Source organism: Panthera pardus, unplaced genomic scaffold, assembly GCF_024362965.1.
Source record: "Panthera pardus isolate Hobbes unplaced genomic scaffold, ASM2436296v1 HiC_scaffold_11, whole genome shotgun sequence".
Classification (NCBI taxonomy): Eukaryota; Metazoa; Chordata; class Mammalia; order Carnivora; family Felidae; genus Panthera; species Panthera pardus.
The window spans coordinates 13554169-13623876 of record NW_026526666.1 but is presented as its reverse complement, the minus strand read 5'-3'; the positions used below and the strand labels follow the sequence as shown (position 1 = coordinate 13623876).

Sequence of the window (69708 nt, the reverse complement as noted above, 5' to 3'; positions counted from 1 at the left end):
CTCCTCACTCAGTGCTCTAGAAGGGCATGGGCACGCCCGCTCTTCTGCTCTCTTTAACTCAGCAGAGGTAGCACTGTGCCGTGTATATTCTGGGTCTCCAGGCTTCCTTGGTTATTATCTGAGTCCTTTACGAAGGTTCTCCCAACACACCCTGTGGGGCTAGGCACTTACATGGCGGAGAAGTTCTCTGCCTGCAGCCAGGCTGTGACTTCCTCAGGCGTTGAGCTAAGTCGAAGCATTGGAGCCTAGAATCAGGGGAGATGAGATGAGAGGCCATCTCGTCTCATTTCTACCCACAAACCCCATCATCTGGTCCCCTTCTCTTGACTCCTATTGGATCACTCATCCCGTTTCATGGTTTGCTTGTCTGGTGGGGACAAGGCTTGGTCTCTGCTCTGGCCCCATGATAAACTTGGCACACAAGAAACCTGCGACACTACTGATTAAATCACACCAGGGCTATCTCCTCCACTTGTCATTGAATCCTTCCTGCCCCCCACCTCTGACTTAGAGCATCTGGATAGTCTAGGTTGGGTAGTACCCGAGAAGGCGGCTGGCTCTGGGACCCCGACTGTTGAGGCTCTAGGATGTTGCTGGGAATGTAGCCACTCTGTCCCTTCTCATTCTTCACCAGCCACCACCGCTTGCTCTGGTCCAGAACCTGCCAAGAATCACCCCTAACTCCTCAGTCACCCGAGCTTCTGTCCACCCCCACACCCCCACAAAGGTTTCTTCCTTCCTGCCCTTCCTCACCCTCCTTCTCCCTATCTAGGCCACCCGCCCCAGCAGCCCCACACCTGGACCACCAACCCTTATGGCTCCCACCAACCACCATCTTCTTTTCTAGGCTCAAGCCCGTGTCTCACCTCCAGCACCTCTCCCTGGGCCACAGTCAGTTCCTGTGGGTTCCTAGCTTCAAACTCATAGAGAACTTGCATTTTCAGGGCTGGCTTGGCAAGTCTGGGGCTGGAGGGCACGTGGTTGGGGTCCCCGGGCTGAGGGCCATGGTGGTGTATCTCCTCTTGAGCAAAGTAGGTGCTCCCTAACGCGGGGCTTCCCCCCCAACCACACGCAGAGTCAGGATGGCTGGAGAATGGAGCCTCAGAGACTGAGTCCCTGTCCCAGCCCCAGAGACCCAGATATCTCCTGCCTGGAGTCTGGTGGTGACTTTTCGGCTGCCACAGAGGTGTAGTGGCCAGTCAGTGTAAGGTGGGGCTTAGGGTGGGGGCTTCTGCAGGCAGGAGGGGTCTGAAATGTCTCTGATTTCTGAAGACTCTTCTAGGAGTGGACTTTTCTATGTCTGAGCTCTCCTCTGAGCGCTTTATATCTGAGCTCTGGGAAATCAGAGGCATGTGTGGACAGTATCACGAGAAGGATTGGAGTCTGGGAAGGTAAAAAAACTGCTTTTTCACCCGAGGTAGGGGAGGGATGTGCTGTACACACGCATGTCTGGCTAAAAGAGAGCCCAGATGGTCTCTGAGATGTAGAATCCACAGATCCACAGGGTCAGTCCCATCCCTCCCTCCCCAGAATCATACAGTCCTGACTAAGTCCAGGGCATACCAGAGGGAAGTAGAGTCCTGGTATCCTGAGGGGGCCTGTAGGGGAAGAACAGAGAGAGCAGGAGCAGGCAGTCAGCCAACATGGCGATGGGGAGCTGGGGTATCAGACCACAGACCCACTCACACACAAACCTGTCCCATATCCGCTCCCCTGCCTGTCCACCACACAGATCTGGGTACCCACGTGGCCCCACCTACCACTTAGTTGTCATGTGACCGTGGTTTGGACCGAATGGGCAGAAAGTAGCCAGAGATCAGGGCTTTGAGCAGGACTCTTTGCTAAGCTCCCCTTACCTGGTTGGAGTGTTCTGGAAGCTGCCAACCATCATAGAATGTGGGTTGATAGGGCAGGGGTTCACTGCCTGTCCAGTTGGCCCTGGGGAGAGAACAATGCTGAGTCCACTCCGTGCCAGGCTGTTGGATGTGGAGAGGGAGGGGATGGCCGGATCTTCTAGGTAAGGGAGGTCATGGTCCATGTGCACAGATGAAAGACCCCAGACACCCACACAGGGGCACACAGTTAAGCTGAACACATCCCACTGTGTGAGTATCTGTAGGCCAACCTCACCTCTGCCTGTGAAGTGCAGATACATCAACTCCAGAAGAACACACTAGGCACTTTATGGCACTGACTTGGGATGTGGATCAAAGGGGTGGAACCGAAGACTGTTAGGGCTGGAAGACCCCCTCAGGGCCTCAGGCAGTGTTTTTCTAACCTGTTTTTCATTTCTTGGCATCAGATCTCTTTCTGTTCAGCTAACTAGTGTGTGGGACTTCACCTTGCAGTCACAGGAGCTGCTGTGGTTAATGTAGGGTGGGGGCTGCTACTTGCCTCCCAGCCCCCTGCCACTCCACCCCCACCCCCACCCCGCACCCACTGCAGGAAGGGCAGGCTCGAGCTGCTAAGAGTCTTCTCCACCTGCCTGTCCCGGGGAATCCCCACTCAGCTTGCGGAAGTTCCCTCCCTTCCTCATAGGGGCAGAAGTGATCATTTCCTCTTGGAATAGCCCGGGTTACTGCTCCTCTCCCACTGTGTTACACACACGTCCCACGTGCCTGTGTTTCTTACTCCAGGGAGCTCCCTGAGAGCTCTATCCTGAGTACAGTGGGCAGCACATTGGAAAGAGCTCATAAATATCTACTCAGTGGGAACAAATAAATCATTCCCTCTTCTGAATCTTTTTTTAATGTTTATTTATTTTGAGAGAGAGAGAGAGAGAGAGAGAGAGAGAGTGGGGGAGGAGCACAGAGCGAGGGAGAGAGAGAATCTCAAGCAGGCTCCGCACTATCAGTACAGAGCCTGATGTGGGGCTCGAACCCATGAGCTGATAGATCAGGACCTGAGCCGAAGTGGGACGCTTAACAGACCGAGCCACCCAGGTGCCCCCATTTCCTCTTATGAATCTTTTTAGTTGGTTCCTTTTCTTTACCCTAAAAACATGCTCAAGTCTTCCCTTGACCCTGCTAATACTCCTTTTTGGCAGTCATTCTATGACCTTCTCTTTTCTAAGAATGTGTCTTTATGCCCTGCCCACATTTTCTTTATGCCCTGCCCAATACTGGCCTTGTGTGGTCTCCCTCCTTCCAGATTACCACCCCATTTAGTGTTATTTATAACTTCTGGTCAGTTTGCCTAAAATCAAGTCACCTAAATATAATTTGTCCAAACTCAACTCTTCTGAGGGTTTTTACATCCTTTTGGTTAGTCTCTTTTTTGTGCTTGTTTTTCACTTCACTCATTCACTGATTTGTGGTCATTTTAAGAAATTGGAGAACATTTTAGGGCACATTTGACTTCACTTTATATTTAAAAATGAAACAGAGACAGAAAGGAGAATAAAAGTTACCAGGTGCTGGGGAGAGGGAGGAACAGGTACAGAGTTGTTTGGCGTGATGGGAGAGTTCTGGAAATGGATAGTGGTGATGGTTGCACAACACTGAGAAGGTACCTAAAGCTATCAAGTCATCCACTTTAAAATGGTAAATTTTATCTAATGCATATTCTACCACAATAAGGTAAATAAGTTACATTGGGCCATAATTCATGTCTTTAGATGGACTGGACAAAAAATTCTTCTAATGAGGCTGAAATGAAAAGAACCCTCCACATTTGGCAAGAGACTCACTAGCACAGCTGGCTCGTTTCCTGGTTGATGCCTCTCTCTCTTTCTCAAACCCTCTTCTCTCTTGGTTTTCATGCCTCTGCTCTTTTGTTTCTCCTTTTAACTCCCTGGCATTTCTCTTTGCCTCCTTGACCTCTTTGGCCACCAACACATGGAAGTGTCTCTTTTTCTCTCATGGGCTCTGGCAGGCCTCACTGATTTAAGGGAGCTCCCTGGGCTCCCTCTGGAGTGCTGGTCTCTAGAGGGCTTCAGCTGTCACTTCTGTGCTGACTTAAACCCACAAGCCAGCTGGGACCTCTCTCTTGAGGACCGGGCCACCCTGTGTCTGGTGAATGTTTCACTGACGCCTCAGCTCAGCGTATCCCAGCTGGTTTCACCTCCCGCTCACTCCCCATGGCTCTCTCATTGCCGTGGCCTGATTAGCTCACTGCCCATCTCACAGTAATACCAGTGTGGAATCTCTCTTTCTCTCTCACCCCCTTGGCCTGTTGGTTGCCAGGCCTATTGATGTTACATTTGCATCTCTTATGTCAGTAATTCTTAAGTTCTGGCTGGATGGAGACAGTTTCCACTTTGTCCTTGGCAAAAATGAGAAAATATTTTACTTTATTATGTTGTTAATTTTTGAGGTGTTTTTTTTTTTTTTTACAAGTTTTTTTTTTTTTTAATGTTTGTTTTTGAGAGAGTGAAAGAGAGAGAGAGAGCGTGAGTTGAGGAGAGAGGAGAGAGAGGGAGACACAGAATCCAAAGTAGGCGCCAGGCTCTGAGCTGTCAACACAGAGCCTGACTCGGGGCTCAAACTCACAGACTGTGAGATCATGACCTGAGCTGAAGTCAGACGCTTAACCAACTGAGCCACCCGGGTGCCCCTGAGGTTTTTTTCTAATGTTTATTTTTGAGAGAGTGAGCGTGAGTGGGGCAGGGGGAGGGGCAGAGAGAGAAGGAGACAGAGGATCCAAAGCAGGCTCCAGTGTGGACCCCGACATGAAGCTTGAACCCACGAACCTCGGGATCATGACCTGAGCCAAAGTGGGACACTTAACCGACTGAACCCAGGCACCCTAAGATAATAGAAGTTTGCCAGCTCTGCTTTCTTGGGAAGCATTGTTCTTTTCTCCTTCAGTGGTGGGTGACGGTGAGTGGTAGGTTTTGGGTTTTTTTAATTGTTTATAGTTAGTCTAATAAAAAGTTGGGAACTCCATGTTGGGTCCCCCCTGAATTTGTTTTGGGATATTTCTGGTTTGTGACAATGTAGAGCCTGCCATCTCCAGTGTCGTGCCTGATGCCCCCATGCTCCTCACCCCGATTCAGTTCAGGCCTGGTCCTCACTCACCGGCTGGTAGTCCAGGCCACACCCAGACCCTTCCAGAAGTCACTCTCATGTGGGCTTAGGCAGGACTGCAGCAGGTCGATGGCTTTGGGGGTGAGGAGGGGTGAAATCACTCGGGTGGCCAGGCCGGGCTCCGAGCACTGGGCCAGGACCTAGGGGAGAAATGGAAGGTGTCAGGAAGCCCAGGCTCCCCCACGGCTAAGGAGGAGTGGAAGGGCCTGGAATTCCTGGCTTCCCACCCTTGCAGTGCTGCGTAGCCTCAGGCCTCCTGCTCTTTCCTGTGTCTCTTGGATCCCTGGTGCCCCCGGCTCCGACCCCAGCCCATCTAGTTTGTTGAGGGGTTCTGCACACAGCCGGGATGGTATCTTGGAACCAATGAAGAGGTTGTATTGTGGTGGGCAAGGTGCAGACCCCACAGCCTCCCTCTGCCCCCCTGCCTTCCACCGTGGCCTCTGCTCCATCTTAATGGAGGCTGTCTCTCTTTATCACCCTATCATCCCCAAACTCACGAAGTGTAGAAGTTGGAAGAGGATGTGCACGAACTCAGGGGCATTCTTCTCCGGCAGCCAGATGGCCAGCTTCCCCTGGGGACACAGGGCGTTATGTGCTACTACCCGTCATCCTTCCCTACCTTTACCAGGACCACAGGGCCCCATAATTGTTCAGAGCTTCAGTTGGGAGCCTGGCACGCTCCAAAGGAGTCCCATGAGGAGGAGGGGGAGGTTCTAAGGGGTGAAGTTAGAGAAGGAAAGGATTTGGGGCATCTACAAGACCAGAGAGGAGGGCGCTGCTGGCATGGGGCAAGGGGAGGGCTGTGGAACTTGTGAGGAGCCACATACCAGGAGGTTGAAGCTGTACTTGACTTTCTGGAAGCAGTCAATGTACTGTGCCTGTGTCATCCCTAAAGGGGATGGGGGAAAGGGTGGTGGGTTGTAGATGATCCCAGGACCACACCCCCCACCCTTCTCCCCCAGCCCTCAGCACTCACCCCACTGATCCTTGCCCTTTTTCTTCCCCAGTCTCTTCTTCTTATGCCTGTTCTTTGCCTGGGCCTCCTTCAGCATTCTCACAAACAGCTCGATGTCTCCAAGGATGTGGCTTAGTATCTCCTGGACCCCAAACAACCCATGCCCTTGAATGGGCAGTTGGGCCCATCCTGGAACGCCCAACCCTGCTCCCACCCCCTCCCCACCTCCAACAGAAGCCTGAGGCCCAGTCCAGGGTCCGACCCAACCTCCCTATCCCTCCTCAGCCCTAGCCCTTCCTTGGCCATCCTGGCACCTGGCCTCCTGGGTGCAGGGGAAGGGTTGATGTCTTCCTTTGGGCCAGGCCCAGAAAGCCTCAGCAAACCCAAGACAATCTATAATTACCTCATCCCTCTCTGGGTTCTCAGGGGATGGGGACTGGCTTGGAGGAGGCAGAGTGAAGGTGCTTGGTTCTCGGGCACTGGAGTGGCGTGGCAGGGACCTTGGGGATGGTGGCATGTCTGCAATATAAGGGGACCATGGCCCAGAGGCTCTTTGATCTTTGTTCCAAACCTTCCTTTCCATCTGCCCTCATGCCCCAGACTTACTGTGCTCTGGGGTCATCCAGTAGGGCTGTTCTGGAGAGGGCCCTTGCTCCGGAGGGGGTAACTGCTCCTTAGGGAACGGTCTTTCCGGAGGAGGCCCCCTCCATCTGTTTTGGCCTGGGGCTCCAGACTGGGGTCTGGTGAGAACATGATGGGGACACAGTTTTGATGGGGTTCTTGGGACAGAGGCTCTGTTTATATTTCTGCCCCAGGACTGAGGGGTTTTACCACCTCTCTCCAGGAGCCCCACCTGCCCTGCTCCCTGGTCTCCATCAGGACTCCACCCTGCCTCATCTGCCTGCCCTCCAGGTCCTCTCGGTCCCATGTCAGTCTCCAGGGACAGTCTTCAGTGTTCCCTGGTCCTGGCCTTAGCCTCTGCCCTATGCCCATTGGCAAGTCCCAGCCTGGTCCCTTCCCAGTTCCAGGCCCAGGTTGGTTGGGCCACAGGCCTCTGGGCTCCCCCAGATGTGGGGCCGGGGCCTGGCCCTCCCAGGCCCAAGTCCTGAGGTCCTGATGGGGACCGGGGCAGAGACTGCCTACTTTTGCTGTTGGTCGTCCTCCAGGGCCTTCTGCAGGCTGGTCCTCAGTTGCTCTGCCTGGAGGAAGCAGCAGTCAGGCAGGCTATGTATGTGTGTGGGGAGTGTCAGGGGGAGAGTGATGGTCAATGGACCCTATACCCACTCTCTCCCCAATCCTACCCCTGGTCACTCACCCCCACTTCCTGGCACTGGAAGAGCAGAGTGCTGGTGCCTGGCAAGCCCGACTCCCGTACTGTGATGGACAGGACGGAGTTGAAGGAGCAAGTGTTGAGCGCCACATCCATGGCCTGGATGCTGTCCAGGCAGTAAGAGTCCAGCTCCTCCTGGGCCGGACAGAGAGTTGGGCTGTGAGGCCCCTGAGAGCCATGGTGGCTCCTGGAAACTCCTAACCTGGGTTGCCTCAGCTCTCCTAGTGGCCTGGGGCAGGTGTGTCGTCTTCCCTGACCCCTGTGCCTCTGTCCCCCATCTCCTCCTAGGCCTGGGTGTGTATTGTATATGGGGACAGTTGGCTGCTTTTTGGGGCACGGAAGGGTGAAGTCCGTGCCTGGTGCTTGCTTTTCTACAATCTATGGTAGCTATGATCCATTGCAGAGGACAGTGGGAGGGCTGACCTTTGTCTCAATGTCCAGCAGCTGGAGCCAGCCATCTCTGACCTGCAGGAACAAGTCCTGACTCCACACCCGGCCCTGAGCATCCACCTCCTGCAGTTTCTTCAGGGCATCCTTGGGCTCTTGGACTTTCTGAGTCCCCAGCTTACATGTCATCAGGTGCTGAGGGGGAAAAGAGGCTTGGAGAGGGGGCTCACAGGTCGTAGTAGGCAGGGGTGGGGTGGTGGAAAGGCAGCAGAGGAGGAAGACATCCCTCCTTGTAAGGGATGTCCCAGGCCATCCCCATATAGAAGCCTTCAAGGGTCAGTGGGAGGGCTAAGTTGGGCTAGGATAGGGCCCCCAAGTCAGGGTCTGATGAGCTGCATGAAAGCGTTTCAGAGTCTGGAGGAAGGACAGTCATGACCATTAACAGTCCAGGCCAGTTGAAGGGGCTGGATGGTGGTAGATATGGGTTCCAAAGAGCCAACAAATAAAGTCTGCACTCCTCTGAGTGGAATATAGGACCTTCAGATTCCGTCCCTGCCTTCCTTGGCCCCAGGTGGGAATCCACCATCATAGCCTGGTCCTTCTCTTCACTGACCTAGCATTCCTGCCTCTCTGACATTTCTCATGCTGTTCCCTGTACCCAGAATGCTTTTCCCACCTCTGCTAGTCCATCCCTTCCCAGGGATGGGAGCCCCCTCCCTGATTCTTGCCCGGTAAGGTCCATAGTCATCTGTCTCCACTCAGAGCCTTGCCCACGGCTGCTCTGATCACGTTTTTGCCGTTATTCTCCTTCCTCGAGGAGACCTCTGCCTTCTCCCATCCAAATGCCACCCCTTGTCCTTGCCCCCAGGCCCTTGTTGGGGGGTGGCTGTCTGCCTGATCCCCCTGCCCTGCTCTCTGCCCAGTCCCCAGTGCCTCTCCATGAGTTCACGCTGCCTGCATGTTCAGGGGTCCCTGACCTCATGAGCAAACGCCTGGCATCCTGGACATGTCTCCTCTTGCTCTCACCTGCCAGGCCTAAATGGAGCCCGTTCCCAGCCCCCACCTCTGCCATGAAGCCCAGGACTCCTGGCCCCAGCCCAGCTGGCTGAGGGAGCCCCACCTCTTCTGCCCTGTGAGCCTCCAGACCACCGCCCCTGTGCCCCTCTCTGCTTGTTCTCCCGGAGAGCCTAAATTTGCCACTGCCCGGGGGCTGTTTCTACCCCAGATACTTCAGCCTGGTCAGGTATATGCTCCTCCCCACCACGTCCTTCCAGCCCGTGCTCTCCCCGCGGTGTTGACAGGCCTTCGGGCAACCAGATTTTACAGCGCCAGAGTTGTCCGGCCAGGCGGGGCCAGAGCCTCCGTGCCAGCCTCCAAGTAGCTTGTGTCTGCCCTGGGAACTCAAGTCCAGACATTTCTCCTCTGAGACAGTGGGCTGTTCAAGTCCTTGCAGGGACCGCTGTCCTCACATATTTCTGCCTCCAGCCAGGTCAGATCCTGGGCAGAGAGCAGCTCCTCAGGGTTACTCACCTGCACCCTGTGCTGCAGGCAGGTGGGGTCTGTGGAGAGGTTCTGTGAGTACTCCTTCCGGTGCACTGCAGGGGTGCAAAGCAAGGGGATGGAGACACAAGAACAGGGCAGGGGAGACATGCAACTACAGGGGGTAGTCAGCGAGGGGAGGGAGACCCCCGAGGGCAGTGGGTTGGGGCGGGGGGAAGGGGAGAGGGGACCGGTGGGGTAGCTTACTGTAAATGGCTCTGCTGCTCGGCCGGGACATGTTCGATGTCTCCTAGAGTCTACACTGAACCAAAGAGATAGCCATCAGGGCCGGGGAGGAGAGCTACCAGGGCAGAATGGGGTAGGAGGGCTGCTCTTGCAGTTCAACCCTCACCCAGGCCTGAGGCTCGGGCCAGGCTCTGACCCGGGGCCTCCAGGACCAGGCCAGAAACTTCTGGCTCCAGGGGCCTTTCTGGAATCATCTTCAGATATGCCACTCTCTGAGGAGCCCCATCTTGGCTGGGCCTGGGGGCCCCAAGGCAGGCTCCTGGCTCCCCATCATTTGGTCAGTAAGGCTCATTCCTGTGGGCTCAGGAAAGCTGGGTGGACAGGCACCTGGGAACATATCCTGCCTTGGGCCTGGATGTGAAAGATGCCAGGTCCACGGGGCGCACCTAGCTTCTGGAGGAAAAGCATCAGGTGCGGCAGCCTTCCTTGCCAAAGCAAGCCTCTTGTCCAAACCTGGACTAGTTCTGCAAATGTCACTCCTTAAGCTGTGGGCCCGCTTAGGAGGGGTGTGTGTGTGTGTGTGTGTGTGTGTGTGTGTGTGTGTGTCTGCATGCACATGTGTAGGCATGTTTATGATGGGGCTTTGAAGGATTTGTCAATGATTTGCATTTCTCTGAATGTCTTATCAAGATTCCTGTCTCTTCACCTTTCTATTAGCTGAACCCTTGGTCCAGGGCCCCTCCCTACCAAGTCCTTTAAATCCAGCTCAAGGATCACCTCCTCAGTGAAGCCCCCCTCAACCACCACACTCTCCCCTGCCCAGAATACCCTCCTGATGCCGCACCGACCTTGTCTGTTTCTCTCTGGCAAAGACAGCCACTCTGGTGGCGAGCCTGGTGCCATGCCCCTTACAAACATCATTTTTTAAATTATTTTTTAAAAGTTTATTTATTTTTGAGAGAGAGAGAGAGAGAAAGTGTGAGCAGGGGAGGGGCAGAGAGAGAGGGAGACACAGAATCTGAAGCAGGCTCCAGGCTCTGAGCTGTCAGTACAGAACCCCATGCGGGACTCAAACTCATGAACCTTGAGATCATGACCTGAGCCGAAGTCGGATGCTCAACCAACTGAGCCACCCTGGTGCCCCACAAACATCATATTTAATTTCCATCTACCATCGCTTATACTTCTTTGGCTCTGTGTGTTAAGCCCTGTTCTATCGACTTCACTTTCGTCAATTCATTTAATCCTCAGAACAAACTCACCAGGTGGGTACCGTTATTATTGCATTTACCAGATGAGGACTCTGAGGCTCAAGGAGGGTAACAGGCCTACAGGCCTGAGGTCACCAGAGAGTCTTTACTGGAGAATGAACAGCCTGTTGCAGCCCTGTCTGGCTGCAAACCCCATGCTTTCATTGTTTGTGTATGCCTCTGTCATTGGGCTGTGACCTGCTGAGGACAGACTGGTCTTGCCACCACTCTCTCTCCAGTGCCTTCCTGGCACAGAGAGGTTCTAGAATACAAATATGTTGAAATGGGATGAAGGTAAAAGCAGGGCATGCGCATGTGTGGGGTGGGGTGGGAGTTAACTGAGCATGTGGGTCAAGGGTGAGTGCTATTTGAATGACACATGTACGCATCATGGACGGGGTATTAAGTTTGTGGATGCCAGGTATCTACATGGTGTGCCTGCGCAGAAACCCTGAAATATCCTGGGCAAAGTGCAAGAGAGCGGCCCACACCCGTTTATGAGGACTCTTATGAAAATAGCAGAGTATTTGATAAGATGACTCAAGTGATGGGCAAATCAGTTGCTAAGAAACAATTGAAGGATTGTGGAGAAGGCGGCTGGCTCTGTGTTCCTTGTTTGGGAGCACCTCATCCCCCTCCAAGGATAAGGGGTGCTAGAAGCCCGCTCCTCCTTCTCAGTCTACCCTACCCCCTTACTCCCCCCACCTAGAATACTTCCTGCTTCTAGATCCAGAAGTGAAAGAAGAGAGAATGAGCTTGGCCATGGTTAGCGGCTGCCCTGCTCCCCTCCCCCCATGCCAGGATGGTCCCTCTGGGTCCCTGTGGGCAGGTCCAGAGAACCATCTGAAGCTCCAAGATCCCAGACCACAGGAGATGGGAGCCAACTGGCTTTGGCCTGTAGGACTATGGCAGCCTAGTTTTCCCTATGTATCCCCTGAATTTAGGGGCTGAGAGCAGGGAAGGGGTGTCTACATCACAGAAGTCACAGAGGAGGAGCCCAGAGATGCTTCTGGAGCCCTGGCTCCCCCTGCTCTGCTTCCTAGCCAGCTAGTGGGCAGCTGAGTCCCAGCCCTTTTTTGGGCTTGCTCTTCGGGGCTGCATCTGGGAATGGGCTGGAGACCCTGGCCCTGGGAAGACCCTAAGTTGTTCCCACCTCCCTGGGATCCCCTGCAGCTGGGCAGACCCCTGGTCTTCCTGAAGGCCAGACCCTTACCTGTGTTCCAGTGAGGCTTGTCCCCCTGGGGGGGCTGGTGTCTGAGCTGACGTTCCGGTGCTGGTGCCGGGAGGGCAGTGGCTTCTCTGCTTGTGGCCACAGACAGAGGCCCTGTGACCAGGCGGGCCCTGGGTAAGCAGGCGGGCCTTATGATGATGAGGCCATGAGGCAGCCACACCTGTGCTCTTTGGACTCTGGTGGATGTAGAGCCTTCCTAGGCCACCACCCACTCAGCATGGAAGCCTGGACTTGTGGCTGTGCCAAACTTAGTCAGAGACCCCTGCTTCCCAGCTTCCTTCTCTGCTTGCCCCTGGTGTTAGGGGGTGGCCTCCTCTTCCCTCTGCCTTTTGGGTACCTCCTCTGAGGCCCCAGGTCGGCATCAGGCACTAAGACGGGGACCAGAAGGAGAGGGCACCCTTGGCCCCGGGGGGTTCTGGCTTCTGTGGTCAGGGGACAGGCGGCTGGACATGGACCCCAGGCGCCAGAGAAGCTGTGGACTGGCACGTGTGTGCATGTGTGCTGCCCGTGTGGATACATGATCACGTGTGCCCAGGTGGTGTCTGTGAGCAAGACATGGATCTTGTAAGAGCAGTTGGGGACCAGGGACTGGAGCCACTGTGCCTATTACATAGAGAGCTGAGACTTTTCCTGGCAAGATCACCTCATTCTGTCCTTTCTTCTGTCTTCTCCCACCCAGCGGGGAGTCCTCTTACCCTGAGTTCTTCTTCTTCCGCTCACTTTCCTTCCCTGCCCGGCCTCATACCCTCAGACCTCTCTCTGGTCCATAGCTGGCTGGCTTTGGCAAAGGTGAGAAACTTGCCGAAGCTTGCCTTTGTCTCTATTCACAAATACTCCTAGTCCCTGTGCTTCCTTGTACTTAAAAACCTTCCTTGGCACCCAGGGTGGGCTGGGCTGCCTGCCCTCTGGGAGCTCACAGTCTAACAAGGGGGACAGCATGTAAACAGACACCAAGGGAACAAGGCAGGGGAGGGGAGGGGGGGAGAGGGGAGCGGTGGGAGAGGAGATGGGAGGGAAGGGGAGGAGAGGAGAGGAGAGGAGAGGAGAGGAGAGGAGAGGAGAGGAGAGGAGAGGAGAGGAGAAGAGAGGAGGGGAGGGAAATTCAATGTGATGGTGGATCTTGTGGGCAGAGGTCAGGACCCAGTAGGTGTTGGGATCTGTGGAGACTCCTGTGGTCTGGGAGTGGAGCCTGCATCTGCCCACCCATCCTTGGCTTCCTGGGGCCGTCCCAGGAGGTGTTGGCTGACTCCCCCACCCCCAGCCCAACCAACACTGCCCTGGATGGTCTGGAGTCCAGGGGTTGGATCCTGGCCAGAGCCTTCCCCACCTGCGAGAGTCCACTGGGCAGCCAGCTCTAGGAGCCCAGGGATCAGGTGCCTGCTGAGCCAGCCCCCTTGCTGTGGCCTCATGGGAACTAGCCCTCTAGGCCTTCCTGGCTGTTCTGCTTCCTGGGCCTCAGCTTCTTGGTCCTCCAGCTTCTTTCAGGATAGGACAGCCTGTCTCGTTGCCTCCTCCAGCCCCAGCCCCAGCTTCATCAAGGCTGTAGCCGCATTCAACCTCCAGCACAGGCTCGTGTGCCCAGCTAAGGCTGTGCTCCCACCCAGCTAAGGACAGGCCCGTCCTTCCCATAGGCCTTCCCTGACATCAGTGCAAGCACAGGAGGCTCTCGCATAGAGGACTGGGGACAAGGGAGGGGCACAGCCCACTGCAGAGATGCGCGTGAATGTCAGGACAGAGAAACAAGGAGCACCAGCTGGCCTCCTCCGCTCTGCACTCCACAGGGCCCTGTAGGGGGGTGCCTTTGGGAGCAGTGTGGGTCTAAGACAGGAACCCTTTGCGGTCTGGGTGGGGCTGGACCCAGGGCTTCTTCAGTGCCAGGCATTGTGGATGTCTGCCAGAGTGGAGCCATTCCAGGGTAGAGGGACATGAGGAGGGTGGAGAGGCCAGGCCATCCACGCCTGGGGATTTGGGGCCACAACCGATGCTTTTGCACAAAGAAAGCTCCAGGTGCCAGCAACTCTTTAGCAAGCTAATCCTGGCTGGGGCACCACAAGTTGGGACTCAGAGGGCATCTCCTTGAACTGTGGGGATATGAGGGCTTGGGACCTTATTCATTCATTCATTCATTCATTCATTCATTCACTCAATCACTCATTCACTCCTCAGCTCCGTATTGAGGGCTTCCTGTCTCCTGGGCACCGTGCTAGATGCTAGGAGACACCTTGGGACGCAGCCTGAGTTCAGTATCTCCCTCCAAACAACCCAGCCTCTCCTCCCACGTTCCCGGCTCAGTGGAGGGACGACACCGAGCCAAGCATCCAAGCAGGGGCCTGGGACCATCCTCCCTCAGGCCCACACCCAGCCAGCCCCCCATCCTTTGAGTCCCCACAGATGGATCCATCTGCCCCCACCTCACCGCTATGGCCTGAGCTCAGACACATCGAACTGTCTGCCTGCAGCAGCACAGCAGTCTGTGACCTCCCTGCCTCCACACAAGTTCTTCTTTGTCCTCTCTCCTCCCTGCACGCAGGACGGTCTCTACCCGGAAAGGTCACCGTCCCTCTGTGACCTTCACTTCAAACCCCATCACTGGCTCCCTGATGCTCTCAGGATAAAACTCAAACTCGTGCTGTATGAAAAGATACATACATTAATTAAAATGTTGAGGATATTTAACAATTTATTGGTAAATTTGGATTAATTCTAGGAAACCTAGGGGGTCTCGGGAATTAGATCTCAAGGATTTAGAAAGAACTCCTTATAAAAGCTTTCAATATTACATTCCTCGTTAAACTGGGACGCGGACTACTTTGGGCATCATTTCACCCCTGAATTACTGTCTTGATAAACTAGTTCGCAGCAGAACCCGAAATCAAGGCCAAGTGAGAGATGTGTAGCCACGCTTTTCTGAGCACGCAGGTGGCGCTGCGTTTCCTATTAAACAGAATAGGAGCTTCGTGGATTGGAGGCTCCCGTCTCCGAGCCCGGCCTTACCGCCTTACCCCCTGCCACTCTCTGCTCCTTGTGCTTTACACTCAGCTTAGGGTGACCTGGGGGTCTGGACGAGTCAAGCCCTCACACCCAGCTCCCTGCCTTCTCTCTGCCAGAAACGCCCATCCCTTCCTTGCCTGTGGGAAACACTCTATGCCTTCACGTCTGCACCCCCGCTTGGCCTCTTCTGGAAGCCTTCCCACTGCCCAGGACTGGAGGCGACCCTGGCTCTCGGTTCCCAGACATCTTGTACACACATCCCTCCAATACCGCGCACGTTGTCACGTTGAGGGGTGTGTCCCCCTCAGGCTAGGATTCCTGAGGACCCAGGGTAGTTTTTGCCACAGTCTAGAGGAAAGGACTAGTGAACAAATACGTGCACTGCGGTGTCCCAGGGACAAAGGACCATAATCTGTTTGGGGGCATCAGGGAAGGCTTCCCAGAGGAGGGAATGCTGGGACAGGCTCTTAAAAATCATATAGGAGTCGGGCCAAGAGATGACATGGGGAGGGAATGCCAGGTGGAGGGATGGCAATCCTGCTGCAATGGCATGGTGAGAAGTTGGCTGTGGCCGGAGCGTGATCTGCAGGTGTGTGTATGACAGGGAGGTGGTGGCAGGTGATGGGATCTGAGTGTCTTTCTCACCTGGCGGTGAGTGGAATCACTGAGTGGTTGTGCACAAAGGTGTGACAAGGATGTTGCTAGTCTTCTGCCTCCTCAGAAGGGCCCTGCCACTGCTGGTTCTCAGGACATGGGGAGAGGCCTCCGGGGAGTAAGGTGTCGGAACAGACCAGGTGCACAGGTTTTAGGCTGAGGGGGCCAAGGAATCCCTCCAGGCCACCCTGGCCCAGGGCCTCTCAGAAGCTCCAGAGCAGGGCCTGGTCAGTGCTGGGGAACTCTAGAGGAAAGACGGGTCTGTTTTCATGGAGGGCAGTAAGAAAGGTAGGGCAGGACTCTCGTTATTTCGGGAGAGAGGCCTGCTTGGGGCTGGAAGGGATAGGGTGCCGGCTAAGAGTACTGCAGGCTCATGGAGCCAGACGCCAGGGCAGGGTCCAGCCAGAGCTCTTGCTGGTACACTGCATGGATGATGTCAGCTCGGGCCTGGGGCCATGGCCAAGGGCTGATGCCTGGCCCTGGGGCTGCCGGGGAGTTGCAGAAACAGACCCCACCTCTGCCACTGCCGCCTCCAGTCCTGGCACATGGGGGCGAGTTGCTTCTATGAGCCAGGCAGATAAAGGGCGATATCATCCCTGCATTTGGCATTTATTTACATTCCAGAGGTAGAAGAAATGAGCAGATATAAAGGCAATCAGAGCCCTGATAAGTGGCAGGAAGGAAACCAGTGGGAAACCAGATTGAGGGCATGGGTGTGGAAGGACACTTTGGATGCATGTAATCAGAGAAGACATGTCTGAGGAGGGAGCTTCAAGCTGAGATGAAGGCATAGGAAGGAGCCAGTTGTGTGAAGTGCCCATGGAAGGGGAGCGGGAAGACAAGGGTGCTGCGGCTGGGATGGCAGCCGGGGGCCGGAGTGAAATGAGTGCAGGGAGAGGTGGTCTGGAGTGGTCTGGGGTGAGGCAGGCAGGGACGGGCAGTGGTCACAGCATACAGGCTCTGCAGACCACGGCCAGGACTCTGGCTTTTATTCCAAGGGCAATCGGAAGACACGGGGGTACTGAGTGGAGGAGTGATGTGGTCTGATTTGTGTTTTAGGTGCATCCCTGAGCTGGGCTGGGAGAACAGGCTGCAGTGGGGGTGCAGGCCCCGGGAGACCCAGGGACAGGTCTGTGGTGATGGGGAGGATGCAGAGGGCAGTGGCGATGGGGACTCAGGGTGTGGGCTTGGACAACTAGGCACCTTATGGTGACCCTTGGTGAGGTGGGGAAGACTGGAAGAGAAGGAGGAGCCAGGGAGGAGTGAGGAGATTCAGTTCCATCCTGGGTGGCTTCAGTTTGAAAGGCTTCTGTGGCCTCTGAGTGGAAGCATCGAGAAGGCAGGAGGATCTTGGGATCAGAAGCTCAGCTCAGTGGGATGGCCGTGATGCAGCCACTCAAGCCCGTGTGGTAAGAGTGTTGAGCGATGTGGGGGGCAAGTTCCTGCTGCAGTGCCGGAAGGAAGTAAAGAGCCGGCTGTGGAGTTGTTGGTCAGCACTTGGCAGTTGTATGCAAATACTGAAGAGGCTGAGGTGGGACGAGGCAACCTGGGGAGAGTATGTGGGAGAAGAGCAGTGGCCTCAGGCTGGGCCCTGGCACTCATCACTAGAAGATTGGGAAGATGAACAGGAACCTTCTAAGGAGACTGAGGGGCAGCCTGTGAGCTCCGAGGGGAGCCAGGAGGGGAGAGTGTTTCTAGTAGGAAGGAGCGGACACCTGGGTGAGGTGCTACCAAGAGGTGGGGAAAGGCACTGAGTGAGAAGAATCTGTGTAATTGTCCCCGTGGAAGCCACAGGTGGGCCTGAGGAGGGCAGTTCCCCGGAGCCATGGTGGCCAGAGCCGACTGGAGAGCATTAGTGTAGGTGGGTGCAAGAGGCTCTCCTGGGGATGGGATGGTGGGGTCAGGGGATGAGATATGGATACTTGTCCAAAAGTGTTTAAGAGGGGAGATGTTGTGGCATATTTGCTGCTGGGGAGAAGCTACCGGGGAGAGAGCAGAGACACCGGACTGAAGACTTGGGTAGCTGCTGAAGAACGGGAGGGGCTGTAGATGCGGGGGGAAGAGCTGGCATCGCTGGGGGAGAAGGGCCCACAGCATGGGAAGACTGTGCTGTGCTCCCCAGTCCCTATACAGGCAGAGGAGGCCAAGGGGCCTGGGCTGGGAGGGAGGGTGATTTGAGGGCATGCGGTTGATTCTCTGGGGGCAGTGTGGTGTCCCGGCCTGGAGTTTTCCGGAGAGAACGCCAGGCCCCAGGTACACCCTGGAAACTGCCCCATCCAGGGACTGGGACATCAGGCCTGGAATCCCAGCCCCAGCCCCCTTTGCCTAGCTTGCCCTCAGTCCCTCTGTCACCCAACCCCCCAAACCCTAAGCCACTGCTCAGGCCTCATTTCTCCCACCTTTTCTCAAATGTCCCTCTAGCAGCAAGATGTCACTCTAGGTGTTTCTCTGCACCCCTCTCCCTGCTTCTGCTCACTTGGTCCTGTCTCTCTCCAGCCTCGGATCCTCTGCGTCACTCCCACACATGCCTCCTCCCCCATCCCTTGTATTCTGCGGCTTCTCCCTCATCCAGGGGGAAGGTGAGTAGGTGGACCCAGGGTCCTAGATTCACCCAGCTCCACCTTGAAGAAAAGGCCAGCTCCAGCTCCAGCTCCAGCCCTGAAGAAAAGGCCCTTAGCAATGTCTGGAAAGCCCTTCACCAGATGCCTGGACTTTGGACTGTGATTCAAAGCAGGCTGTCAGGAAGGCTGGTCTGGGAGGGCTGCTTCAGAAGGGGCAGCCTCTGGGAAGTGTATGCCCTCTGTGATCTCAGGGAGGGGCCTGGCCTGGGCCCAGCTCAGGTCTCTCACCTCCCAGAGAAGAGGAGAGGGTCAGTGTCCTGAGTCGGCCCTGCTTGGCCGACTGCCCTGAGTGTACAGGGGAGGGGCCTCAGCCAGCACCTCCATTGTATACTTCTGCTTCTGTCTCCTCTTCAATACACTGCCCAAGAGGGCCACAGTGGAGCCGTTCACAACAGCGTGTAAAAGATCGTTCAGGGATGTAGGGGAAAGTTCATGATGCGGCCTAAGCTGGAAAAGGCAGGCTCCAAAATGGCGGAGACCATGAGGTCCTAGTTTTGTGAAGTAAACAAATTAACAAATAAATACATTGAAATTGTATACATGGAAACAGAAAGGATCTCCACAAAACTTGTAATCATGTAAATCTAAATAGAAAATATTGCAAATCATGTAAGTATAAATATAAAAAATGTTCGTGATGGGGGCGCCTGGCTGGCTCAGTCAGAAGAGCATGATGGGACTCTTGATTTTGGGGTTGTGAGTTTGAGCCCCAGGTTGGGTGTAGGGATGGCTTTAAAATAAAATCTTTTTTTTTAATTCTCCCTCCAAAAATAAAATCAAAGAAAGAAAGAAAGGGAAAGAAAATGTTCATGATGTAGTATTAGGTGAAAAGGACTACTTACAAAATGTTAACACTCAATTTTTTTTTAAAAAAAAATTATGAATCTATGGGGCGCCTGGGTGGCTCAGTTGGTTAGGCATCTGACTTCGCCTCAGGTCATGATCTCATGGTTTGTGAGTTTGAGCCCTGCATCAGGCTCTGTGCTGACAGCTCAGAGCCTGGGTCTTGCTAGAATTCTTCGTCTCCCTCTCTCTCTGCCCCTCCCCTGCTCACGCTCCATCTCTCTTTCAAAATTAAACAAACATTAAAAAGATTTTTTTAAAATTATGAATCTAAATAAGGAAAAAAATTGTCACCATGTGAATCTAAACATTTATTCCTCACTTGCTGTGACAGGCACTCATCTAGGGGGTTCAGAGGATGCTCAAAATAACTTTAGAGGTAGATTCTATTATTTTCATCCCCAGTTTACATAAGAAGACACCGAGGCACCAAGAGGCAGAGGAGTTAAGTAATTAGTCCCAGGTCACACAGCCCTAAATGGTGGGTGTGTGGTTTGAGCTTAAGAGGCTGGGCTTAGAAAGACACCACAAGAACAGAGGGCAGGTATCTCTAGCTGTGTGGACGCTTCCCCGTGGTTTTACTCTCTTCTTTATGCTTATCTGTATTTTCCAACTTTTCCTGAAGAGTGTGTTACTTTTGTAATCAATGTCTCTCTGTTCCCACTCTACCCCTCACAAAATAAATGGGAATTTTAAAAGTAACAAAACAAGGGGCGCCTGGGTGTCTCAGTCAGTTAAGCGTTGGACTTTTGATTTCAACTCAGGTCATGACCTCCCAGTCCTGCCCATGTGGGGCTCCACCCTGAGCAGAGAGCCTGCTTAAGATTCTCTCCCTCCTTCTCCCTCAGTCCCTCCTCCCCCACCTCAAAAAACAAAACAAAACAAAACAAAAGGTAGCAAAACAAGACAAACATATCTCAGAAAGATATTCTTCCTGAAGGCCTGGAACTCTGTTCTGCCTGAGGGTGACTGCTGAAGGGTGAAATCAGTGGCCTGAAGCCAGGGAAGGCTAGAGGGTGGCTTCAGATCTCCCCTTTGTCCCACGTGGCCCTCAGGGGTCCCAGAGGCCTGGGCTGTGCCCCTGAGAATCTCAGGCCACCCCCTGAGGCCACCTAGGTCTCAGTCTAGGGCCAGGCCTTACCATGTTTGGTTTTAAAGAGGCACTGGACAGTCTGTGCAGGCTTCCTTGGGCCTTGAGGAGGGGTGTGTGTGTGTGTGTGTGTGTGTGTGTGTGTGTGTGTGTGAAGGGTCAGGGTGGGTGGGAGCTGGGAGCACAGAGCCAGGGCAGAGTCTGAAAGCCTCTCCTAGATTTCTTGGCCCTCACACCCCCACCACACATTCCCACCGCACACTGTTTGGCGTCCACACAAAGCAAGGTTCCCGCTACAACATCCAGCCGTTGTTGGGACCCTCTTGGTGACCGGGTGCTTGTTACCTCACCAGCAGTGCAGGCTGTGTGGGACTCTATGGGGTACAGAGCAAGCGCCTTAGAGTTCAAAAGAATTGGTTTGAACCCTAGTGCTGGCCTTGGAATCTGAGTTCTCGGAGCTTTAGGTTCATCATTTGTCAAAGGGGCTGAGGTTGGCTGTGAGGATTACACAAGACAACATGGGTCACATGTCTGGAGCAGAGGTGGGGCTCCATGAATGTGCTCCCGAAAGTTGGCTTCCCTGTAAGTCCTTCCTGCTGCTCCCGGCACCCCTACAGAAGCACTCAGAGTAGACTGGATCCCTCCTAAGTGTCTCCCCACCAGGCAGGCTTTCCCCAGCACCCTCAGCCACCCTAGCATAGCGGGGTACCCAGGCAGGCTGCCATCTTGATCTCTCTAGAGCCGTTTCTCAGATGCTGGCTCCATGGTAATCCCTAGGAAGCTTGGTTGCAAATGGAAAGTTCTGGACTCCAACACGGAGAATCCAGGAAGGAGTCCCAGAATCCAATTTTTTACAATCTCCCCAGTGGTTCTGATGGGAGCCAGTGCTCCACTGTCCTCCAGTTGGCACTGTCCCGCCTTAAGTGTGTTGCCCGGCAGTGACCAGTGCTAGGCTGCTGCCTGACCAGCTTGGACCTGAGACACTGTCCCTCTGACTATCTCTCACCTTCCCCACTCAGTCCCCCGAGTATGCCCCATGGGGTGTGCTTGTGCCACAGACAGGCAGCATCCTTCCAGAGAACTTTGTCCTGCCATGCTCTGCTCTGAAACTGGACAGTAGCTGGGGTCAGGGGCCCTGGACACCCCAACTCTGACCCAGAATGTTGGTCCACCTAAAAGCCTGGGAAGACATCCTCATAGGGCTCCCAGAATGAGCCTAAGGAGCTTGCTCTGTGGCTCTGCTGCCTATACCAGTAGGCTGGAGGGGTCACAGCCCTGTGAACAGAGCACAGAATTGAGGCTACCAAAGCTCCCCTGAGAAGCCTGCCTGGGATTCTAGAACAAGCCTTCAGTGAGATAGATAGCCGGTGGAGGGCTGCCCCTTGGACTGTGACTGGGATCCAGGGGCCTGCAGAGCAATTACTGGGCCTATCTAGCCCTGAGGCTGACAGGTTCCAGGGAGAGTGTGCAAAGCCACAAGGCCCCAGCAGAGCCAAGCCTCCAGAGGGGCAGTGGCCTCAGGGCAGGCACCCGCTGTGCCCAGCCTCTTGGTCCTCTCAGAATGTGGCCTCCTGGGCTGGAGGGGGCTTTAGAGAGACCCACCATCCCTTAATTCCTGGCTCCCTGAAACACTTCCTTGGAAAGTTGTGCTCATAGACAGCCATGGCAGTCCTATCCCAGCCGGCCAGCTCTGACCATTACTGCACTCTTCCCTGGGCCAGTGGCAGACTTGCATCCCCGGAACACCCTCCTGGTGTGCTTGCTCTTTTAAGGCAAGCCCTTCAGATATTTAGACATAGTACCATACCCTCAGAGAGTCACCTAGAACATCATTAATGCCTATAACCCTGGGACCGAGTTAAACTCTTGGAACCTCAGTTTCCTCATCTGTGAAATGGAGACAACTACGGCTACTGCTTACTGAGTACTTGCCCTGGCCACGCACTGCCCTAAGCATGTCACAAGGCTGGCACAGCAGAAAGGTTTCCTGACCCTGGGCTGAGGCCTCCAGGCAGGCTGGGAGGAAGTGCTGGCTCCCTCTTCTGGACAGAAGGTGCATTGCAGACAGGGAAGCCTAGGACAAGATTGAACAACAGTCCTGGGGGCAGGTAGCTCAGAGATGGCCTGACACAGCCTGGTGTTTTACAGATGAACAAACTGAGGCCAGGATGGCCACCTCACTGGATGAAGTTTGTCTATGTGGTCCCTGGATTGGGGAGCTTTCCCCACAGAGGAGAGCTAGGCAGTTTAGTCTTAATGGGTTCCCTGATGCCTCAACACCACCTCCCCACACACACTTTTTTTTTAACCCGCAGAGGGACCCCAGATCTAATGTTTATCTATTTTTGAGAGACAGACAGACAGACAGACAGAGTGAGAGAAGGGGAGGGGCAGAGAGAGAGGGAGACACAGGATCCAAAGCAGGCTCCAGGCTCTGAGCTGTCAGTACAGAGCCCGACGCGGGGCTTGAACTCACAAGCTGTGAGATCGTGACCTGAGCCAAAGTCTGACGCCTAACCAGGTGCCCCAACTCCCATTCCACCTCACTCCTCTGGGCTGCCCAGTGGAGAGGTGGGAATCAATGTGGTGGGACAGACACTGGGCAGAGGCTGAGGACAAGGCCCCTGTTGTACCCTTTCACTAGCAAGCTGCTGTTCCAGGGAAGGTCCTGAAGAGCCAGGCAGGGGATCAAGACAGGTGGGCTGAGTGTCCATACAGAGAACCCCATCCCTGGGAAGGACAGAGGCCCAGACAACTGCATTTCCCAGGGACATAGTGGGAGTTTCAGGGACATCTATATCTTGCCTGGATTTGCTCATCCAGCTGGTGACAAAACTGGCACATTATAGGGTCGCCTGTGTAGCTTGGTCGGTTAAGCGTCCGACTTCGGCTCAGGTCATGATCTCACGGTCCGTGAGTTCGAGCCCCGCGTTGGGCTCTGTGCTGACAGCTCAGAGCCTGGAGCCTGTTTCAGATTCTGTGTCTCCCTCTCTCTGACCCTCCCCTATTCATGCTCTGTCTCTCTCTGTCTCAAAAATAAATAAAAACGTTAAAAAAAAACAAAAACTGGCACATAGAGGCCCAAAAGGGGAATTCCACTCCAGAGCTCTAGTATACTTGGAAGATTCTGGAACCTCGTATCTTCTTCGAGTTTGCCCTTCATGATAGTGGCTCTCATTTATTGAATACCTCTTTTTAAGGAGCTGTGTGATGCACCTTGTGGGAATTATTTCTTTTCCTTTCTATAATACAATAAGGTAGGTACTACTGGGGCCATTTCATGAATGGAGAAACTGAGGCTTGGAGACGTAAAGAAATGGTTACATATCTGGAAAAGCTGGGGTATGAACCCATGTTCTCTGATGTGAGTGACTTTCAACTAACCACACTGCCTCTACTTTGTTCTTGCTTCCCTGTCTCCCCAGTGATACAGGCCCTAAAATGAGCAGGACGATCCGTGGCAGCCTCTCTCCCCTCCCCCACCCACTGTCCCTGGGCAAGTTCATTCCCACAGTTTCAGTCACAGTCTGAGAGCTGCAGATGCCTCCCTCTGCCAGCTCGAGTCTCAGTGCCTCTGCACCTCTGACCCAGCTGGATGCCTTCTTTTGGTCACCCTTGGCTGGTGAACCTCAAACATTTCAGGCTCAACACGTTCCACACTGAGCCCGCTCTTTCCACAGCCCCTACCTGCTCTTCCCCTGTGTCCCCATCTCAGCTGTGGCCCCACCATCCACTCCCACAGGTAGCCACCGAGTCTGGGGTTTCTCTTCTTTAAATCTCCAGAATCTGTTCATGGTTTTCCTTCCCTGCTGTTACTGCCTTAATTCAGACATCAATCCCCCCTGATTCCACCACAGCCGCCCCATCAGGTGGGATCTCCTCCCCGAGGATTCTCCTGATCCTTCCCCACCTTTGCCCAGCGGATCTTTTGTTTATTTATTTTTGAAATTTTTAAATTAAGTTTATTTATTTACTTTGAGAGAAAGAGAGAGGGCGAGCAGGGGAGAGGCAGAGAGAGAGAGAGAGAGAGAGAGAGAGAGAGAGAATCCCAAGCAGGACCCACACTGTCAGCGCTGAGCCCAATGCCCTGCTCGAACCCACGAATGGTGAGATCATGACCTGAGCCGAAATCAGGAATCAGACACTTAACCGACTGAGCCACTCAGGCGCCCCTGCCCAGTGGATCTTTTAAAATTCACATCTACGGGGCGCCTGGGTGGCGCAGTCGGTTAAGCGTCCGACTTCAGCCAGGTCACGATCTCGCGGTCCGTGAGTTCGAGCTCCGTGTCGGGCTCTGGGCTGATGGCTCGGAGCCTGGAGCCTGTTTCCGATTCTGTGTCTCCCTCTCTCTCTGCCCCTCCCCCGTTCATGCTCTGTCTCTCTCTGTCCCAAAAATAAATAAAAAACGTTGAAAAAAAATTTAAAAAAATAAAAATAAAAATAAAAAAAATAAAATTCACATCTACACATGTCACTCCCTTGCTTGTACATCTTTCAGTTGCTCCCATTGCTTTAAGAAAAATAGCAAGTTCTAGGTTTGTCCATGGCACTTGAGATCTGCCGCCTTCTGCCTCCTCTCCACTTCACACCCTCTCCACCCCAAACCCAGCCACAAAGATGTACTCGGAGCCCCCACCTCTCTGCACCTTCTGCCTCCTCACCTTTCTTGCCTGGAAGCCTCCCCAGACTCCCCTTCCCCCTCAGCTGATTCAGGGTTCTTATCTGAGAAGGCACACCTCTTCTTACGTCTCTTGTGAGAAACCTTAATGCAGGATATTGGTGAAGATCTCAATTTTTTTCTTCCACTAGATGTTGAGGACAGGGTTTTTCGTCTTTTCTGTGTAACACCCACTTAATCCAGTAAGGTCTAAAGGTGAGACCCACAGGACAATGGGGCTAGGGTGATCTTCTAGAACAATCCCCATGCAGGGTGGCCAGGCAGCTCCTGGCACTGCCCCCTTCCCTCCTTCCCTCTGCACCCCCTTCCACCTCACCAGTTGAGGGGCCATTCCCGTGGTGGCCAGCAGGGGGCAGGACTGACACACAACATTCCCTCAGTCTGGGTCTGGGGTGGGGTGGCCCTTCTGGCAGTAGGGAGGAACGCCAGGCACAAAGTGAACAGGCCAGCTGTGAACAGCTGGGGCAGGCAGACCGGCCCCTGCCTTCGAAAGCCCAGTTTATGCTCACTGAAGCTACCAGGTCGGGTGACTTGACAGGACAGCCCTGGGAAGAACACCCGCTCCTCTGTGCATAGGCCCCACCTCAGCCCAGCTCTCCAGCTGTGCCCCTTTGCCTTTGGTATGCGCAGCAGCTCCCTCTGGTGGAGAGAGGCCCAGCGTCCAGAGGTATCTGAATTGGGCCCCTGGGGGGTACCCCCAGCTCCCTGGGAATCCACCCAAATCCAGGAATTTGTGGAGAAAGAGGCCCCATTCCTCTGCTCCCTCCTGTCCCTCAAGAGGAGGAGGGAAGGTTGTCAGAATGAGCGGAAGCCATTCATGTGGGCATCTGACAAAGATGTATCCAGTGGCTTCTGGGCTTAGGGACAGGTACACAAAGATAGAACAGCAACATGTAGCCACGTATCACGGCCCCGGGCCCCCAGGCCACAGGACAAATGACTCCAGTGACTCAGACAGCAAGGGCTGGAAGGGCTATGAACAAAGTGCCCAGAAGTTCTGAGGAAGGGAGACTGGCCTGCTCAGCAGAGGGGCTGCAGAAGTTTTGACAAAGGAAGGATGCTACAGCTGGGCTTTGAAACACTAGCAAGATTTTGCCAGATGGAGAAGGAGGGGCATCCTGGACAGGGGAACCAGCATGAGCAAAGGCACAGAGGTGAAGCTGTGTTCAGAGAATATTGGTGAACAGATACAGTTATATTTGCTCTCCAGCCTGCCCCCCCCAGCTTTATTGAGATATAGTTGACATGTAACATTGTATAAAGTGAAGGTGTACAGCATAACGAATTCATAAATGTACATATTGCAAATTGATTACCACAATAAGGTTAGTTAACTGTATGCTTTTTAATGACCCCTTGTTGAATGGCATTGTGTGCTATCATATTTATTCGTATTGTTTCTGATTCTTACATCAATCCTCAAGGTACCATGATCCTCACTTACAGATGAAGAGACGGAGGGTCAGGGAAGCAAAGTGACAGCCCAGTTAAGAAGCTCAGGAGCTGACATCCTAGTTGAAGACCATGTGACCCCACTCTGCCTCCACAGGCCTGGAGTCCAGGCAGGGCCTGTGTAGATAGGAGGAATCGCACAAAGACCAGAGGAGTCCTCCTCTCCCATAGGGCCTCCAGGCTGTTAAGGTCTTCAGAAAAATTGTTCTCAAACAGCTTTCTATTTGTCAAGACTTTTCACTTATTCTTTTCCTTTTATTTTATTTATTTATTTTACATTTTATTTATTTTTGTTAGAGCGAGCACAAGTGGGGGAGGGGCAGAGAGAGACAAGACACAGAATCCGAAGCAGGCTCCAGGCTCCAAGCTGTCAGCCCAGAGCCCGATGTGGAGCTTGAACCCACAAACCATGAGATCATGGCCTGAGCCGAAGTCGGACGCTTAACCGACAGAGCCACACAGGCACCCCTATTCTTTTCCTTTTAGAAACATTCTAAAGATTTTGTCCAGGCTCTGGTGAAAGAGAAAGAGAAAAGAGGAGGTTTGGGGCGGGGTGAGAGGGGTGGGGCTGGATCAGACCCCCAGGGCAAGTCAGCCTGCCCCGACAAGGCTCCGGTGGGTATTTAAGTGTTGGCTTCTTTCCCTGGTCTCCATTTGTCTCCCCCGTTTGAGTGGGATAGAGTTCTGAGAGGGCAGACCTCCTTCCATGGACCTCCTCTTCCAGACTGAAGAGAAGCCTGCTCTTACGGGGCTCCCCTTCTCTCTGAAGAGGACCCTCCAAACCTCCTCTTCTGGGCCTTGGTGCAATCTTCCCCACACCTTCCCATGGGCCCTCCTTGGCGCTCATCCAGTCTTTTTTTTTTTTTTTTTTTTTTTAGAGGGAAAGCAAGAGCAAGTGGGGAAGAGGCAGAGAGAGAATCCCAAGCAGGCTCTATGCTCTGCATGGAGCCTGACTAGGAGCTTGGTTGCATGACGCGGAGATCATGACCTGAGCCCAAATCGAGAGTTGGACACTTAACCAACTGAGCCACCCAGGTGCCTGTCATCCAGTCCTTATAAACTGGGAACTCTCATCTTGCCAGGGGCCTCTTTTAAAAAATTATACAAATGATGGTAAATAATATAACAGAGAAGGGTACATAAAAATTAAAAGCGTGCTACTCACTCTTGCCCCTAGCTCTAGCCTATTCTCTGTGGAACTACTTTTAACAATTTCTTATTTATCTCTAAGATATGCTTTTTATAGACAAACACATGTAGTACAAGCCACTGTATGTGCTTTAAAAAAAATACAAGTGGGATCATGTTATAACCATGCTATTTGATAATATGTCAATATCTGTAGGTGTATCCACTTTATTTTTAGTGACTACAAAGTTCTTTGTACAGACTTGAGCTACTAGTGTCTTTTTTGATGGACATTTAGTCTGTGTCTAGTTCTCGCCATGGCAAACAGTGCTATTTGTAGATTGATTGCCAGCTGACTAATATGATGTGTGTTTAAAATTTGAATGTATGTTCCCAAATTGCCTCCAGAAACACTGTTTTAACAATTTACAGTTCCACCAGTAGGGTATGAGATTGCCCATACCATTATATCTGCACCTTAACTTTTGTCTTTGCTGAGTTGATAGCTAAAAAATTCTATCTCACTTAAAAAAAAAATTTAAATGCCTTTAAGAGTAAGGCTGAACATATTTTCCTATCTTTGCTGCCTATTTGAATTTCTTTCTTTACTTTTTTTTTTTTTTTAATTTTTGGTGAGTGCCATGTTATTGGCCTTTGTTATCTTTTTCTCATTGATTTGTAGGAGCTCTTTGTATATTAAGGAAATAAGCATTTAAGATCCACTTTATTTTTTCCTCCACTACAAACTCCATGTTTGGAAACATTTTGTTAAACAAGCAGTTGTTACTACTTCTCTCTCCATTTTCTCAATCTGATACTTGTACATGGACCCTCAGAATGTTTATCAGTACAAGATGGCTGGAGTTTCTGCACTGGATTGATGTAATCCAAGCCAAAAGCAAAGCCTTGGAATTTTTCTTAATCTTAGAAGCCTCCCCATGGCTAAATGTAGGACATCCATTGGCCTTCTGAAATATTTTAAGTGGCTTGAGAAACTCTAAAAGTCTGGGGCCCTAGAGCGGGAGCCACAGCTCCAGATTTGGCCCCTTTAATGCAGCTTATTCCAGCAGGAGTGTGTCCCTACCTGTGTGCATCCTTCTGTCCAGCTGTGGATTCTTCTGTTCTGGTGAGTGGGTGGAGCGTATGCATATTTTCGCCTTCGTTTATAGGCACTTAGGGCTGTGGTTTTCCCCTCTCTTCAGCAAAAAGTCCCTGAGGCAGGACTGAATCTACTACTCCCAGGCCAGGCCCAGTGGGACTTTACTGGTGCTGAGTCCTGGGGATTGAAGAGGGGTGGAGGGAGGCTGGATGGGGCAGGAAGAGCCTCTCTCCCAGAGCCTCCCAGCTGGCCCCACCCCTCTCGTCTTTTATCTCCTTGCGGAGAATCTCCCCAGAACAACGTTCAGTTCCATTGAGGGTGGGTATAGGTCCCCGGGCAGAATGAGAGGTGGCTTGCAGAGCCCCAGGTTGGGGAGTGGGATGCGAGACACCAAACATGGGCCTGTGTGTCCTGAGGAGAGTGGGAGGCACAGGTGGTGGTGGGGTGGGAGCAGGTGGAGAGAGGAGGCCCTGGGCAGGGAGGAGGTAGTTTTCAGGTTTCTGCGCACCTACCCCTGATCTAAAGGTGGTTTCACGAGGGCGACACTGTTCCCTCCTAGTCCTGAGGTGTGTTGGGGAATGAAGGTGGGGGAGGGAGGGGCTGCAGAGGGCAGAGCAGGGGAAGAAAGGCTGGAAACCTGGCAGATTCTCAGCAGCTAACTTAGAAGCCTAGGTTGGGTTGTTTGTTTAACCCAGGGCTGACTTTTATGAGACCGCCACATTCCTGGGGGAATTGGTGAGTGAAGGTGATTAATGGGATTGGCTATGGTAGCTGGAACAGCAGGAGGCAGAGTGGAGGAAGCCAACCAGAACTCTGAGTCAATACCCTCCTGAGCCTGAGATTCTCTGTGTTGGGGTGGGTGCCCGGGAGGGCTGGCATGTCTCCTGAGCCAGGATGCCTACCCCGGGCTCAGGTGCGGGAAGTACTAATGCCCCCCCGACTTGCACGGCACGAGGGCTTGGCCCTGCTCTCTCTTCCTGGTGAGCGGTACTGAGGTGGGACGGGACAGAGCCAGGACAAGGGCCAGGAGCAGGCTGACTTGGGTTCTGTCCTGGAAATATGCCTGGGGCAGTGACTCACCTTGCCCTGCCTGAGCTTCCTTTTGAAACAGGGCCAGGAGGTAACTTATAGACAGATCCTGGGCCCCATCCTCCTTCAGTATTATCTCCCTGGCTCTGCCAGCCCACCGGGGTTCCCTGAGGAGGCAGTGGGAAAGACCGCCCCTTCTTCCCCAAGTTTCACTTTGGTGCGCAGGACTGTTACCTCACTCAATACACACATGTACCAGGATGGCTCATTTGAACGCCACTCCCATGTACGGTGTGCCTCAGTGGGTACAGTAGCTCCCATTTCCTCTATCCCTGTCAACGTCATGCCCGTCACTGCCGGTGATGACACTTAGAAGCTGGTGGTGAAGAATGAGACTTCAGGGCCGGAGCCAGACAGATGAGGAGCAGACCTGTCCCTGTCGCTGGCGGGGGGGGGGGGGGGGGGGTGGTGGGGGGTGCTGGCTGTGTGGGCTGGTTGCACATCTCAGCCGGGGCCTAGCAGGACCCAGTACTCCATTAGGTGTGGGTCCTGGTGCGCCCATGCGCTCGCTCTCCTGGTGGCCCTTCTCTCTCCCCCAGCCGGACCCTGCCCACCAGGCCCCTCAGAATCTGACCCTAGACTGACGGCTCCCATCTTTTAGATGGAGTCGCCGTCAGCATTCAAGTGTGAAAGCAATCTCTACCTAGCTGCAGGCTTGAGCTGGCTGACTCCGTGACAGAACGAGCAAGCGGGGTTGAAAGGGTAGGTAGGCGTGGGCCGAGAACTTGGGACATAGCTGTTTTGGTGGGAGAGGAGTCAGGAAAAGCCTGGGACGTGAGGGAGGCGCGGGGCCTCAGCTGGAGGTAAAATAGGTGGGTAAAAATACGCTTGATGGTAGTCAACATGGGATATGTCTGTGCATCTGTGTACACGTGCCTGACCTCAATGGCGTGCCTCTGTGTGTGTGTGTGTGTGTGTGTATGTGTGCGTGCACGCGCATGAATATGTGTCTAGCAGACTCCAAAGACAACACTTGTCCCATTTTGTTTATTTTTTTTGAATGTTTATTTTTGTGAGGGCACAAGTGGGGGAGGGGCAGAGAGAGGGGGACAGAGGATCTGAATGAAGTGGGGGCTCTGAGCTGACTGTAGTGAGACCGATGCGGGCCTCGAACTCACAAACTGCAGGATCATGACCTGAGCCAAAGTCCGACGCTCAGCCAACTGAGCCACCCAGGTGCCCATGTCCCATTTTCTTATTTTTCGAGAGTTGGCCTGATTGAGGCAGTGTCTTCCTGGAACTGTCAGCGCAGTGTGTGTACTGGGGGTAGATGTGGCAAAATGCAGCTTTTGATAAGGCACCATCCAAAGGCTTCTCAATTGTTTTGTTGATGGGGATTTTTTCTTTCTGCTGCTGCCACACTTGATGTCAAAGGCTTCTACTTGATTCACGCCCTCAAGGCATGTACTGAGCTAGGCTAGGGGGTTGTATTCTATGTTCAGAGACTGGCCCTGGGAATCCCAGAGATAAAGGGAGAACAAGGCTTGATTCCATGGTCCTGAGCCCACAGCCCGGGGAGCAATGCAGAGCACGTGGACAGGGGCGGGAGTAGCTGTGGGTACCTGGGCTGTGGTGGCACAGAGGGGCCGTTCACCCGGGATGGGTAACTGGAGGCTCCACTGCCACCAAGATGGCCTTGAGCCTAGACCGAATGTCGCAGAGGCGTCAGCACAGTCCCCACAGTGGGGACAGGCACCGCGGCTGAGGTCCCACTTGTGCAGCCGCTCAGAGTCGTGAAAGAGCGTGGGCTCTAAAACTAGAGATAGCATGGTGTGGCCAGAACCTCGGGGATAAGGACAGTGAGGACAGATAGATGGAGATGCTCAACCCGAGTGAGGGTCACATCACTGAGGCCTCGGGGTCCTGGTGTAGGAGTTGGGACTTGTGCCTCTGTCTCTGCTGTCTGCAGGGGTCGGGGTGAGAAGGGATAGAAGACGAAGGATCAGGAAGAGGCTTCCGGGAGGGCAGGCCTTCTCCCAGAGGCTCCAGCCACTGTCGGTGGGCAGGCAGACCCAGTTGTCATGTCGCCTGACTGACTCTTCAGAGAAGCTGGAAATGCAGATTTTTCTGTGGGCACTTTTATTTTTAGATTGAGCAACTAATTCAAATTTAACACATAACAAAACAAAAACACATGGTGTGGGCCAAACGGGGGAAGTCAGTGATCCAGATTTGGCTCAGAGGCCACTAGTGTGCTTCCTCTACCTGCAGGGGGAAGGGAGGGTGGGGGTGATGGGGTCCCAGTGGCATTTTGGAGATGGCTGCAGGAAGGGCAGAGTCAAGGGAGTCAGGGAGAGCTCTTAAAGAAGCTAATAGAAATACCTTATTTCTCTTCATTCATTCATTTAACAAGTGTTTATTGGGCACATGCTCTGTGCCGGGCACTGGTCTAGCGGCTGCTGCTAAAGGAATACCCAGAAGTCCAAGTTAAGAGTATTACAGACACCCTGAGCTCCAGGGTTCAGGGTTGCATGCTTGTGTCTGTGTTCTAGGCCTCTGCCTCCTTTAGCCTCATTTTGCCTACCCGCAGGCCAAGGTCTAGGCTAATTCTCCGGTTCCTTCCCAGGCACCCCTTGTGTCTGTATAGGCCCCGAGGAGGCCTACACACGTGGAGGTCCCAGGCCAAACCTACCCTCTGCAGGGCCTCTGTCACAGCCTCTTGTCTGGATTTTGCCCTCCCTCTGGTCATATCCTCCCTCTTCTCCTCTGAAGTTTGTTGCTCCCTCCTTTGGAACTCAGGTTCTCTGAAAGCTCCCCTTTGCTGCATAGCTGGGGCTTCCACTCACCCTCCAGCCCTTGGATCTGAGCGGGAGAGGGCCCTGCTCCCTCATCTGCTTATCAGCAGGGAGTGAGCAGAGCTTTTTCCCTGGACCCAGGCAAATGCTCTCGTATTCCTGCATCTGGCTGAGCAAACACCTCAGGTCTGTGCTGGCCTAGGAGCAAAAGGGGATGCAGGGAGGCACTAGACCCGGCCTTGTCCGTAGGGTGCTCCCAGGTACAGGGAAAGAAGGCCTGTCCCCTGCCAACAGGAAACCACTTAATGCCTGAGAGATCATCCCCGTGAGCCAAGGAGGGCTGTACAAGCACAGAGACCCAATTCTCATGCTAGACACTTGACCGTTGTGGGCTCACGGAAGCCTCACCGTGGCCCATTCAAGTCAGCCCTGTTGTAGCATTGTACAGATGAGGGGAATGAGGCTCAGAGAGGTGAGTCGCCTGTCGGAGGTAGCAGAGCTGTGAGCAGAAGCACTTCATTTTGACCCCAGGGAGGTCGACTGCAAAGCCCACTCTCCCTATGTAGGTGCTTTTTCCTCCTGGATAAAGGATGAGCACCAGGTTGGGAGCCAGGGTCCATAACTCACCTCCGACCTTGACTTTGGGCGTTGTAAAATGGGCATAAGCACTGATAATCCTGCAGGGGAAAAAATAGTGAGGATTACACTCAGAAACTGTAGAAAAAATTATGAGGTGCGATTCAGTCATTGACTCAACAAGTATTTATTGAGCACGTGCTCTGTGCCAGGCTCCATGCTGGATTTTAGGGATATGGTCTCAAGGGAGACAGATGCAATTCTGACTTACACAGATAACTACGTAAGTACAAACCGAATCATGCCAAACAAGGTTGTTTAATTGGGACCAAACATGGGGCCAAGGAGGTTTTCCGAAGGAAATGGGATTTAAGCTGAAGGATGAGGGGTCAGCCGGGCACAGAGCAGGAGAGGGGCCCCCAGGCACAGGGGGTTAGTGCAAAGTCTGGAGTGGGGAACAAGCCAGATGCATGAGCCAGGAGGGGCTTGGGGGTACTGACTGGGCTCGACTGGGTGTGGTTTTGCAACAGGGAGCTAGGAGGATTTCCTTTAAATGAGCTAACAATAAACCTCTATTTCCAGTCCTTTTCTGTTTGGCCTGGGCCCCTGGACCCAGGACCCCGGAGTGTCTCCCTGATTTCTTTGCTCTTGATGTCCGTTCTGCCTGGTGAGAGCCGAGCCTGGGGAGGAGGCCTCAGCCCCCCACCCCCTCCCTGGGCTGAGGGGCAGCTGATTGGAAGCAGATGCCTTGCCCTGGTGGGGCCCTGCCGGGGATGGTGAGGCCGTGGTGGGCCCGGCTCCCCACTGCTGACCTCAGACCTGCACCGCTGGTATGTCCAGGCCGCAGACTCTCTGTCAGCAAAGCCGCATCCGTCCTGCAGAAAGACGGTCACTGTGGCTGTCCGCACCCCCAAGCCAGCAATTTCCCTGCCACGGTGAGAAACCTCCTGTGCTCCCTGGCCAAGGCCCAGCCTCCTCCAATTGTGCCTGAGATGCCAAGTAAGTTTGTGGATGGGCACGAGGCTGGAAGAGGTCTGCGTCACCCTACCTGACTACTCAGACACCTGGACCAGCGTGATGCCAACTGAGGCCGCCCTTTGGCACCATGTGCCAGGCTCCGGGCTGAGTGCTTTATATCCTGCCATTGAATAGTTCCATGAGGTCCGTACTGTTGCAAGGTGCATGACTGAGGCTCAGAGAGGGTACCTTGGCACACAGGTGGTAGGTGTGAGCTGGGGTTTGCAACCAGGTTATCGGGCTTCAAAATTTGTGATCCCATATGTCCTTTGCACTGGGTGCTGGCTGTTGTTTCTGTCCCCCTTGGACACTTGTGTCTGTGGAAGGCCGGGTCAGCGGCTGTGCAAGCCCCAGAGGCCCCTGGAAGGTTGCATCTTAGCACAGGGCACTGAGATGGGCACAGAGAGAGTTGGAGCAGCTCCTGGGCAGTGGGAGCTCTTCTCTGGGGCAGCCTGAGCTCTGAACTCTGTCAAAGGCAGTGGGCTTGCTTTTAATTTACAGTTTGAACCAGGGCTCTCTTCGCAGAGGGGAGTTACAATTCCCTGGATCCCTCTGAGAGCCCCCTCCCACAGACCTCCCCCTCTGTGGCTGCTGTCCCCACCAGCTCCTGCCATTCCTGCTCCCCAACCCCTGCTAGGCACCTGAAAGAGTCTGGCAGTCTCCAGAGTTCTCCCAGAGATACCTCCCAGGTCCTTCAGCAACCAGAGCGCCACCCTCATTGCCCCTAGAAAAACATCCTCTTTCCTCTGTTCCCGTGAGGCTGCCCCACTTCTCCTGCAGACCCATATGCTTCTCTGCTTCCCATGGGCCTGGTTTCCCCTGTTCTGGCCAACCCTCCATCTCTGCTTGACCCTCCCTGCTTCAGATAGGTTTTTTGCTCTCAGTCAGTTGGTCAGTCAACAGACATTGACTGAGCCATGCATGTGGACATGTTGGTGAGAGCTTAGGCTCTGGAGCCAGATGCTGGGGGATATAGAAATGCAACCCTCTCTCGTCCCCTGTTTCCAGGAGCTCACATCCCATGCTCCTGGAGCATAAAGAGAAAAGGGCTCTACCACTGCCCTAGCTTCAATTTTGTCTTCTCTCTGCTGCCTAGTTACCGAGAAGAAACAGTATGGCAGGGTGCCCCTCTGGAGATGGCTCTCTCTCTGTTGTGTGGGAGAATTACCTTGGTGGTCCATGGGCAGGGGAATCAGCACTGAGGCTAGCCATCGGGTAGGGGGCTGGAGTGGCCAAGGTGTGCTGCTTTCTGAGGACTTTCAGACACAGAAGAATAATGAGACTGTTTGTGTTTGGGGGTCTGAAAAAGAGAACCCCAACCCCAGGGTGGATCCTGGGGAAGGAAAAGGGATTAAACACCTATCCAGTCTGTGAGGGGTGGGCCCAGGAGCCCCGAAGACTCAGCACTGGGAATGGCCACATATGGGCACGAACAAGCCACGAATGTGGGTAGCAACCCCGGGAGTAGGAGTGAGGGCACTCTTGGCCATGCTTGGAGTCATCTGCCTGGAAGATCCATGTGGCCTTGCGGGGCGCTGGGTGGGGCAGGACCGGCTTCCTCCTTCTGACCGCATGGGAACAGCTGTCAACAGGCACCATGGCAGTGGGACTGGTGAGAGTTCCAGTTCTCCTGGCCCACGGGTGGAAGTTGGACCTTCCACCTCCTTCTTTTGGAGCGCGTAAGACTTGGGGCTCTTGAGCAATTTAAAGGGAGAGGAAGCGTCCAGAGGAAGATATATACTTCCTTCAAGTAGAGTAGTTTGGGTCTGGATGGTTTTAATTAAAACTACAAAATGAAGGAAGTGGGATAGTATTTGCACCCTGATTTCTGCTGCCCCTCATAGTGTTGACTGAAACAAGAGCTTGTACTTATTGAGAGTGTACTGTGTGTCAGGTATTGTATCAAACCTTCCATGGGCAGTGTTCTAGTCAATCCTCACAAAAAGGTAGGTGCTTTTTATGAACATTTTACACATGAGGAGACTGAGGCACAGAGAGGTTAACCAAATTGCCCAAAGTCACACAGCCAGCGAAACTATGAACTGGGCTTATAACCCACATATTTCCCACTCCAAAGTTCTTCAACCACAGATCCCCCCCTACACCTGCATCTAGGGGTTCCCTGCATCTGGGGAGGCCCAGGAGATACAGGCCTATAGGGAGGAACCCTGGGGTCTGGAGGCCTGGGACCTGAGCCGGTGGGGCCACCATCAGGTGCCTGTCCCCCACAGCAGCTGGATCCCATTGCAGTGTGGATGGCAGTCTTTAGAAAGCCACCTTCTCCTGGGCTGCGACGGAACAGGGTGACCACAGCCAGTGAAGCCTGGGGCCCCTCGAGTTCCCACTGCCTGCCCGGCAGCGTTTCACAAACCCGTTGACGTTGACAGGGCGGCCTGTGTGGAGAGGGCAGGAAGCCCGGGGGCTCTGTGGTCTGCAGGCATTGCCCAGAGTTTCCTGGGCTGAGCTCTTCCTGCCGCCCAGCGGCCCTGTCCTGACGCTTCCGTTGGTCCTGTCTGGCTCTGAGAGATATCTCCTATTGACTCCAGGACCTCTGCACATCCAGGAAGGGCCCATCCTCTGGGTGCTGAGTCTTGGGGGAGCTTTGAGGTTCTGTCTGAAGTTTCCTGGGGACCAGCACCGTGAGGCGGGGCAGGAACGGTGCTATTTGCAGTCAGAAGAACCAAACTCCACTCTTAGATCCAACACTGATGAGGGCAGCAGCCTCGGGCGGGTGTCTTCCTCCCTGAGCCCCTTGCCCTCATCTGCCTCACAGGGGAGTGTAAGGTGCTTCGCAGGTGTCGGTGGCCCTAGCAGGGCTGTGGCCTGACCTTGGGCCGGCCCTCCATTAAGTCCTCCCTTCTGAAAACCCTGCCATGGTTGAACCCACAGATTTCTGCAGAAAAGGGGAAAAGCATTCCAGGTAGACGGCAGTGAGAGCAAAGACGTGGTGTGCACACATGCGCACACGCGCCCACACACGTACTGAAGTCTTTGTGCCAGGAAGTGTTCTAAACATCTTATATATGTTAACGTATATGCACATATATTATATATATTAACGCATATTAACTCATTTACCTCTCTTATGAGCCCTGTGAAGTCGGTATTAGCCTGCCCTCACTTTAAAGAGAAGATAAGGTCCAGAGAGGTAAAGTAACTTGCTTAAGGTCACACAGCTAGAAGTGGGGAGCCAAGATTAGAAGCCAAGTGTGATTGAAAGCAGGGATGGTAGGCCTGGAAAGGACGAGGGAGATAGTGGGACGGGCCACATCTGCCTTTGTCCACTGCTGTGGGGCCAGTGCCCAGTATAGTGCCTGGCCCATAAGTTTCTGAAACATGAGCTCTGCAGAAGGTGTGGCCAACTTGCACGTTTGGGGACACTGAAATTTTGCACAAGGGGATGCTGGAGTTGCTACGTGGGGGCAGTATGGGCCCAGGGATGAAGCCTCTTAGACCACCTTGTCTCCTTTCTAGCTTGAGATCTGGCCTCTGCCCAGGGCTGTCCTCAAGCAGCAGGATCCTTCTCAATGGGACTGCTGAATCCCCACTGGCAGGAGGGGCCACCAAGGAGGCAGATGGGGAGTTACAAATAGTTCCTCAGTATCCCTCTGGCCCCCTCCCCTTAGACTCAGCCTTTCCACCCTTGGCACATGAGCATCCTTGCCTCCTTGTGGAATGTTCTAAGCTCTCCCAGAGGCAGGGTCTAGGGAGGGTCAGGGCTCTGAGGGGAGGACCCACACAGGCTTAGAGGAGAGTGTTTGCTGCCGGCAGAGGCTGCTGAGAGACCGGACGGTGTGCTGGGCTGGAGAGCTGGGGTCTGGTGAGAAAGGAAGTTTCCGTCCTCTGTGGCATTCAGACCCCACCAGGAATGTGGCTTTGGGCCAGGATCCCTCTGGGCAAGAAAGGATGACTCAGCAGAAACAGCATCCTGACCCCACAGGATAACAGAGCCTCTGCACTGGGGGGTGGGGGGGGGGGGCAAGTGGCAGGGCTGGTGAATTGACGATCTTCCACCACAGCCTTCGTCTGTCCGGCTCCCGGCCCTCCCTAGATGTCCTTCTCTGCACCGAGGTTTTAAGACTCTCAGAGCAGCAACTTTCAGACAGACAAGGGAGGCACCCCACACTCTTTCCTACTCGGGGGGGAGGAAGCAGCTTGCTGTTGAGGCCTCCCAGGCCTGGCCAAGGGCAGAAGCCCCCGCATGCTTCAGGGTGGGGGGCACTGGGCGGCGGGGGTTGCTGGGCTGGGCACCGGGGAACTCCGGCACAAGACAGCCAATTGTTAGCACATGTGTTGAGACAGGCACAGAAAGCCACAAGGCTGCTTCTCCATTCCGTGAGCCCAGCTTCTGAAAAATTAAGGATCCATCACCGGGAGCCCCGGGGAAATGCATCCCTTTGGCACCAGCCTCCTGCCTGCTTGCGCCCCAGGGGCCTAGCAGGAGTGGGTGCTGGTGGTGGTGAAGAGGATGATAATGTCAGGGCCACGGCCACCCCTGCTGTTAGCGTTTGTCAAGGATTTCCCATACGCCCTGCTGACCACTTGTACCTGTCTAATCTCATGCGCTCCTCATAACAACCCCATAAAGTAGGGAGGTACTTGTCCTACTTTTTAGAAAGGAAACAACACTGCAGAAGATTAAGTAACTTGCCCGAGTTCCCCCACATAGTGAGTGGCAGAATAAACTTCCAGGTCTGGGATCTTAATGGTTTGCTTTATTCATGACACCTTCTTCTGCCCCTTGGAGGGAGGAGGAAGGCAGAGTCCTGTGGTCCTGCACCCCTTCCCTTGAGGGCCCCACAGTGACTGAGGGTCAGCGGGGTTGGCACATGGAAACTCTGACCCCTTTCTGGGAGCCGTTGCAACACTTGGCGGTTTCCTGTGCGGTTTCCATCGGAGGGTGCTTGGGGCCCACAGAACAGCGAAGATCCTGGGATTCAGGGCTAGAAGACACGCAGCTACCTCCTGACTTACTAGCTGCGTACATGACCCTGACACCTCACCTTGTCTTTCTGGGCCTCGTCTCCTTTACCTGTTAAATGAAAGAAGAACACAACAACTTGGTCTTTACCACCAGCCCCAGCAGGATAAAGTGTAGACCATTAGGCCACTGTGGCCAGGGGCCTGGCCAGATAGAAAGCAGAGTGGGCCAGTGGGGGTGGGGGTTGAGAGGGAAGGGGGTGTGGGGTGGCAGGAAGGGGTTGTCAGGCGGGCATCGTGCTGCTCTGCTCCCAGGTCAGGAGGGAGGCCGACAGAGGTGAGGATTTCCTCTCCTAACAGGTGACAGCCACTTTGCACAGTATCACCCGCCTTGATAGGGGAGCGGAGCCAGGAGCCTTCGGTGAGGACCCAGAGCAGAATGGCTGCATCTTCCCGGGAAAACTGCATGGACAGAACTGTTCTAGGCGCCAGATGACTATCAGTTTCTTGCAAGCTCCCTGTTTGCTGACTTCCTGTTGATGGAAAATGTCCTGCTCTAACCTGGGCTGCTGTTAGTTGACTGGTTCCTGTTACCCCAGCAACAGAGCAATAGTGGAGGTGGCTGCAAGCAGCTATGTTAAATCACTTCATCAATTGTCACCCACAGGCACTGTGTCAAACAAGGGGTGGTTACAGCCCTGTTAAGCTTAGTCACTGCCTGCTACTAAATGTGGCTGAGATGGTTGTAAACATGCTCGGAATAGGCAAACAACAGGCCTCCAACAGACACGTCTTGGTTGATGAAGGAACTTTCGGAATCATGAAGACTTCAGATCATGTCCCTTACGGGTATCACTGATGACTCTATTTTGTTACATTTAAAATTTTGGCAAACCAGTAATTTACATAGGATGTGCATGGCCAGGCTACCCCCAGCTGCCCCATTCCTTGGCTCTTTACGAGGATTTATCAATAACAGCATATCCGTTCTGTTTGGGCTGTTATTATGCCTCTATCCTGGAACATCCTGTAGTGGTTATTTTTTGGAAACATCATCTGGTTCATAATCTCTTAGCAACAGAACTTTGAGGGCTAACGGCTGATGCACACTCCCAGCAAGATGATTGCGACTGGTAGGCAAACAAACCCACAGCAGCCGAGTTGGAGCACCCCTCTGATTATGGGTTTAATTGTTTTAGACCATCAGACGTCACCAGCACCCACCACGGGCTGAGCTTGCTTTGTTAGACGCTTGAGAGCATTTGCTGTGGCAGCCACACACTCAGGCCCGGGCGGAGGTGGTGGGGGGAGCTTTCAGTCACCGGGTGCCCAAGGCTGGCACAGTCTTATCTCCTCGTGGAACATGAGGAACAGGTCCTGGAACATGTATCTGACTCGAAGAGGAGGAGGGCAGGAGCAGTGGCCTTGCGCTCTGTCCACGCCCGCACAAACTCCTTTTGTGGCAGTGTTAGACTGTCCTAACACTGGATTGGAATCCAGCCCTGCTTGAGCCCCCAGCCTTCCCTCTTTCTTTCTTTTCTATCTTTTCTTTTCCTTCTTTTTTTGCCCCCAATAGTTAATTCTGTCTGTTCAAGGGCTCATACCGCAAGCATTAAACCAAGTGCAGGCTCTGATTCTGTGAGCACAAGTTCATGTATCTACAAAGGTAAAAAGCAAACTGTGATCCACATACATGGATAGAAACTAGAGATCCATGGTTAATCATGTTGGAGTTTTTACATTTCTACAGCCTAGAATCCAGAAGTCACAGAGCTTTTAGGTCCTTCTTGATGTCCCACAGGGTATCTGCACTTTTCTGGAGCTGAGCAACTTGGTCAGCCTTCAGTTTCTGGTTGATAACACTGGTTAACCCCTGGGCACTCAGGATACATGGAAGGCTCAGGAAGACTTCATTCTCAATGCCGTACATTCCCTTCCCCATCATTGACACAGGATGACCCCTGGATAGATTTTCAACATGCATTCAATGAGGTGAGCCACACTTATCCAATAGCCTATCTGGTATATCCTTTGACTTGATGGTTCCATAGGCGCTTCTGGTCACCATCTTATGTGCTTCCTCCCAATTTTCACTATCATTCCCATTTTTGGATTCAGTTCCTAAAGAGAAATGCCTGCCACATTCACTCTACTCCATACAGCCTCACTAAAGACACCACGTTCTCCCCCAACTCGGCAGCTGCTGGGACGAATGCCAAGTTTTTCACCTGGAAGATCTCAAAATCTCGCACTCACTTCCAATCACATCATGCTCAGGTAATCCAGTTAGTCTCCAGGTAACATATGTGAGAATCGACCGGATCGGGAACTATAATTATGACGCAATTGGCTGTCCTTGATGATCTGAAGAAGAATGAATCTGAAGACATTAATGTTCCCCTGCACCAGATTGAGATGACTCTCTTCCTCTGGCTGGCAGACTCCTGCATTTTCCATCACAATCTTAGAATTGGCAGAGTAATCTCTATCTGCCACAAGTTTTGGTGTCTGAAGAAGTAAGCTTCCGTGCTGCAGATGCACCTCCTCTTTTTTGAGTTTATCTTCTAAAACATCCACGATGGCAAGTTCCTCATTTAGAGACTTTCCCAGAAGGCTGCTGGCATGTACCATACCAACTAGTTCAACACCTACTGCAATGATTTCATTGTTTGGTACTATTGCCATTGCCTCTTCTTCTGCAACCAGGGCGATCAGTTTTTCCATAAGAGTTGCCATCGAGTGCAAGAGAGAGAAGGCTCTGGGGAGGTTGTGGTAGCCATGCAAAGAAGACAATGGCAGCTGCGTGCCTTGCGTCCACTCTCTCTGCTCATCCCATTCACATATCCAGGTCCATAGGGACAGCTGGGTCCTTACTTTATGTGTAATCTCCAAAGGTACTGCATAGTGTAGCACATGAGGGCCACTGCCACAGACCAGTTCCAGGGGTCAAAGGCCACACGCAATATGTGCATCCTGGAGTCACTGAACCCAATACTCACAGGCAGCATGGGGCCTCCTGTCATTGGGGCTCACGATCCTCTTTTATTCTGGTTCTTTCTGGTCCCTCCCCAAGGTGAGATCATGATTCCCCATCTGTGAGGACTAGGAATAAAAATTAAAATAATAGCTACCATTGGGGCACCTGGGTAGCTCAGTCGGTTGAGGGTCCAACTCTAGATTTTGGCTCAGGTCATGATCTGATGGTTGTGGGCTCCACGCTGAGCATGCAACCTGGTTGGGACTTTCTCCTTCTCTCTCTGCCCCTCTCCCTGGCTCGTGCTCTCTGTCTCTCAAAATGAAATGAAATGAAATGAAATGAAATGAAATGAAATGAAATAGCTACCACTTATTACTATGAACCAGGATCTTTACTGATATGCCCTTATTTACTCCTGAAAACCTTATAAGGACATGATATTGTCTTCCCCATTTACAGATCAGGAAATTGAGGATCAGTGTAATTGAGTGATTTGCTGTAAGTCACAGAAGCAATTTCTGTTTGTGACACCCACAGTCATGCTCCTCCCCCTCCCCAGCCCTATTACTCATGAGCAGAGGTGGATTTACTAAGAAAGTCCTGAAGCTCTGCTCTGGGCCCCGTCACTTGCACCGCCCTGTCCGAGGCCCTAGAAATTGATTCATAGGGCCACATATCGTTGGGACACGAGTATTTTAATATTTTGCCTAAAGGAGAGTCCCCCTTTGATTCCACAGATTCCCTCCTCAGATTCTTCCCCTTTCTGTCCCCTTCTCTGCTCTATTCGTTCTCCTTAGCCTTGTCACTAATATACCGTGGTGTACCATTGCACATGCTAGGCACCACTCACTATGTGTTTTGAATGAATAAATGAATGAATGAATGAGTACAGCCATTGTCCTTATGCGTAAAGCAATCTTGTGCCATAGGTCAGGCAAAGATATAAAACTGTGAAAAGTGACTTGCTCAAAGCCCCTACTTACAATCCAGTCCCCTTTCTCTTGCTCTGAGCTGCCTTTGAACTTGGTCATGCCTAGGTTTCCTCTGGCCCCAACACTACAATTTACTCATAAACCAGACATCATGTCACTGGTGTTTCATCCCTGACTCCTCTCTCTCAGTGAGTTCCTTTACCCCCCAAATCCTATCAATTGCCTCCCAAGTGTCTCTGAAACTGATCACTCTGTTTATCTCCCCAGTCCCCACTGCAGATGGGGTCTCCATCAGCTTCCTGGCCTCCTCTCTTCCCCCTGTCTGTTGCCCACACAGCTTCCAGAGACTGATTTTCCTGCTGGAATTACTCCCATGAATTCCCATTTTGTAGAGATCGTATCTGAAATCCTTAGCCTGACCCACAAGGCTCACATTGGTTTGTTTTTTTTGTTTTTTTTTTTTTTTCAGTTTCTCAAATTCACCATCTCCCTGACTCGGAGCCTTTGCATATGCTCTACCCACTTCAGGTGCCAGAACAGTCTTCCCCTCCTCCCTCTCTACCATCCTACTTAATTTTTCACTCACCCTTCTGGTCAAGCATCACTTCCTCAGGGCTACCTTCCATGTCTACCCACACTGAGTCAGAGCCCCTGTGAATTATTTTTATAGCTCCCTGTATATCTCTGCCTAGAACTGATAGCCACTGATATAAATAACCAAGTGTATAACCCTTGGTGTTTGATCTGGCGTTGTGACCCCTCCCTCTAGCCTCCTCCCCAGTCAAAGACCTAAGTTCCCAGAGGGCAGGGACCATGTCTGCCTGGCTCACTGCTCTATCTTTGTTTTGTTTGTTTGGCTGAAAGAATAAAGACACTCATTCCTTTCTCACATAGCCCTCGAAGTGTTTCTTATCAGCTGGCAGCAGTGCCCCATCTGGTCCTTTCGGGACCTGGGTTATCCTCCATGCTGTGGCTCTGTTATCCCTAGGAGTTGTCATCTGCATAGTTGAGGCTAGGTCATCACCATCTCTGGACTGGAGCCAGCAGGGAGGAGGGGAAGAGTTTTCTAGGTCTTGGTTTGGTTCCAGGGATCTATTACTGAATAACAAACAGCCCTGAGATAATGTGCTAAAAGACATCAACCATTTCATTATCCTCATAGACTCTGTGGGTCTGTGAGGAATGCTGGGGAATTTGGACACAACACAGGGAGGGTGACTTCTGTTTCTGCTCTATACCTTCTGGGGCCTCAGCTAAGACTCAAATGACCAAGGGTGACTCAAATGGTTGGGGTTGAATGTTCTGGAGGCATCTTTACTCACCCGGTGCCTCACTGGAAGACTAGGCTCAGCCAGGCCTGAACCAGGGGACCCACATGTGGCCTCTCCAGTTTGGTGGCCTCAGGGGAGTTAGCTTTCTTGATGGAGGCTCAGAGCTCTAAGAGCAAGAGTTCTCAGAGAACAAGATAGAAACCTCTATGCCCTAACCTTAGAAGTCACGTTACAGTTGGAGACTGCCCAGGTGCAAGTGGAGGGGTCATAGATCCCCTACCTCTTGCCAGGAAGAGGGTTGAAGACTTTGTGTCATATTTTAAAGCCATTATAGCCAGAGGGACACATGCCAGTTTCACTCACATTCACCTACTGAGAACGTAGGTGTATGGTCCCAGCTAAATTCACAGGGCTGGAAAACACGCGTCCCTAGACACATGCCTGATGTCAACTTCATTATAAGGAAAGAGGGAGAATGGATTTGGGCCAACTGTTTGCATTCTGCCACAGCTATTCCTCTGGTCACCAAATATCCAGGTGTACCCCCTCTTCCCACACGTGCAATATGCTTCTCCTTGGGGGAAAAACCCTAAAGTTCCGTTGACTGCCTCTTTGTTGAATGACTAACTGTATGTTTGCAGAGTAACTGTGTCCAGCCGTATACTCTAAAGATAGGGTGGTCAGAGGCGGTGTTCCATTTCTTAACCTAGAGCCTTGAGGTGGGCTGGTTCTAAGCGGGGAGGCAAAAATCAGGGAGCAGTGGCCTGTTAGGAGTGAAGAGAAATCTGTTCTCCCTTTATCTTGGTACTTAATTCCATCTATTTACAGGGTAGGAAAAACAATAATTGTTAATTGAAAAGAATGTCTGTCTCATTGTGCATCTAAAATTAATTCCAGATGGATCAAAGATTCAGATGTAAAAAATAAACCCATAAAATGCTAGGGGAAAGGATTAGAGCAGACAGTTCATAGAAGAAGATAAATAAAAGGCTGACAATGGTATGAAAAGACACATTCTTGAGGATGAGGGGAGGCAGGAACTCTTGTGCGTTACTAGTTGGTTTTTAAATGGATCGTTTTTACAAAGGGGGATTCAGCGATATCTTTCAAGATGTCAAACGTTCAATACCCTTTTATCCAGAAACTGCATTTCTAGGTATTTATTCTACAGATATACAGCATTCCCACAATTGAGCAAAACTATATGCCAAGGATGTTCAGTGCAGGCTTGTTTAGAATAGCTAAGTAGCTGGAAACCACCTAAATGCCCCTCTGTGGGAAACTATTTAATAAAGTAGAATCCCACGCAGCTGTTAAGAAGAATATGGTAGACTTATCAGTACTCACATGGAAAAATGTCCAAGGAACTGCAATAAGCAGAAACAAAAGGCAATTTGGAGGGCATGGTGCGTAGTGTAAATTCACGTCTGTTAAGAAAGAAAGCAAACAAAATAATTCGTAGGTATTTTACAAAATGCCTGGAAATATTCATAGAAAGTTTTTTAACAATGGTTACTTCAGGGGGAGTGCACTTGAGGCTGTGGGGAGCAGGAGGATGTATAATTTTTCCTTTATGTCCTTCTCCACTGTATGGATTGTTTTAATTGTAAAAAACACGTAACACCTCTTTTATAGGAGAATCAAATTCAGAGTAGTGGTTATTCCTAAGGAAGAAGACAAGGGAATGGAAGAGAGGACATAGGGTCCTTTAACTGTATGTACAGTGTTATGTTTCTAAAAGAAATTGAGGGCACTTGGGTGGCTCTGTCGGTTGAGTGTCCGACTCTTGATTTTGGCTCAGGTCACGATCTCGTGGCTGGTGAGTTTGGGCCCTGCGTCAGGCTCCGTGCGGACAGCGCAGAGCATGCTTGGGATTCTCTCTCTCCCCCTCTCTCTGCCCCTCCCCCGCTTGCTCTCTCTCTCAAAAATAAAATAAATTCACTTAAGTTTTTTTTTAAGAAATCGAAATGCCTAAGAAATGGTAAATTTTGTTCATTCCCTTTTACCGCCACCACCACCACCACCACATGGAAACCATAAGTGACGATATGTTAAGAATTGATAAAGCTGGCAGGGGGGTACCTGGGTGCTCATTATATAATTCCCTATGCTTTTCTAAATTTAGGGGACAATTTACAACTTAAAAGAAGCTTTTTAAAAAAGGATTCGTTCTATACAACAACATAAAATAAATGGAAAAGAAGCCAGAAAAATGAAGCAACTTGGTAAATTCAACCACAGTCTCATAGGAAGGAGATACGGAAACTTAATGTTTCCCGTTTGGACTCTTGGGTGCCCCTGGATTGGAAGAAATGCTAGGGATGATGTTGCTTTGGGAAAGGGAATGTGCCGATCTGGCAGTGAGGCTGGGGTTCCATGCCGGAGCCCGGGCTGGGTGCACAGTTAGGACACTGACGCTGGTCTGGGTGCGAGCAGGTGAGCAGGGGGAAACCCGGGCAGTGCAGGGGGGGCAGTGGCAGCCTGGGGTTCGCCGCCAGCACCTCCAGGGCCTCCTGGGGCTGCTCCTCTTTGCTCCTGTCACACGCACCACGTCATCGTCTGTCAGCCGAAAGAGCAGTAGGGGCAGCCGTGTCTCCTTTCTCCCAAGTACTGCTTCTGGGGGAGACTGAGCAGCACCCCAACTCCTGCACTGGAAGCCCGGGAGAGCAGGGTCTCCGGTCCCCTGGTCCCCCGGCCCTCACTCCCTTCCCTCCGGTCCCTCCTGCCGGGCAGGGCCTTAATCTGCTGCACCTGCAGTTCTTTGATCCGTTTCAGTTTCCTTTCTTTTGAAAAAAACTAACCACAGTGCGGTGCGTGTTGCCAGCCTGACTCTGTTGCTTTGAAAGCCCTCTTCCTGTGAACTTGAGGTGTGGGTGATAAAGCAATGAAGGACAGTGGCCTGTGGGTCTCACCAAGGGCCTTTGTTCTGGGTACTGATGTTATGTCACTCGCAGGCAGAGGTGGGGCCTAGAGTCTGTCCTTGAGGCTCAGAGGGCTGTCTCAGGCAGGGCCGCCGTGTCACTGCTGGGGTCCTGCCTAAGTGACATATGTGCAGGTACATGGGAGCATCCCCACACAGGGAGTTGGACTCGGGCTGCCAAGTGTCCTTCAGCCGGGCCCCTGTCCTGCTTCCACCGCTCCACCCACCTCAGATATCTGAGTGTAGACCCCAGGCTTCTGACAGGCCCAGGGCTGCTTCTTTCCAGAGGGGCTAAGACGCAGGGCACACACCCTCCCGCAGTTGCTGCCGGTGTGTGTGCGTGTGTGTGTGTGTGCACCCTTCAGGCCCCTGCAGGGAGACAGAGAGTTTCTGGGTTCCAGTCCTGGCAGGAACTGTAAGACCTGCTGAGCAAACAGCTCACCAGTGCATTGTGTGATGTCCAGGGTTTCTGGGCTGGCATCCGGCTTCTCAGTGGCCCCGATTTTGTGTTCTTGTTGTTGAGCTCTTGGGAACCAAGGGCTGGCAGCCAGCCAACGCATGCAAGGACTCCACGCTGGAATCCTTAAACACATCATCGCGTTTCTCAGAACAACTGAGTACAAGCATGCTCAGCATCCCTGTTTTACAGAGGAGGAGACTGAGGCCCACAAAGGTTGGATAGCTCGTCCAGGGTTCCCAGCTGGGAAGGGGTGGGGTCAGGATCTGGTCTCTTCTCACTGCCAGGTCTTCTCCACAACTTCTCTTCCCTGCTCTGCGCGCTGAGGGGGGTCTGTGAGGATTGCGTGGGGCGGGGTGGGGTGGGGTGGGGCAGGGTGGGGCGGGTGTGGGGGGAGGAGCCCTTACTCTGCACCTTGACCAGTGGGGAGCACTGAGAGCATATGGGAGGCAGAGAGTGCATGGCCCTTATTCTGTCCCACACCTCCTGTGGGGTGGCCATGATCTGGCTGCATCGCTCAACTGAGGCCACGCCTTGCATCAGGGCCCTCTCCTCCCAGACAGGGTCTAGTCACCCCCTTGACCTCTCACCCCATCAGACCTAGTGGTGGATGGACTGCTATTGGGCCAGGTTCTTAGAATCGTTTCCTACACCCTGCCCTTACCTTTGAATATAATCCCTTGATTGAATGTTCCTCAAATGGCCCCATCTGAGTGTGCCATCTGCCTCCCACTGGGACCCTGCCTGATCCATACCATCCTGCCAGCTCATTGGCAAAGACCGCTGGGTCTGCTGAGTCATCACAGACAGCAGCTGGGATCATGGGTGGGGGGGTTCCTTTTCCAGTTCCTGTGCTTTTCTTTGGCTCTCCTTGTACCCTCACCCCTCCTCATCTGCCTGCTTTGCCTCCACTCCCACCTGTGGCTCTTCTGCAGCCAGAGGTCGGGGATGTTTAGGGGATGACAGTCACGGCTAAGCAACCCCTACCCCTATCCCATCCACCTGTGATGCATCCGGGAAGTGTGCTCTGGAATCATGGGCGTCATGGGCCAGTCATAGAGGCCCTGCATCCTTGGGACAAGATGTTTTGGAAGCCACTGCACAGAAACAGGATGATTTCACATTGCTGGGAGAGCCTTCTTCCCTGGGGACCCGTGACCAGGAAAGCTTACCCACTCACCCGCCCACTCACTCACTTGCAATGCAGAGAGGGGCTGACTCCCCACCAGGTCCTCCCCCCCCCCCCCAAGGGACCTGATTGTCACTTCCTCAAGGAGACTGTCTCCGGCCGCCCTCGCCGAGGCTGGCTGCCCCGTTCATCCCATCCCTCCTTGTTTTGAAACCCTCATCACACTGATATCCCTTGTCATCGTTCAGGTCCCTCACTCTACCTTCTACTCCCTAAAAGCAGGTCCTCTGCCTGTACTGCTCACTGCTGTGTCCCCAGTGCCTGGCACAGTGCCGAGCACACAGTGCGAGCACAACAAATTGCTGAGCTAAGATGAAAACAATGGTAATTAAATCAATGCTGTGCGGATTACTCCTCTCATATCTAGGTGGCCACTGAGAGAACAATGACCAGTGCCGCAGACTGGGTCCTGGAGACAATGTCAGCCTGCAGAGTCTGGACCCTGGGCTCTAGTCCCTGCTTGGCTCATATTCATGGTATGGCTTGAGACATCCCTGAGCGTTAAGTCCCTCATCTGTAAGGTGGGATAATACTTGTATTCGTTTTATATTGCTTCATAATAAATTATCATAAACTTAGCAATTTAAAACAACACAGGGGCTCCTGGCTGGCTCCGTCGGTTAAGCGTCCGAGTTTGGCTCAGGTCATGATCTCATGGCTCCTGAGTTTGAGCCCCGCGTCGGGCTCTGTGCTGACAGCTCAGAGCCTGGAGCCTGCTTCAGGTTCTGTGTCTCCCTCTCTCTCTGCCCCTTCCCTGCTCACGGTCTGTCTCTGTCTCTGTCTCTGTCTCTCAAAAAAAAAAATAATAAACATTAAAAAATTAAAAAAAAACCCACATGTATTTTTCATCCACAGTGTCTTGGGCCAGGAGCCTGGGCACAGCATAACTGGGTCCTCTGCAAGGACAAGGCATCAAGATGTGGGCCAGGGCTGGGTTCTCCTCTGGATGCCCCCGTGGGGAGGGATCTACTTACAGGCTCACACAGGTTGCTGACAGAATTCATCTCCTTGTGGCTGTAGAACTGAAGTCTTTTTTCTTTTTTAAGTTTATTTATTTATTTTGAGAGAGAGAGCGTGTGAGCATGAGCAGGGGAGGGGCAGAGAGAGAGGTTGAGTGAGAGGGAATCCCAAGCAGGCTCCACACGGTCAGCACAGAGCCTGACACAGGCTCCAACTCATGAACCGTGAGACCGTGACCTGAGCCGAAACCAAGAGTCAGGTGCTCAACCCACTGAGCCACCCGGGCGCCCCGCATAGGACCGAAATCTTCTGGTTGGATGTTGGATGGAGGCTGCCCTAGTTCCTAGAGGCCACCCACAGTTCCCAGCCAGGAGACCCTGTCCGAAGTCTCTCTCAGAACTTGGCAGCTTGGTTCTTCAATGTCGGCAAGAGAGGATGTCTTTATACCAACCTGCAAACAGGACTGAGCCTTTTATAGCATGAGGTAATCGTGGGAGTGACACACAGCACCATCTCCGCCAATATCGGTTACATATTGGCATCTTGGTTATTCTATTGGTTGGAAACACGTCACAGGTCCTACCCACACTCCAAAGGAGGGGATTACACAAAGACATTGAGGCTACAGGGATCATGCCGGTCACTTCAGAATCCATCTCCTGCAACACTAATCCCTATCTCGGAATTCTTGAGGTACCTAAGGAAAGGAATATATGAAAGCACTTCACACGGTGCCCGGTGCTTAGTGAGACTCGGAAAATGTCGCAGAAGGTGGCTAGCAGCAGCTGTGTTTTCCTTTGGCCCACCGTGAAATAGGATATGTTGGTCCGTTCTGGGTCCCCGGGCCCCACCATGCCTCATTATCTTTGACTTTCACCGACAGGCTGTGTCAGCCATCTACCTCATCTGTCTAGATCTTGAAGGCAGCTGAATTTGCCATGTGGTACTAACTAGTGTGATCAAATAGGTGTTCTTGCTATTGAAGTTACAAGTTCTTGACAGGTGAGGCTGTATCCTACTCATTTTTCTAGCCTATGGGGGGCCTAGGATGTTGCGTTTAGCTTGGATGATCCAGGAGGGTTGAACCACAGCACCAACCGGAATGGTCTGAGTCCACGGTTATAGCCGCAGGGAACACGTGATGGTTGGCAGGGAGGGACGGAGCAGGGGCAGGTTGGATGGATGAAGTCAGGGAGGTGCAGGATGAGTCTTGGCAGGTATCCATGTCAGGCTCTGCTGCGGGAAGCCCCTCCTGTTACCATGTCTGCCCACCTCCCTCAACCCCCAGCTTTCTTCCCTTCTTACTGTTCAAGCCCCTACCTTTGAGCAGGGTCTCTGTGGGATCTGGGTGCGGTGGGCCATGCCTGTTCTGATGAGGGAAGAAAAGATGGATTCTTTCAGAAATAGATCGTCTGGGCTGGGAAGGGTCTTAGCCCCCAGGAAGTGGTCAACAACTGGCTTTAGGTTACAAGATGAGGAGTCATGTTTGTTGAGTGCCTACTCATGACTCGGGCTCCACACTTCACATATTTCATTTCTTCTGTTGTCTCAGTCTTCAAGGTGGAAAGACTAAAGCCCAGAGAGGGCAAGTGGGTTCCCCTGATCACACAGTTACTGGGTGGCAGAGTTAGGACAGAGCCTAGGTATCTGGACCATAAGTCCAAAGCTTTCTCTCTACAACACCCCTCGCACCCAGGCCTGTGGGCCCACTGGTGCTGGGGGCAGGGGCACACTTTCCCTGGCCCTAGCCCAGGTCTCCATGCAGGTTGGTCTGGCTTCCCAGCTCCTCATTTCTTCTTTCCCTCTGCCCTCAGGGTGCTCCTTCTGCTGAGTCTGTACTACATTCTCAGCCTGGCCCACACCAGCGATGGTGGATGATCCAGACACTGAGCCCAGAGATTCTTTCCCAGCAGACACAGAGGCCGCTGGAGGCTTGCACATCTGGGCGTTTGTTGCCCAAGTCTAATCTGCAGAAGATAAACCAGAGGGATAATTTCTGTCATTTCTGGACAGAGCCAGGGAGCTAGAGTCACTTCAGAAAGGCAGAGGACCTGCCTCAGCTGTTGGAGGGGTAGTGGTGAGAAGGGTCCTACCTGGCGGGGTCATCTGTCCTGGGGCAGGTGGGCCTCTTCAAGTAGGGTCAGACAGGAAGTTCACCCACCAGCGGCCGGGGCTGTAACAGCTGCTTCAAGTCTGAAACATTTGTAAATCCCTCATTTTCACGATGCCTCTGTTACTCACTGTGCTTTCCCTGAAGGGGTTGGCGGCAAACTCCTTAAAAGGCATGCGCTTGTCTTCAGGGTGGGAAGAGAAGGGGAGCCGGGTGCCTGTGTTCCTTTCGCACCCGGATTAGGGACGGGAGGCTGAGAGCAGATGGCCAGAGCTGAGAGAAGCTGGCTGTGTCCCCGCAGGGGTGGGAGGCAGCCTGGACCCCAGCCAGGACTGGGCTGAGACTCTGTCAGCGCTGGAAGCCAGCTGCTGTGAGGGCTCTGATGGGCTGGCATTACCCTGAAGCCCAGCCTGACTTCCAAGAAAACACTCTAAAACCGGTCAGTGACCCAGGGGAAGAGCATTCTGCAGACTAATTCCACTTCCTTTCGTAAGTGGGAGCCAATGCAGGCTCTTTAGGGGTAGAAGCTAGAAATGGAGAGAGCACACAACAGGTCCACGCACACCTATCTCTTCCCAACCATGGATCTGGGGCTACGGACCCCTAACCTCCTTGGGCCTGTGCCGCGGAACACGCATGTGGTCCCAAAGAATCATACGAAGCCCACACAGTCACACACAACACCCACAAACACACCCCATCCCTCACACACTGTGACACTCAGCAGTACGCAGCCATGTAGAATCACACGTAACCACATTCATGCATCGGGAGGCCACAACACACAGCCACACGGGTTCACACACATACATTAAACACAGTGAGCCTTAACCACATACATATGCACTCGTGCATTCATCCGCACTAAGCACGCACAGCCGGACACGGTCACATACGGGGATTCTGAATCCCGCACGGTCGCACACACACTCACACCAGTCCGCACAACCTCTGTGCATTCAGCCCCACTCATTGGCACATGAGAACACACGGTCACAGGCCATCACACGGAACATACGATCGCGGGGCAAGCTGTAAATGGTACTTTAATACAAGCAGCAGGGGAAAGGGGCCGGGGGTTGGGGGGGCTTGTCCTCAGAAACGGGGATCAGTGAGGGCCCGGAGGTGACTAAGTCAGGAACAGAGGGATCCACTCAGGCCCTCGGACAGTTCACTTCCTGGTCATACCTCCAGAGCAGCAGCAACTCGGAAGATCGTTGTCCCCCTTGGCCGCTCAGCAGAGCATTCCTGGGTCCTGATGCGGCCTCCTCCCCTCCCCTCTGGCCCCAGCTGGGCTGCGGCAGGGACCGTGGTGAGTCAGCAGGAAAGGGCTCAGGGAATGCGGGTGGGTGACCAACAGGGCCTGTAGTTGAAGCTCTGGGGGAGGAGCAGCTGCCCACTGGAGCCCCCCCCCCCCCCCCCCCCGCCCAGCAGGGAGGGCCACAGACACGGGTCTGGGTGCTGATGGCCGTTTCTCAGCCAGCCCGCTACGCAAGAAAGCAGATGGAAGGGGCCACGTTCCCCCGCAGGCTGTGCTTGGACCTCCTCACCTGCTGCGGCCCTCAGCGTAGCCCAGCCCACAGGCCCCGAGCCGCACCCTGCTCTCCACCATCACCAATTCATGCGTTCATTCAGCCGTTCGTGGACCACCCACCACACCAAGATGCAAGGGCTGTGCATTCCAATGGGGAAGGTCACACAAAAGATGACTCCAGAGCTATGTGGACGGCAGGGACAGATGTATGCATGCTGTCATTGAAGCTACTAGGGCCAGCTGCTTGTGAGCCTTTGAACTCCAGTTTCTGGTATGGGCCAGGATGGCTGATGATGATGGTGCCTGTCCCTCAGGGTGCTCCTGACCTCTGACCTCTCTCGAACGAGGCAGCAACACAGTCAGAGAAGGCATGGGTGGGCATGACTTAACAGTGAGCCATTTTCCAACAGAGTCAGGGAATTCGTTGTTCAGATCTAAAGAACAAAAATTCAAATGTTTACATATTTATTTTGAGGGGGAGGGGCAGAAGGAGAGAGAGAGAGGGAGGGAGAGAATCCCAAGCAGGCTCCTTGCTCGGCGTGGAGCCCAACACAGGGCTGGATCCCACGACCCTGGGATCATGACCTAAGTTGAAATGAAGAGTCAGACGCTCAACTGACTGAACCACCCAAGTGCCCCAAGAACAAAGTTTTAAATGCCACGTCTGAAGGAATCTTGCTAAAATGACTTCCCGCAGCATGGCGAAGTCCCCACCAGCCTTCTTCTTGCTGCCTCAGGGTTATTATTACGAACTTCCATTATCACTACACCAGATACAATGGTTCTTTCTTGAGAGTAGGTGGTCAGCAAATACTTGTGGAAGGAACACACACGGATGAGCTCAGACTTCTGGGCTCAAAGACTGAAAAGCAGGTGGTGAGAGTACAGAATGCTCTCTGGTATGGGGTTTGGGGTGCAGTGGACGCTACAGGGCCTTCCTCTTGCTCCCTAAACTCTTCTCAAGAGAAGCATCACTTCCTCCCTTCCTTCTTCCCTCTTCTTCCCTCTTTTTCTTTCTTTCTTTCTTTCTCTTTCTTTCTTTCTTTCCTTCCTTCTTTCTTCCTCTTTCTTTCTTTCTTTCTTTCTTTCTTTCTTTCTTTCTTTTTCTTTCTTTCTCTCTCCCCCCTTCCTTCCTTTTCTTTCTTTCTCTTCCTTTATTTTTCTTTCTTTCTTTGTTTCTTTCTTTCTCTCTCTCCCCCTTCCTTCTTTCCTTCCTTCCTTTTCTTTCTTTTTTTCTTTCTTTCTTTTCTTTCTTTCTTTCTTTCTTTCTTTCTTTCTTTCTTTCTTTCTCTTCCTTTCTTCCATCCATCCTTTCTTTCTTCCTTCCTTTGGAATAAGAGCCAAGTTTTTAATTTTTCATTTCTTGCATTTGCAGTGTTACTCAATGATGTCCTTTGCCATAGTCCTGAATCACCACACAACCACAACTGACCACTTTTACGGGGTTTCCCCCTTTCACAGAGGCCTACCCATTTCCCTAGTTTCTTGCTATCAACTTTAATTAGGTTGATTGGGTGTTCAGCACAAAGAGCCTCCACCAGCTTGACATACAGGCTTATCACAGTTGGACCTGCCCCCCTTTCTTCTTCACTGCAGGGGCTCACCTGCTTTCCCTCCTCTGGCACTGTTCCCCATCTTCCCAATGTTATTTGAAGCCTGCGCCCCAGTCTCACTTCATCCCCCTTTCCTGATTGTCCCTGAACTTGAAGACAAGCACCCGACATTTTCCTTCTAACCTTTCTGATCACACCATGGAAACAAAATGTTAACAAAAATCAGAACCACAGGAAAGCAATAGATGTTCGGGAATCTAACAATTGGCTACCCATTTGAAAAAAACAAAACAAAACAAAACAAAATTCATACCTGCCTCGCGTGTAGAATATAATAAAACAAATTCCAGATAAATAAAGTATTTAAATAGAGAAAAAAACCATAGACATTATGAAAGAAAACATGGGTGACCATTTTCTGTTGTTGTTGTTGTTATTTTACAGTGGGTAAGACCTTTCTAAGCAGAAAACCAGAAAAGCCTGATACATTTAATGACATAAGATTTGTAAGGTTCTGACAACAAAAGCGCTACACACAAAGTCAAAACACAAAGGACAAGCTGGGGAAAATATTTCCAACAGATAAAACAAAGGGTTTGTATCCCTAATCTACAAAGGGCTCTCACAAGTCAATAACAAAAAGATAAATAACTAAATAGAAAAAAAAAAAAAAAACCTCAAAAAATGAACAAAGGCCACTAGCAGGTAATCCACAGAAGAGGAATTATAATTAGTTAATAAGTGGGTGAAAAGATGTTCGCCCTACCTTAGAGTATTAAAAATCAAATTAAATTGGGGCGCCTGGGTGGCTCACCCGGTTGAGCGTCTGACTTCGGCTCAGGTCATGATCTCACTGTTCCCAGGTTCGAGCCCCGTGTCAGGTTCTGTGCTGACAGCTCAGAGACTGGAGCCTGCTTGGGATTCTGGGTCTCCCTCTCTCTCTGCCCCTCCCCCACTCTCTCTCTCTCTCTCTCTAAAATAAATAAACATTAAAAAAAATTTAAATCACATTAAATCTATCTATGAGGGTGGCAAACATTAGAAAGATGGATAGTATTTAGTCCTAACAAGATGTGGGGTAAGAGGCCTCTTCATAGATCATATTGTTGGAAGGAGAAATTGGCAAAAAAAAAAAAAAAATCTTGTTGAGGGTCAACTGAACAATATCAAAGACTGAGTAGTGAGCCCTTTGAGCCAGCAGTTTCCGGTTTCCAGACTTTCAGGAACATATCCTAGAATAAGCGTATACATTCACATCAGGATGCCCCTGGTGAAGCTCGAGGGAGTTGGTGTGAATTTGCTCCCCCTACACTTCTGTGTTTGGCTCTACCCCTTGGGCTTCTGCAGGCATCAGGGGGTGGGGTGTACCCAGTCCAGAAACCCACTTTTGCTTCTCTAAGCAGGACTACTTGAGCCCATTGACTTTAATGAGGCTCCGAACTCCCTTGCTTACCTCCTCACTTCCCACTCTTCTCTACTTCCCATTTCCCAACCTCCTAATTTTTATTGGAAAATCCCTCTGACTTTGGGAAAGCCATCCCCACCTCCACCCCAGCCGGGGAGCGTGTACCCTAGCCTGAGTCCGTGAGGACGTGACATCTACTCATCACAGTGATTGGTTCAGTGGTAGCACATGACTTAAACTGGTCCAATCAGAATCCATCTCACGAGTTTTGTTACAAGTCCTAGGACGAAGACCTGGATAACGTCGTGGGTGGATATGAGCCTGCCATGCTCTAGCTCTTTTTACTACAAGGAGGAAAATGAGTTTGTGGACAGAGTTAACCCACAGAGTATAAGTGAGCCAAGAAAATTACAGAAAAATGAAACCGGAGCCTGGTGACATTGCGAACCTCTGGATAAAACCGCACCTGAACCTTACCCAGCTCCCGGGCTTTTCTGACGCAGGCGGCAATAGATTCTCCCTATTGCCTAAGTCCGTTTGAGAGGAGATGTTTTTGTGCTTGCAGTGGAAGCCTCTCCACAAACACAGAGCCTCTCCCTTTCTCTGACAGTCTGGTTTCTTGACCCTTGGAACCTTGGCTCAGCCTTGGAAAACAAAGGCCTAGTAATTCTTTCTGGGAGCTTGGGAAGCCCTGACATCCTTCACCCAAGGCTTGATTACTTTGGAGTGAGGTTGGGGTAGTGTGTGGAGGAGAGGGAAAAATGCCTCCCCATCTTTGTGAGCCTTTCATAGCAGGATGAGCAGCTCAGATATTAGTAACTCACTCAAGTATCTTGCCACGTTTTTTATAGCTGAAAAATCATAGACAACCCACATGCTCACTGGTGGGTAACTCTTCATGGTCCATCCACACGGTGGTACACTCTTCAGCTTTAGAAAGATGGAGAGGCACCTGGGTGGCTCCGTCGGTTGAGAGTCCGATGTGGGTTCAGGTCATGATCTCACAGTTGGTGAGTTCAATCCCCACATCGGGCTCTGTGCTGACAGCTCCGAGCCTGGAACCTGCTTCTGATTCTGTGTCTCCCTCTCTTGCTGCCCCTTCTTCTCCCTCTCCTTCTCCTTCTCCTTCTCCTTCTCCTTCTCCTTCTCCTTCTCCTTCTTCTTCTTCCTCTCTCTCTCTCTCTCTCGCAAAAATAAATAAACATCTAAAATTTTTTTTTAATTTTTTTTTTTTAACATTTACTCATTTTTGAGACAGAGAGAGACAGAGCATGAATGGGGGAGGGCCAGAGAGAGAGGGAGACATAGAATCTGAAACAGGCTCCAGGCTCTGAGCTGTCAGCACAGAGCCTGACGCGGGGCTCGAACTCACAGACCGCGAGATCATGACCTGAGCCGAAGTTGGCCGCTTAACCAACTGAGCCACCCAGGTGCCCCTAAAAAATTTTTTTAAAAGAAAGGTGGAAGAAATGCTACATGTATCGCCATGGAAGGCATCATTTTACTGTAAAATACAGGTCGAAGAACAAAATGTAAAGTGCAAATCCACTTTCATTTTTTTAAAGCTGTAAGTGTCGAACAGAAAAAAAGGCATAGAAGGAAGATCGCTTTATACAACAACTTAAAAAAAATAATTTCTGAGGGCTAGGATTCTGAATGATTTGTATTTTGTTTTTTTTTTCCCCCCTCCATTTCATTACTGAAATTTTATGGTGTTATTTGAAAACATATTTTTTAATTTAATTTTTATTTTTAAATCGTTTTTAAACATTTTTGTTTATTTACTTTTTAATTTTTTTAACGTTTATTTATTTTTGAGATAGAGACAGAGCATGAATGGGGGAGGGGCAGAGAGAGAGGGAGACACAGAATCTGAAACAGGCTCCAGGCTCTGAGCTGTCAGCACAGAACCCGACGCGGGGCTCGAGCTCACAGACTGCAAGAGCATGACCTGAGCTGAAGTCGGATGCTTAACTGACTGAGCCACCCAGGCGCCCCATACACGTTTTTGTTTATTTTTGAGAGACAATGTGCTAGCAGCAGGGGGCCAGAGAGCGAGAAGGAGATGCAGAATCTGAAGCAGGTTCCAGGCTCTGAGCCGGCAGCACAGAGCCCAACACAAGGCTCCAAGTCACGAGGAGTGAGTTGGATTGTGGGCTGAATGAGGATCCCCAAAGATATCAGATGCAACTGCCTTGGAATCTATAAATGTGACTATGGAAAAAAGATCTTAGCAGATGTAAGATTAAGAATCTTGAGATAGGGAGATGCTTTTGGACTATCTGGGTGGGTCTTAGGTGCAATCACAAATGTCCTTATAAGAGAGAAGAAGAGGGTGGCTTGACACAGATAGAAAAGAAGGCAATGTGACCACAGAATGACAAGGCCACAAGCCAAAGAATTCCAGCAGCCAGTGGAGCTGCAAAGGAACAGATTCTCCCTCAAAGCCTCTGGAGAGAGCACAGCCCTACTGACACCTTAATGTGGACCCAGTGATACTGATTTTGGACTTCGGGCCTCCAGTGAAAGAATACATTTCTGTGAGGCTACCAATTTCATGGCAATTTGTTACAGCAGCCACAAGAGACCAACAGAGTCTTAGAAAGTGAAGCGCACTAGCTGTACAAAATGCTCTTCCCCGACTTGCCTTCCTGATTATAGGCTGCTCAGGCCCGAGGAGAGCGAGGCCTCTAGACACCCCAGAGAGGGCCTCTGAGACACTTAATGAACTCCGGCACTTGGGACCCGGGGGGCTGGGAGCGTCGGAGCCCATCCCTGGCTCTGCACTGGGCCTCCTCCAGTGGAAGCGGGGAGACCAAAGGGGTTGCCTGGCAACCCCAGCAGCATGGCAGGGCCCCCACTGTGCCCTGGTTTCTCCTCAGAGCGGAAGCGCACGTATTGTTAGAATGCAGACGCTATTAAAAAAAAAAATATCGTGCACCAACCCTTCGCTCAAAATAACTTCCCGCTTTCTAAAAATGGAATTCTGCCCAGCCATCACATTTCCTACTGTAGTAAAATTTCTCACCCCCTCGTGCTCTGTAGGTTTGTGACTGGCCGGAGAGGGAACTACTATGAACAGTACTTTCCACCTGATGTAACCTCCTTGGGGAGCCACGCGCTCAGCGCACGGAAGGTGACAGTCCCTTGCATAATTGGCCTCCTCCCTGCCTCCCACGGAACCTCCCCTAGGGCTCGGGTTTTTGCCTGTTCCGGTATCCACAGTGTCCCCTGCCTCAGAAAATAATAAGAATAACAATAATAGGACAGTTGGCCCTTGAGCAACAAATTTGAACTGTGTGGGTCCACTTATACGTGGATATTTTTGGGTAAATACAGTATCGTACTGGAAATGTACTTTCTCTTATGATTTTCTTCAGAACATTTTCCTTTTTAAAAAAATATTGTCTTAAAGTTTATTTCTGTTGATACATATACAGAGTGAGTGCTTGAGAGCAGGGGAGGGGCAGAGAGAGAGGGGGAGAGAGAAAAGCCCCAGCAGGCTCCCCACTGTCAGCATGGTGCCAACTCCGGGCTTGAACTCACGAATTGTGAGATCATGACCTGAGCTGAAATCAAGAGTCAGGCGCTTAACTGACTGAGCCACCCAGGCACCTTAAGAACATTTTCTTTCCTCTAGCTTACTTATTGTAAGAATGCAGTATAGAATACATATAACATATAAAACATGTTAATTGACTGTATTCTTGGTAAGGCTTCTGGTCAATAGGAGGCTGTTTGTGGTTAAGTTTTGGGGGAGTCAAAAATTATACATGGATTTTTGACTGCACTGAAGGTCAGCACCCCTGACCTCCACATTGTTCAAGGGTCAACTGTCATAGTAAACTAACTACTTATATAGTCCTTACAATGTGTCCTAAGTATATTACATGTGTTAACTCATCTACTTCCCATGACTATTCTATGGAGTAGGTACTGTATTATTGTCCTCATTTTATAGATGAGAACACTGAGACACAGAGAGGCTACAAACTTGCCCAGAGTCACACAGCTAACAGGTGACTGACCTGTGGTTTGAACCCCCACTGAAGGGCTCTAGGGTGTAAGGGCTCTTACTTCCCTATGGTATGTTGACTGGCAGGAGTGGGGCAGGGAGGCGATAGCCGGCCGGCTGGTGGCTGAGACCTCTTCTCTGTGCAAAGCCAGCTGTCTTGGGCACGGACCTAGGCTGAGACTAGGGCCTCCCCAATGGGAACCATCGGCTGTCTCCAGGTCAGGGCTGCAGTGGCCTAGAGAGGCCTTCTCCAACCCACTCTCTCCCCAGGCCATCCGCCTTCTCTTCCTGCTGCAGCCTTTGCAAAGGTGATAACTGTGAGCAGGGTGGGGAAAGATCCTTCCACTTCCAGGCGCGGACCTCAGATGGGTGCCCAAAAGAAGCCAGTGTGAAGTCCTCAGGCTCGGGCATGGGGCAAACCTGGCTTCATCCTGCTCACATTTACCTGATGGTTGCGTGGATAAATAGACCAGGTGCCTTGAGATGGCTCTGGGCTCCGAGACTAGAAGGGAAGCCAAGCTGCCTCCCTCTTCTCCCTTCCCCTCCCCCCTCCGCCCCTGGGATGAGGAGGACAGGGACCCACTTGGGCTGCACCTGTGTGGGGCTGGCCTGGCTGGGTGGGACGAACAGAGCCTAGAACTTGGAGTGAGGAGACCTGGCCTCGTCCTCCTCCTCCCAGGTATTCCTCTCTCTTTACCCCAGACTTCCCCTCTGTAAGCCAAGGGATTAGATACGTTTTGATATGTGAAAGCCCTTTGTAAACGCCTAACTGCTTTACAAATCCAAGTTTCCTCAGAGGGAGGCAGCAAGGCCTAAGCTGCTAAATCCAACCCTCTGGGTCTGTACCTCGGACCCATTCATCCCCTCTGGCTGAGACTCTGTTCCTACAGTAGCAAAACAGGGGTTAAAAAACCCACTCATGTCAGGGCTGTTGCCTTACTTAAAGAGACACTGCACGGGAAAGGCCGTTCTCGGAAGGGCAGAGCCCTGCTCCCGTGGAACCTGCCGGGGACAGGCCCCTGCTTCCCTGAACTCAGGTGGGGCCACTGATCCTGATTGGCACCAGGATCCTCAGGAGGGGAAAGGAAACCAGTTGAAGGGGTCACAGACTGGCAGCTCTGGCCTGCACAAGCCCGACACACGTTTCTGCCCGGCAACACTAGAACATTAAACAAACATGGCAAGTACCTCAGGCGGGAGAGGAGGGGCTCCAGGTCTAACACTTCAGCAGAACCCACCCCTCTCTGTGCCTACTCGGGCTGCTTAAGGCTCTTGTAACCTCCCAGGGTACAGCTGGCCAATGAACTGGCCTCCAGAGAAGCCCCCCCGGAGGGTTTGGATGTCTCGGGGTGGGGTGGGGGGGCAGGGTAGACGGTCCTCTCACCCCCAGCCCCTCCCAGGTCTCGGCAGAACCCGAGGGGGTGTGTTATGACGGGGACTGCTGAACTGATCTGGACCCCACAGCTCTCTCTCACCCCCCACCCATCGCTCTAAGACAAGAGCTCCACGCCCAACTCCCTCTGGGTCTGCTGCCTCCTTTCCTCTGTCCGGGGGGACCCCAGACCCCACTGTCCCCAGAGAGGGTCAGGGCAGAGGGAGGCACTGTTTCTGCTGGGCCTGTGGAGGAGGCCGAGGGCTGGGTGTACCCTGGCCGGCAGCCCAGGAAGCCTGAGCATGTAATTAAAAGATTGTATCTTCTCGGGTCTGTCTTTTGGGACAAGAGCTCCCAGTGTTGTCTTCGCCCTGTGACCTCTGTTTGGGCACTGCGTCCCCTGCTGCCTGGCTCTGCTCTGTCCCTTTAGTCAGGGTTGGCAGCTTCTTCCCCTTCTTCCCTTTCAGGTCTCCTAACAGCCGTGCTACAGGCTGATGGCTATGCCTCCTTGCTGCTGGTAGAGCATGGTGGCATCCATCCTGGAGGGGCTTTTACAGAGACTATCCAGCTAGTGAGTGGAGAGCTGAGACTCAGGTACCACTCTGCTGAGGATTGCACCACATGGGTGGTGGGGATGGGCTGGATATGCAGGGGGAAAGCCCCCAACCGCCAGCACTAGACAATGGCCTTTAGGAACCCAGATGGTCAAGGAACACTTTGGCCTTTGCAAGACCACGAGACCCCAAGTCGTCATGGCCTTGGCAGCCCCACCCCACCCCATGGGCCCAAGTTCACCAACAGGGAGGTAAATCAGGCAAGTGTGCTCAGGAGGGAAAAAAAAACCAGCTTCTGGGAATGCCATGGGGAGGGAGGACAGGGCAAGACAGAGGGGAAAGGTCAAGGGCTAGGATCCTGGGGTGCCTGGGGTACCTGGGAAGTGAAGAGAGTGTTTAAGGGCTGAACCAGTGGGCTGACTGTGTGGCCCTTACTGTCTTTCGTCTTCTCTGGGGCTGGTCAGGAGCTGGGGGTGAGCATGTGATTTCTGGCCCTGGGGGCCTGGGCACAGAAGCTATGTGTGTTCGTGGAGACACCTCCCGCCCGTGAACCCACTGATTCTGCCACAGACCCGTGAGATGTGTGGGCCTGTCCTTATTGTACAGCCAAGATGGCTGCAGCCTGAAGAAGGGGAGGGGCCTGCCCACAGTCTCCCAGGGAGGAAGCTGCCATTCACCTTCTCTATGCTGAGCACTTTACGGGCACCGTTGCAAGCCCATTCTACAGATGAGGAGAGCAGGGCTCAGGGAGAAGGTCTCACCCACAGCCAGGGCCAGAAGCTGAATCAGGTATTAAACTCGAGTCCCCTTTCTTAGCATAACTGGCCTCCCTACCTTCCCCCATCCCACCAGACATTTTTGTGTGGTCTTTCTCCTTCTTGGCCTTGGGGTCATTAGACTACTTTTCCTGCCCTCAATCCCCAAGGCCCCTCAGGGGGTCACAAGCCTCAAACCATGGGGATCCAGGGAATTCTCCCTTTATGTTCAGCTGGGACTCCTTCCTGCCCTTGAAAGAAGGACAGGGGAAGGAGTTTGGGAAAGTCTTGAAGGTGGACACAGAGGAGGTCTCCACCCTCCGCCTCCAGGTAGGAGGCTGGGAGCCTCCAGGTAGTTGCCTGGATAGTGACCCCAGCCGGGGTGGGGATGGGGAGGACAGAAGTGTTGGTTAGGGGTATAGCTAATGAGGGTGACCCCCAGACACTATCCAGAGGCTTCTTGTTCTTTTCTTGGAAGGTTAAATCCTTAGGGCATCCAGGTCATGTGGCACCCATCAGGCTTCATGACTTCCCTTAGCCTTATCTCTACCGCCTTACAACCAGCCTGGTGATGGGCTGTGGTGGGCTCCTGGAATCTAGCAATCTGTACAAAAGGCCTGCAGAGTCTTGGAACTGAGTCGGGACACGGTTTCTGCCTGCCTAAGAGTAGCGCCTGTCCTGTGAGGGATGGCAGGAAATGTCTCGCCTTGCAGGAAGATCAGGAAAGGCCTGGAGGGCAGATCCCTTAAGGATGAAAGAGCCAGACCAGAAATGAAGGGAAAGGCATTCTCAGAGGTGGGAATAGCATGGGCGAAGGTGTGGTGCCAGAGCAAAACCTTTTCAGGGAATTGTGAATACTCTGAGTGGATGGAGCAGAGGAAGAGCGGGAGGGGAGGCATGAGGAGTGGATCGCGTCCTGGCCATCTGACCTGGAGGCCCTGAACACCCGGCTGCAGGGCACAGCCTTTATGCCAGGGCAATGGGAAGTCATTGAAGGCTTGAATCGGGAGTGGGATGTGGTCATTTGCTTTTGGAAGAGCCCCTTCTGGCTGCGAGAGTGGCACAGGGAGGGCGGTCGGGAGGTGCCAGCCAGGACCCAGTATCCACATGCTTTCATGGAAGAATTCTGTGATGAATGCCCCGAGCAGTTGGCTCAGTGGTGCAATAGTCCTGGCCCGGGCCACACAGGTCATCTTCCCCTGGGCTGGAGAGGGGCCGGCTTGGCTGGAGAGGGGCCGGCTTGGCTGGAGAGATGAGCAGGCTCGAGGAGAAACAGATGTGGCTGGAGTGAGTGTGGCTGAGCAGGCTGTGGTTTGTACGGATGACTCAGTCGCCCGTGCCCCGTGCCAGTACTGGCAGCTTCTGGGATTGGGACAAAGATTCAAGGAAGAGGGGTGTGAGGGAGCGGGTGAGGGGCTGCCCCCGGGAGGCTGTGGCTTGAGAAGCCCCAGGCCAGCCTTGGTCCCCACCTCTGCTTCCACCCAGAAGGCACTCCAGACCCTCTTTCTGTGGGAGGCTGGGCGGCCCAGGTTAACCCCTGCAGTGCCAACTGTCATGCCCGGCCCCCTCCCCGGAGCCCTAGCACCCAGGGGTGCCCCAAGGCAGGGCCGGGAGGGCAAGCTTTCATTTCCTTTCTGTCTCAGGTGGACGTATTGGCCTCCAGCTCTCCCAGCCTGGGAATCCCGGGGCCACTGCTCTTGGTCCTGATGCCATGCCCAGGGGCCAGTGCCCTCCTTGAGACTTGCCCTTTCCAGTAGGCTCCGTCTCTGCCACTGGCTCCTCGGAAAGCTGGAAATAACCCAGCAAGATCAGCTGGCCTTCCCAGAAAAGTAGCTGAAGGCTTGGGCTTCCTCAGAGGAATGGATTCTAATTGTAAAATATCAATATCCCCAGGGGTGCGAGAGTGGGGAGCACAATCGTGTAGGTGGAGGCTGTCAGAGGCTACCCCGACCGTGGCTCTGACACCGGCAGGTCTGGATAACAAGCTGGGATAGCCTTCCCTCAGGGTTCCCTGGAACTCTGTTCCGAGGGTCCCACATGGGAATGGGCTGGCTCTACAGGAGGCAGGGCTAGATTGTTGGTCCTTGGCTCAAGGCAGGGAGGGCAGGAGGAAGGGAGGCGCCATTGTCCTCACCAAACTCAAGTCAGAGTGAGTCATTGATTCAGGCTTGGCTGCTCCCTTGGCTCCATCTGAGGAGGGGAGGGAGATCCGAGGGAGAACTCAAGATGGCTTCTCTGGGGGCAGGGGACAGGGGTGGCAGTGAGGGAAAAGGTGGCTCTAGGCAGATTCCATGGACAGTGGAAAAAAAAGGACGGAAGCAGGAAAGATGACTCCATAAGCTGTTGCTTCTTTGAGTAAAGCAACAAGGAGTGGGTGGAGCTGAGGGGTTATTGAGTAATGTCCTCACGGGGGAAGCTAAAATGAGGAGGGCATGTGACCCTCGGGTGGCTCAAGGGCCAGTGAAGTCATTCTTTCTCCTGGCCTCAGCGTCTCCAGCTTCTCAAGATGACAGGCTGCCCTCTTGATGCAAGCTCCTTCTTAATGACACAAGACCTGTCTCTCTGGCCAGCTTCCTTCCTTCCTTCCTTCCTTCCTTCCTTCCTTCCTTCCTTCCTTCCTTCCACAAACAACCACTGAGGACAAAGAGGAACTCTGGTGGGCAGAGTGGAGGGCACACATGTACAAAATGGTTAATTCCTATTTAGGGGTCCATATCTAAGCATGAGGGCAGAGAGATGTGGGAGCCCAGAGTGAGGGGTTGGCCCTGCTGGGTCATACAGGGAGGCTTCACAGAGGAGGTGGCCTCGCTTGAAGGAAGAGTAGTGACCAGCTGCAAAGAGAGAAGAAGAAGGGGACTTCTGGACAAAGAGTAGGTAGCACACCGGGGCTATAGGGTACCTGAAGGAGGCACAAGGGAGGAGATACCTGCAGGTGTGGAGGGCACTAGGACTGAAGAAACAGGGGGATTGCCTTAGATGGGGCAGCAGTCATCAGCCTGTCGCCTAGACTTGATGTTGGGCAAAGAGTGGGAGAGAACCTTGGTCTGATGTAAAGAGTGTAGGGCTTGCAATCAGCCAGGCCTGGGTTCAAGTCCAGGTTCTATATCACCTAATGGCTGGTGAGCTGGAGCTGGCCACTGAACATGCTGTTTCCTCGTCTGTACAGTGGGATCACTGTGGCTCTGGGGTTTCTGTAAGGATCAGATGTCACAGTGCCTCGCAGGCCGTAAATAACTCTGCAAATGCGAGGCGTCCTTGGGCTAGCACCTCGGCAGCAGCCCACTTCTGCTTTGACCTTTTGGGGTGCCATTTCCTGGGGCAGGGCCACAGAAGGCTGCTCTCATCAGGCCAGCGTTCATGCAGAGGATGAGGTTTTTGACCTTTACTATACCCTCTGTGGGGTCACTTTGTTTGGGGTCAGCGGCTGCCCACCCCGAATCTAGAGCTGCGGGGTGCTCTAATGCTACTTCTGGACACTGGGACAGTGAGGCTGGAGCGGGCACCAGTGTTCCCAGTGCACCCTGGGCAGCGGGACAGGAACCCTGCAGCAAAATAGGATAATGGACAGCAGGTGGGTGAGGCCAGGAGTGGGCGGACATGAGAGGATGTGGGGAGAGGACGGGGTGAGAAACAGCTGAGTGGGGCAGGCAGGGCCTCCTGCACCTCCGTCACCCCCCTCGTGCACCCCACACCCCCTGGTCTCAGCATCCTCGGCTTTGGGCCTGGCTGAGGAGGGGAGGCTGGAGCGGGGAAGGACTGGGACTTGTTAGCTCTGAGTGGCCACATTGTGGTAGCAGCTCAGTTCCCCTGACCCCCAGGGCCACCCTAGCTTAGCCTGGACAGTGTCCTGAGTGGTCTGTGACTCAGCAGTTCTTTGCCAGGGGGCAGGGCTCCCGTGGATCCGCTGAGCTCGGGTCCCCACAGGGCTGGGCTGTCTCTTGGGGCCAGGTGGTCCTTGGCGCCGGACCAGGCTCCTGCACCCTCTCTCAGCCCCTCATCTGCTCCAGGGACCCTCGAAGTCCCTCTGGCAGCAAGGCCGTAGTGCCGGGACAGGGCCGTGCCCGGTGACTCAGCCTGGCCCTCTCATTTGCACTGAGTAGGTGCCATAAATATTTGTTGAGTGGAGTTCTTGCCTCCGGTTGGGATTTTCCACGGCAAGTAGTGGCTCCAGGCCCTGCCACGGGCCGGCCTCACACATACGCGATTCCTCTTCTTCCCTACCCCACCCTGCTCCTCCCCAGACGCCCCTTCAGATTGCTCCTCCCAACCTCCGTCTCCTGGGAGTCTCCTGCTTCCCCAGGAATCCCCGAGACTCCCCGCGGGACCCCGCCCGCCTGAGAGCCCTGGCAGGTGTGTGCCCGGCGTGTCGGCTGAGGAAAACAGGGCCCGAGGCAGGATCTAGCGTGGAGTCCTGTTTGTGGGGGCCCGTGTGGACAGCGGCTGCCTCCTGTCAGCAGGGCAGGAGGCCAGGGACGGGCTGAGCTGCATGACACCAAGACTTCGGTGTGGGGAGAAAGAGGACCTCTCATAGACCAGGTGGCCACGTGTGCTGGTTGCTCAGTGCAGGTCTGGACTGATTATCAAAGAGGAGCGTGAGTTATGTGGCCACTCTGATCAGAGGGCTTCCACGGCTCCCCAGGGCACGGGCACCTGAGCTCCTGCCATGCCTCCAGGGTCCACATGGTGACTCATTCAGGTCCGCACCTCTCCCCGCTCTGGAAGCTGGTGCTGAGGCTTCATCTCACGCACACAGTGGAGCATCACGCTGACTGGACCTGGGTTTCAAGCTTGAGGCAGATGCACGAGGGGCACAGCCCTGGGGGAGCCCACGGTTTAACTGCGGCGCGAACTGCAAAGGGATGTGTGACAAGTGTGCGGGTATCAAAGAAGGTCAGGTAAGAAAGGGAGAGAGAGCTTTGCAAGCCGTGAAGTTCCTAGATACTCATGGTAGCAGCTCATCTTTGTAGGGTACTTAGCCTGTTTGCTGAGAAACCCCATGACGGGGGTCATATTATTGCCCCCATTTTAGAGACGCAGAAACTGGGGTGCAGAGAAGTTAAGTGACTTACCAAAGGTCACGCAGCTAGCAAGCCAGGTTTCAAACTCCAGAGCCATGTTCTTAAACACAGTATCATGCCTCATATCCGACGTTTCAGTAATAGCTACCATAGGGATTTTGTGAAGACAGAAATAAGGCCAAATGTGGAAGTTTGCTTTGTGAACGAAAACCAAACATGAACAAATTGTGAAGTATTTTGGAGCTGGCTTCCTCAACAGCCCATGGAGATACAGTAGAAAATGAAAGTATTTGTAAACTTTTCCCAAATCCATTGCCTCAGAACTAATCATCAGGTGAGATTATGAATTTTCCCCTTCTTTCTCTCTTTTTCGGATGAATACATTTATCATATAATTCAATTGATGGTCAGTTTTAGCCATTTCTTTTTACCATCAGCGTCACCACCAACTTCTGTCAATTCTTTCTTTCTCTTTTTTTTAATGTTTATCTTATTTTTGAGAGAAAGAGAGTGAGCCGGGGGGGGGGGGGTGGGTACAGAGAGAGGAGGGGACAGAAGATCCAAGGAGGGCTCCTCACTGTCAGCACAGAGCCCGACACGGGGCTCGAAGCCACGAACCACGAGATCATGACCTGAGCCGAAGTCCGATGCCGAGTGGACTGAGCCACCCACACACCCTGACTTCTGTCAACTCTTATTCCAAGGCGACTCTTAGCTGGAGCCCCTTCTCACCGTTTCCCAGGATTTTATCCACAGCCACACCATCTTCACACCACAGCTAAATTGCTACCACGGTGTCCCAGCCATTGCTCTGTGGCTAGCCACTCTCGTCTCACTCACATCCATCCTTCCTGTAGCTGCTTGAAAACTGAACGTAGTTTTCGCCCCTCCCAAGAAGGGCCTACGTGGTGATAACCTATGAGATAAGGCAGGAAGTAGAAATAGAAAATTGGGTAATGGAAAAAGAACTGGCCAGTATTTCATTAGTCACTAATGACACACACACAAAAAAAACATGGGAGGATTCACTGAAGAGCAAATGGTTTAGGTGGATGAAAAAATAACAGCTGATACCTGTGTAGAACATTCCCCGTGCCAGGCCCTGTCCCCAGTGCTGTCCACACATTGCCTGGGAGCAGGGCCTCTTGTCCTCATTTTGCAGACAAAGAAACTAAGGCAGGGAAGTTCAGTGGCTTGCCCCAAATCAAAGCAGCTTGGTTCCTGTGTCTGCTTAGCTCCTTTGCTACCAACAGCTTTCCCGTATGTCAGCAGTTACTTCCTACAAAATAAGTCAGGAGGGCAAGATATGCTCATAATAGCCATCAGAGGTATGCGATTTCCCAACATGCTGGCTCATTTTGTCACCTGTGTCCCACAGCAGCTGTGCCCGCCCATGCCCAGAGTCTCATGCAGCCTCTCACAAAATAGTCATCGGCTTCTGGCCCTTAGGCCGCTAACAGCAGGGCCCCCATCCTGTGCCTAGGGATCGAATGGAGAAGAAGGCTTCCATAGCCCTTTATCGGCCTTGTCCCTCCCTCAGTGAGAAGCAGCCTGGTTTGCAGAGGTGCAGCCCTGCCTTCAACAGACACAGCCAGAATCTTCTTAAAAGTACAGCCCCATTTCAGGAGAGGACCTTTGATAGTTTCTAGACCCATCTGGGGATTTCCTCCTCAACAGGAGGACTGAGGGCCCTGAATGAGTATTGCAGCCTCCACTTTCTTATCAGAAGGTAACTCCTTGTAGCCATGCCAGCCAGGGCCCCCTGACAGCAGTGGGGGCCTCCCAGTGTCTGCAGGACCCAGGGGAGGCATTGGCGACACCATCTTGGTTTGCTAGTAGAGTCCATGTATTGTGGTTTCCCTCACCCTCACCCATCTGGGCATCTTTC

At 52.7% G+C, this 69708-nt stretch overlaps 1 protein-coding gene and 1 pseudogene across 3 annotated transcripts in view; both read right to left on the bottom strand.

Annotated features, from left to right (window-relative positions):
- The window catches only part of EPS8L3 (EPS8 like 3), a 13040-nt gene extending 1018 nt beyond the window's left edge, over positions 1-12022 (bottom strand). For 2 of the 3 annotated variants that reach the window (XM_019457768.2, XM_053891426.1), the window contains exons 1-17: positions 11888-12022; positions 9446-9500; positions 9230-9294; positions 7736-7894; positions 7298-7447; positions 7126-7181; positions 6589-6722; positions 6386-6501; positions 6004-6124; positions 5855-5916; positions 5525-5599; positions 5019-5167; positions 1857-1938; positions 1564-1598; positions 867-1053; positions 542-661; positions 172-245 (exon numbers count right to left, since the gene is read on the bottom strand). In XM_019457768.2, coding sequence (XP_019313313.2) covers positions 172-245; positions 542-661; positions 867-1053; positions 1564-1598; positions 1857-1938; positions 5019-5167; positions 5525-5599; positions 5855-5916; positions 6004-6124; positions 6386-6501; positions 6589-6722; positions 7126-7181; positions 7298-7447; positions 7736-7894; positions 9230-9294; positions 9446-9476 — 1616 coding nt within the window. In that variant the 5' untranslated portion in view covers positions 9477-9500; positions 11888-12022. The remainder of the gene's footprint in view (positions 1-171; positions 246-541; positions 662-866; positions 1054-1563; positions 1599-1856; positions 1939-5018; positions 5168-5524; positions 5600-5854; positions 5917-6003; positions 6125-6385; positions 6502-6588; positions 6723-7125; positions 7182-7297; positions 7448-7735; positions 7895-9229; positions 9295-9445; positions 9501-11887) is intronic. The other variant, XM_053891424.1, reaches the window with a different exon arrangement.
- A 26551-nt stretch (positions 12023-38573) lies between these two features.
- On the bottom strand, positions 38574-52039 carry LOC109272006 (L-lactate dehydrogenase B chain-like; annotated as a pseudogene).
- Positions 52040-69708: the final 17669 nt, after the last annotated feature.